Source organism: Geotrypetes seraphini, chromosome 19 (genome assembly GCF_902459505.1).
Source record: "Geotrypetes seraphini chromosome 19, aGeoSer1.1, whole genome shotgun sequence".
NCBI classification, from domain to species: domain Eukaryota; kingdom Metazoa; phylum Chordata; class Amphibia; order Gymnophiona; family Dermophiidae; genus Geotrypetes; species Geotrypetes seraphini.
Window position 1 is genome coordinate 2,577,550 of NC_047102.1, and position 72,089 is coordinate 2,649,638.

The 72,089-nt window shown below is 41.1% G+C and overlaps 1 protein-coding gene across 1 annotated transcript; it reads left to right on the top strand.

Moving 5' to 3' along the window:
- The first annotated feature begins 683 nt into the window (after nt 1-683).
- On the top strand, nt 684-28,584 carry CCDC34 (coiled-coil domain containing 34). The gene is made up of 6 exons (XM_033928864.1): nt 684-1,072; nt 2,963-3,092; nt 7,156-7,263; nt 11,219-11,374; nt 16,916-17,057; nt 28,093-28,584. The coding sequence occupies exons 1-6, from the start codon at nt 906-908 to the stop codon at nt 28,287-28,289; spliced, it is 900 nt and encodes a 299-aa protein (XP_033784755.1). The 5' UTR covers nt 684-905; the 3' UTR covers nt 28,290-28,584.
- The last annotated feature ends 43,505 nt before the right edge of the window (nt 28,585-72,089 follow it).

Sequence of the window (72,089 nt, forward strand, 5' to 3'; positions counted from 1 at the left end):
AGAGCTCTGGTGCCCAGTAACTTTGGCACCTACTTTTTGGAACTCTCTCCCCATTTAGTTCTGTGAAGTAAAATCGTTCCCTACATTTAAAGTGCATTCTTTGCTCAGAAGGGGGGGGGGGGTTCCCTTTTCTTTTAATGGATTCCCCCCTCGCAAATTTTATTGTAACCTAACCATTTTTTTTCTCCCTTTAAGGGAATGGCGTTTGTTTTTGTGCATTGATTGTAAACTGCTGAGATTTGGAGGGGGGGGGTGAGCAGTTCTCCTGGCTCTGTTAGGGGGGAAGAGCTTGGTCTGAGCCCCCCCCAAGGAGCTGAGAAGGCAGCAGAGGAACTTTTCCGCTTCTCCACCTTCATTGGGTTGAAAGAGCAGCTTAACAGAAGCGTCAGGCCAACTGCCCCCCCCCCCTCCCCACCCCCCACTTGGAGGAAGGGGGGCTAAGCCCTCGAAGTACCTCTAAACCCGGCGAGGGGAGCGGAAATCCGGCCTCGGGCTCCTCCCACTTCCGGTCCTTTGTCCGTCCCTTATGACGCCACTTCCTTCCCGCGGACGCCCGCCTCTGACGTCACTTCCAGGCCAGTCGGAAATAGGAAGCAGCGTCAGAGCAGGAGAGTTCCGGGGCCGCCCAGAGGTCGAACGAGGGGCGGGGGAGGGGCGCAACGGCCGGAGCGGGAGAGAGGGGCTGAAGGGCGGGAGGAGCGGGGGGTGGGGGAAGGGCGTGGTGACGCCGGCCGGGCCCGTCATTGTTGCTCAATGCTGCGAAAGGCTGAACTCAGCAGCGCCCCCTGCCGCCCGGGTCATCAGCAGCGGGGAAACGCTTCGGGGGCCGCTCCTAGGCCGTTGCCGCCTCCTGCCTAGGGCACTGCCTCCCTCTCTCTCTCTCTCAGTTCTCAGCGGCGTCTGCAATGTCGGACTCGGCCAGGAAAGAGCCGACCGCGGGCGCCACGCAGGAGGCCGACTTGCTCTCCAAGGTCAGCTCTTCGGGAGACTCCACGTCCTCGCTGGTTTCGCCCATCTACCAGGACACCTTTGATGCCGAGTCTGCAGGAGACAAAGAGGCCCCCAGCACTGGGTAGGTCTGCTGGGGTCGGAACAACTTCAAATCTCACATAGTGAGGTCACTTCATTATTCAAATCATGTTGGTCCCATCGCCATATCCAACAGTTCGGTTTCTTTCCCTTTCCCTGCTTTGTGCCCTCTCTATTCCCCTCCATGCAGCATCTCTCCATTATCATGTGCACAATTTTTCTCTCTCCCTGCCCTCCACCATATGCAGGATGTCTCCCTCTCACCCCTTTCTACTTCTCCTCCACCCCAAAAATTCTTCCTCCTCTCCCATCCCCCTCTGCAGTAGTTTTCCTTCTTTCCAGCTCTCCCTCCCATCCCCCTCTGCAGCAGCACCCCACTGACTCTCCCACTGTGAGACCTGACATACCTCCGAGACCTAAAGCAGCAGCAACGGTGGTAGACGGTCAGCTACAGCATCGCTCTGAATGGGCTATTCACGGCCTGCCCCACTAGAGCTTCCCTCTGCCACATCTTCAGTGACACGTCACAGGGAAAGCCCTAGTGATTCAGAATGATGCTGCTGTGGCTGCTTTAGGAGGCCTCGGAGGTATATTAGTTCTCACCAGAGTGGTGTTGGTCGCTGAATTGGTCAGACTGATTTTCTCAGACAACAAAAGATTCAAATTAATTGACTGAAGTGAATCAGTAAATCAGGCAGCACTACTAGGAATGTTTTTATGATCTAAATACAACATTTGACCAATAACGTGAACATGAGCGCCGTTGCTTGTTTCTATGCTGCATGGTGCCTTTAATGGGGGAATTATACAGAACTACTTTGTTTTTGTCTCCATCTACTGGTTGATAAATACAATTCAGAGGTTCTGGACTAGTCTAATAGGACCAATGGATAGAAAATTATAAGGCAAGACATAATTTCTCCTTTTGTAACTTGTAGCAGAAAAAATATATTTATAGAGGGTGAGACCAATCAGCTGCCTAGGGAGCTGCTGCTGGGAGGTAATAGAGTACTTCAAGCAGAACAAAAATTCCGACAGCCCACCCAAACAATATGAGGCACATTACTAACGGGGAGAGTGGGCAGTTTTCAAATTGCCCTTTCCACAGGTTATTCTGGGATCCGTGGTGGGGTGATCATGATTTTTGAAGGGAGGAGGGTAAAGAGCCTGAAAGTTAAATGGAGACTGGGGGGAGGGATGTCAGGCTAAAAGTTGCCTAGGGTGTCCAATTCCCCTGCCCCAGCCCTACATTTATATTAATGCAATTGTTAAAGTAGATTTTGTTTGTAGCTTGTCCATACACTGGTGATAACACACTTGAAACAATTTAATGTGTTTTATATAGATCTCCCCCCATATTAAATAACATCTTCATTTGATTCAATACACTGTGGCCCACCTGGGTTTCAGGGTTAGGGTACGAGGGCATTGAAATCCTACACTGGCTTCTCATTAGAGCATAGACCGTTAGTTTTGGAGTCTAAGGCCCTGCATAATTTTGGTCCAGCTGTTTGGCAGAAAACTTAAATATTATGTTTCTGGGTGGATGCTTTGTTTTTTGTAACTGCTTCTGCTAGAACTTTATTACAGAATCAGATTACTGTATATAGGGCTCTTGCGTTGTTCTTGCAAATGTTCTGGAAATCACCGTGAAACCTAGCTCTTTGTGCTAGCTTTTGCTTGAGGGTGTGTGGGGATTCTGTCCTATTATGATATGATATTGTATTGAGCTTGTTTGCTATTTCTATGTATTTGAATAGGTTGAAAACTGCCCTGAGTTTCCCAAGGGAGACAGCACAGAAATGTAAATACATAAGTGTGTATTAAATAACTGGAGATCTGATGGTCCTTAGTTGAGTAAGATGCTTCATCTGCATTGGGAAAGCAGCAAAATATTAAGCTGAGAGCTAGAATGTATTTTCTAATTCTGCAGATTTGAAGACCTCCCGCTGAAGGATAGGGAGAAAACTTACTGGCACAATTCAGTGCTTACCCCATGGGAAGAGTGGCTACTGAACAAGGAACGAAAAGAGCGTATTCGACTGCAAAACAAATTCATGGAGGTGATTTTTGATTTGTCTTATGCTCCTCTGTTAGCTCATAAGTAGAGGGGTAGTACAGCATGTGACTACTTTTATTTATAATACTTTTGTCCAGAGCATAGTGGTTAGAGCAGTAATCTGAGAACCAGGGAAGGCTGGGTACAAACAACCACTGATGCTCCTTGTGACCTTGAGCAGGTCACTTAACCCTTCAGGGGAAGTGTCTACAGTACCTGAATGTAATTTGCCTTCAGCTAATGCTTGAAAATGTGTGAGCTAGAATCCGAAAACACAAGACTTTGGCTATTTTACATGCAGGCTATATTTGTTTTTAATAGGCACTAATGTATTGGTGTTTGGCTTGCACAGGAAAATGTTGTTTCTGATTAGTACTAGAATTAGATTAGTGGATGGAGCAGCTTATAAGAATTAAAAAAAATATTCAGGCTTCCATGCCACCCTTGACTGCATTTGACTCTACATCACCCCTTGTAAGAGGTACTAATGTCCAGAATACCTTCCCTAATTTGAAGTTACCTAACCACACCAGAGTGACTAAAGGAATCTCTTCCAGCTCCAACAGACCTCTTCTGACATATTTTCTGAAACAAATTAGTGACACCTATTTTGTGTCTGCACATTATTGTTGCTACCAGTGAGTTTTTCCCCCCCCTAAATGGATAGTATAGAAGTTAATTTTTATGTTATGTTATGTCTTCCCCCACTTGAAAGACCCCTGTGCAAATGTCCAGTCTCTCAACTTGCATTTCTTTCAAGATCACAGAAAATATTACAGCACAACAGTTGAAGTTCTTTCTGGATAACTGGTTTTAGCCAACACTTTTGCACTGAGTATGTTCTACTTCCTTAGGAAACTTTGTCCATATTACTGAAGTTTAGACTAGCTCCAAGTGTTGGTTTAGGACCTTAAACAGGTTCAGGGCGTTCTTCAGGCTCACTCCTTGGCCCATTCTTTGTAGCATTTTTTAGCTCCAATTGCTGTTTTACTATAGACACTTAATCACTTTTTATTTGGTTTTTGGCGACATTCACTTGCTATTTACCTTAGAATTGCATGTGTCATCTATTACTGCTGAAATATCTAATAAGTTGAGCATAATTGTTGTTTACTTTACTGTCAATGGATTAAGACAGTTTTAGTTTTCTCTTGAACTGGTCCATCCACCCTCACCCTGCCTCCCTCCAATACATAGGATCCATATTCTATTGAAAGAGTTGCTTAAAATTCTCGCTGTCATATTAGTCACCTTACCTTCACTAATTATATTTCATCTTTAGATAAGAAATCTCTGTTCACAATCCAACAAATCTGAGCAGCCTGCTCACTTTTGACATCAAGTCCATCCACTTATTAATTCATTCATGATTGCATTTCTCTCATCCATGGTTTGCCACAATATCAGATTAGGAAGCTTCAAATCATACAAAATGTAGGAGACAAACTAATTTTTGAAGCTAAAAAAAATGGTGTTACTTCATTGCTGAGTGGGATAGAACACGTCAATCTTTATTTCCTTAAATTCAAAATAAATAATAATAACTTAATTTTTATATAACGCTTAACCACAAACAGTTCAAAGCGGTTTACAGAGAAAGAGACTGTATACAGACAGCAATATAACAGAAAGTTTTTCAAAGTTACATTAGTATGTTAAGATTGGTCAAATTTATCTGGAAATGGTCTAAAAGTACATCAAGGCAGGAGTGGGGTCAGAGAAATTTATTAAAGAGAAGTTTTGATTGACTTCCTGAAAGTGCGTTTGAGATAAAGTTAGTTAAACATTTGTTCCATTTGCCTGCTTGGAGTGACACATGTATAAAAGTCCTGTGAACATAATGTCCTTATTGAAAGGATCCAGCCGATGACCCTACACGTCCATTCTTTGTTGACATTTTTAATATGTTTTACGTTCTTGATATTGTTGTCATTTTGTTATACTTTCATGCCATTTGATATTATACTTTGAAAGATATCATTTATATACTCTTTATTTTGGTTTGTATTATGGCGTTTCAGACCAATGCACACACCCCTGATGCAGACCTCCACCTGGGGGGTCGAAACACGGACCATGTCGGGTCATCAGCTGGATCCTTTCAATAAGGACATTACGCTCACAGGATTTTTATTCATGCGTTTCTGTATTTATTTTGTATTCATGGAAAGAAAAGATTGTTTGTCCCAAGGTTGACGTGTTTTATCCCATTCCTCACTCGTTCTCTCTTTGTTAGATTTTATGTGGGGTTTCTGTTCCCTTTACTTCTTTGCTGCCAGCTGAACTTAGCTCTCAAAATCTTGATTCTAGCTCATCAAACTTTTCATTCATGTCTTTCTCCATTCCCTTCCCTCATTCTATATACCCCAAGCCACACACTTCACAACAGCAACATTAATTGCTCACAGATCCTTTCATAAGTAGCCAGAACATCCAGTGTTACTGTAGTAACTCTCATGCTTTGGAACTGGCTTCCTCTTGAGAGCTTTTAAAGCTATACTTAAGGCTGGTTTCTTTCTTTGAGTCTTTCCTTTTGCGAGTGGGTAAACGAGGACTTTAACATTGACTGACGCTCTTGAGAGCTGGGTTCACTTTTGTAGATCTCTAGTTACCTATACATTCTCCTTCCCCTCTGTTTTCCTCTTTATTTTACGTACGTTTTCATATTTTCTGTTTTTAAGGGGGCTGCATTTTAGTTGGTTATTGGTTTAACTGTGCTTTTGGTATTTTGCCAATATATTGAGAAATAATCCTGTGGCTTCATAGCTACTAACTACTAATCCAGATTGTTAGTAAAAAGTGTACATTGCTTATCTTTTTAAGCAACAATTTAGCCTGTGATTATTGCAAGAGGCAAAGCATCTTTGTGTGGTGTCTAATGATTACAGAAGCAGGCTGAGAACAGGAAATCCCAGGTTCAAATCCCACTGCCACTCGTTGGGATCTTGGGCAAGTCACACACCCTTCATTGTCTCAGATACAAACTTAAAAGACCCTTTTACAAAAATGGAGTAAGCAGGATGGCGCATCCCGTGGCGCTTTTGCCATGTGCAGGCGCTACCCACATGCTAAAAAATGTATCTTTGGCACAGGGGGCCTGTTTGCTACTAATTGGTTAACGCAGCTACATTGCTATGCGGTACTTATTTCTATAGTACTACCAGGCATATGCAGCGCTGTACACCAAACATGGAAGAGATAGACCCTGCTGAAAAGAGCTTACAATCTAGTCAGGACTGGACAAGAAGGTGCATCAGTACACTGTGCTCAAGTGAGGGAATGATTAGACAGGTATTGGTGCTTAGCAGGTGGGTGGGAGTTTAGAATTGAAAGCATCTTCAAAGAAGTGGGCTTTGAGCATGGATTTGAATATTGCCAGAGACAGAGCTTGACATGCCCAGTTCCAGATATATGGTGCAGCAAAGTAGTCTGCAGCTGGCCTTAGAGGAGAAGGATGCCGATAAGAGAGACTTGCCGATGAACGGAGTAGGGAGGAGAGATACTGAAGAGCTGCTTGTGAGCTCTTACCGCCTACATAATGGGTGCTGGTAAGAGCTTTTGCGCTAATATGCATCATTGGCAATGTGCTAATGGCAAAATTAGTGTGTAGCTATTAATACAAAAAATAGAAAAGCTGGCCATTTACTTCAGCAGCAAAAATGGCTTTAGCATGCGGGAAAGACCCGCATAAGGGCGCGCTAAGGACACTTTTTACTGTTCTTTTTGGTAAAAGGGCCCCTTAAGATGTACAACAACTAGGGACAGGATAATACTTATTCTGTTTGAACACAGCTCATCATGAACTAGATTGAATCTCCCCCCCCCCCCCCGTCACCCCCATTTTTAGCCATTGATGTGCTCACAGATGGAAAGAGAGATGGGCAGGAGAGGCACCCTAGAAAATTCATGGTTTAAATGAGAAAGGATTGTTGTTTTTCTTCAAGGGCACAACTTCTTTACCATAGACCACTGGTCTGACCCAGCAGCAGCAGTTCTTATGTTCATTTGTCACACCATTTTGTTGTAGCATGCGACGTATTTTATTCACACATGTTTTGTTTTGACAGGAGGCAAAGAAACAGCAAGATCAAATAAAAGAGAAGCAGCTACAAGAAATGAAAAAAAAGCTGGCTGAAGAAAAGCACAAAGAATGGCTCCAGAAAAAGAATGAGCTGGTAAAGGACTTTGGTAGTGTATTGGGGGCTATAGAGTGAGAGGCTTCAGAGAGAGAGAGAAAGGTGTCTCTTATGGAACATGAGGGGTGCATGGCCTCTAAACAAACAGAAAAGCAGAGAGAAGGAAATATCAGTAGGGCTTTTTTTGGAGGGGAAGGGGGCAGACTTGCACTGGTGAATTTCAGCTGCAGATTTGGTTTCAGTGGCCTCTAATCAGCATCTCTGTCAATTTTTTGATTGGTTGGTTTTGTATTTTTGTTCTTATTAGCTATGTTGTTGTTTTACCAATAAATTATTATTTTTTTAGTTTGAACACAAACCATTGCAAAAAGACAAAACTATAAAACAGTTAACCCCCTCGCCCTGAGTCTACCTCCATTACAATTTGGGCCAATATGTGCTTATTATAGAACAATTTGAATGGTTTTTCTCATATAGAGTTGGGACCTGTAGAAATTGCCTTTCAAAAAGGGATTGAAATAGCGCATGTTTGAAATTTGTAAGCAATAGCTGCTGACCATGCACTTAACCTTTCATTCATAATCTTATTAGCCTAAAAAAAGCTAAAGTGAAGAGTGTGTCTTCCCTTGATCAGAAACAGCAGAACCTTACTCTACAAGCCTAAGGGGACATCAAAATACAGATAGCAGCCAGGTTTGTAGATGAGAGTGACTGTCCAGAGAAGGAACAGTGGTGTGGGAGGGTGTTTCTGAAGTAGCCACGATGTGCTCTCGACTGGGGATAAAGTCACAAATAGGAAAAATCATGTACTGCCCCGACTGGCAGTGGCAAGAAACGGGTCCCTGTTGGGCTCTTCAAAAGATAAGTGCTGATTATTTTGTCTTAAGCATTCAGAATAAGGTTAAAGAATTTCAGTGGAGGTTTTTTTGGCTAGTGAAGATTTCCAATCCCGATGTGAATTGGCAGTGTGCAATGTATTACTGCATCAGATGACGGACTTCTCGGTAATTTAGTTGCATGGTATTTTTTGATCTCCTAGTTGTAAATAAATGAGCCCTAATATGTTTTCAAAAGCGCAGATAATCATTGTAACCTACTATGGTTGAGAATTTCAAAAGCCGAAAAAGATTTGTCCATTTGACATGGAGTTAATGGGGTGTGATTAGGAGGTAGGGGAGTCAGAGCAGGTTCAGGGTGAGGGGCTGTGTGGATCTTCTCTCTGCACCTGTTTGAGATTTTTAAATTAAACCCCCCCTTACATACTTGTCTGGGCCCATCTTAACCCCTCCCCTGCAGCACTGGCTTTCGTTGCTCGGAGGGTGGGGTCATTTGAAAAAGCATTTTTCCATGGGTAATTTGGGTGTAGGAAAATCCATTTTGAAAATTGCTCCCCCCCCCCCAAAGCATTAACCACAGCCAATAACATCTTAGTCATGCTCTAGTGACACATCTTTAACTACATGGAGTTGTGGGATTTCTTTCTACAACTTGTATTCCATTTATACAAGAGAAGCATGGTACGAATATCAACAGACATCTTACTTAAAAGCCATTGCTAAGTTTCCCATAATTGTGTGTTCTCTATTTTTATAACCAATATACCTATAAGCTTTTATTTTCTCATTTCTTCTGTATTGAAAAGAGATTGTTTGGGGGGGGGGGGGTTAAGTTCAAGCTGCAAGATAAGATTTGAGTAGTAAAGGGAAGAAAGGCAATTATCTAGAGTGGCACAGTGCCAGGTTCTTGCTCAAACTAATATTTAATGTGGCTCCAAGAAACTGGTGGAGTGTTTTGAAAAGGTATAATTAATATGTCATAGCAATTTAGCTATACTCGTAAAACCTTTCTGGATCTAGTGAAAACAAGCAGCAGCATAGCAGAAAAGAAGGTAACAGTATGAAATATTCATGCTTAGTTTGTGAGTTAGGGTTGCATAGTTTGATTGCTAATCATAGTTGATGGTTTTGGTAGAGATTTTAACATGAACAGACTTGTTTCACCCCTTCCCTTTAGAGACATACCTTGTAATATGTGACAAGAGAAACAGATTGTGAACTATGAAAGCTAGGGTTCAAAATCCTGTCTACCTGAAAAAAGTGCCTGCAAAATGGGTGTCTGTCATCAGTAAGCGCCGTTTCCAGAATCGATGCCTTAAATATAGGCCGGCAATTTACTGGCCTGCATTTAAAGCATCTGACTCATACCTCCAAGAAGCGCCTAGGCATGCCTACGGAAGCCTAAGGCCATTTCCGGCATAAACCGTGCGTACGCTTTCCTTAGGTATGCCTAGACGTCTCTGTACGCGTTCGAACAATACTTACATTGTAGGAGTCCTTCGCTCCATCACTATTTTTTTAAATGTGTCCCAATTGGTCCGCCACTGTCTCAGGTACCAACCTGCCTACAATTGGGACAGGGTTTTTAGAATCGGGCCCTTTATGTCTCTGGGCAAATGAGTTCACCCTTTGTCTCAAGTATAAAAGAACTCATGCGCCTTCTTGAATAAGGAAATAACTCCTGGGCCTAAATGTAATTGTTTTTGAATTTGGAAAAGATGGATAGTAAATGTGAAAGCAATCCAAATCCAATCAACATACAAGAAGAGAGAACCTGTCAGACCCTTTCATGAATTTTAAATTAATTGGTTTGTTGCCAGTTCACATTTGGGCTTACCCTATAGCACACTGTATTAACTGTTTTGGTGAATTGATTCTGAAGTGTAGGAGACACTAAAGTGTAAACTGGACTGAATTTCAGCCGCCATACTGAGAAAGTCAGGAGTTTGATTTTTTTTTTTTCTTTTCTTTGTATGCTGTTTACATATGTCAACAGCACATAGTATTTGCTTTATATCTCCTTTACATTGCTTGCAAAGATTATTTAGGATTATAAATCGGAATTTTAAATTTTATTTTTTTTAATATAATTGCAGAGTGGCTTTGTATTATCTTAAAAATTCTGCTTGGATTTCATTCACTGTTGACCCATTTATTTTTTTTGTACTCAAATCTTAATTGACAACTTTAAGGGAAAAATATTGTCCTAGAGTTTTACTTCAGTATTCAAATCCAGCAAACGAACAAAGAATTTACACACTTGCTCAGTTCCAAAGTATGTAAAACAAAGATCAGAACGCAAGCCGGTAGCAATTAATATCTAAGTTTATTAAAATGAACCTGGAATAAATCAGTCCAGAACATTTTAAATTATTGCCCACAATACCCAGCATGTTTCGGCTGCTAGTGCCTGCTTCTGGGGCAAATTTGAAAGTAGCTATGGACAGAGATTGCATCTAGGTGGTTGCATTTAAAGGGGTAACTGGCTCTTGATGTAGTTTAAAACAGAACCCCAAGGGGGAAGCAACCTAACAGTCCCCCCCCTTTACTAAACCGTGATAGCGGTTATTAGCGTAGGGAGCGGCGCTGAATGCCACACGCTGCTCCCGACACTCATATTTCAGTTTAGTAAAAGAGGGGGGGGGGAATAGGGACCAGGTGAGCAGTGGAGGAATCACTGCTGCCAAAGGACTGAAAGATTTAAAAGATGCTGGGGGGGTGGGAGAGAAGTAACGTTCATGTGTTCGTCCACATGAATGGACAGACTGGATAGGCCATGTGGTCATTATCTGCCTTCATTTTTCTGTGGTGTAATAAACCAGTAGTGAATTATTTGGCAAAGCCATATTCATTCTGGGTTATTTACTAAAGTGTACTGTTGCTTCAACTTGCTTTATTTCTCTCAGGCCCCATTTTATGCTCTGGGACCTAGTTACTAATACTAATGGTGCACTTTAGCTGTGTGTACATTGTTCATCATTTGCATTTTATTGGAATGTTTTTTATATTTGTTTTAATCCCAGATTGATTTATTTTTTCAGAGTTGTAGAATTTTTCTGTTGGTCCCAGAAAGTATAACAAAAGAAAAATAGTACAAAAATCCTTTTTGAAGTTTAGAAATTGTGGTTTGTTTCCCATTTTTTAATCTTTTGCTTTAGGAGAAAAAGGAAAAGTTAAAGTATACTAAAGAATTAAAGAAAAGAAAGACAAAGGAACTTCAGAAAGCTCAGCTAGAAGAGAGAGGAAAAGAAAAATACAAAGAATGGTTGAAGAAAAAGCAAGCAGAAGAACGAGAAAAAAAGCAAAAGCAGCAGGTAAAAAAAAAAGACATGTACAGTTCATAGTCCTGAGTAAAGTAGGAGGTCAGAAGAAATCCATGAAGGACCACAGTTGCCCACCCCTGGCCTAGGCCATGCCCCATTTTGGAACTGCAATTAAAATGTATGCACGGATCCTGCAGACATAAATTAGCTCTGTACGCAGTTTTGTGCCATTTATAGAAATGGACCGTAGATGCTAAAGCAAGTGAGCCAAATAGATGCTGCACTTAGTGCTGGTAAAGTTCAGAGATGAGATTTGTAGGCCGTAATTTTGTGTTTCTCAAAGCACTCAATGACAGATGATTAAATGCTTGTGGATTTATTGACATGCCATTCCAGACTGTATAGATGTGGGTTTAGTGATTAAATTCCCATTGTATTGCTGTTCCGTAGGTCTAATTTTTGCTTGGTGTCTTGTATCACTGAAGTGCCTTAGCTCATTTGGTTGAATCATATGAATGAATGCTACTGTTTTTTATGGCAGGCTTGCTACATGGATGTTGAGTGGGGATTGTTTATTTTTTTCACATTTTTATTTGTGTACCCAGTAGTGGAGAGATTCATATGGCTGTCTTTTGGATGACATCAGAATTAGAATATTTGTTTTATAACTTCTATGGAGAAATGTTCTAGCTCTGAGTTGTACCTCCTGTGGATGGAGAGTATGTTTCCATTTAATTCATAAGAACTGCTATATTGTAAATTCATAAGGATCCTATGTGTAAGTGTGTGTGTGTGTGTGGGGGGGGGGGGGGGGGGGGGCGGAGAGATGTGCCTCACGTATACCAACAGAAAATAAATAAAAGTGAGACCTTAGATAAGACATTTACTCTTCATTTGGATTTTGGTTTGGTTTATGAAAAGAACATTTGTTCCAGTTTTATATAGAGCCTCACATTTTGCTTTTTCTTTCATGTGTTTCGTGTCATATATGTGAACAGTCCTGACTGGGAACCATTATTCTAGAAGTGGGTTTTGTAGGGGCAGGAACAGCTGATTCTCACAGTGAGAGTCTTCAAGGAAAGAGAGAAGCTTAGTTATGCAGATGTGAGTAACGGCTGATATTTTTGAACTGGTGAAAGTTAGCCTTAGGAGTTCCAGTCTTTTACAAAGCTATTAAGAATTGCACGTCAGGCTAATTGAATAACTCTGTATCTGTATTTGTATGTCGATAGCACTGGTTGTCTAAATTGTCTCCTTGCATGTCAAAAGTCTCAACAAGGCTTAATACAGTGAACGCTGTTTTTGAGTTTTTGCCAAGTTGCCAATTGTGATGCCAGTCACGGAAACCTAAGAGAACAAAGTGATAGGTTGCATGATTTCATTTGGCCCCTAAAAATTTTCATTTTTAAAAAATTTTAAAATTTAGCTGCCATGTGACAGATGTTTTCAATCCCCTGGCCTGTTTGCAGATGGCTTACAGCACATGCAAAATGTGGATCAGATGATGGAAAGTGGGAAGACATGGGCAGTTTTCGGAAGGCTTCATGGTAAAAGGTTGCAAATAAGGGAACTTGTAAACCCAAATTTTACTGAAGAATGGACTGTAACATCCCAGTGTAAAGGAGTAGCGCATCTTTATCTGCTCTCATATATGTGAAAATTCCAGCAAGGACAATCCACATTGGATGCATTGAGTAGATTTTTAAGGGAAACTCGGCGTTTCAAAATTGCCCTCGACAGTTCTGAACAAACTTATTTCAAAGTACCGGTAGCTGAAATTTATCTTGCATTCATTTGCAGAATCACATAATTAGATATAATATGTGTATTTTTTGTGTTGGCCTCAAACTATCCAATCCTTGGTTTAACAGTTCTCGGGTGAAAGTTTGGATAGCTGCCAACTCTTGAGGCAGGAAGGCATTCTGTAATTTGCACCTTTTCAAATAGTTTCCTTGTTTATCTCTTTGCTGCATCTGAAATGCATTAAAAGAAAAATCTCATTATGACATCAATATCTTTTACACCAAATAGTGACGGGTCGTTTTTCTTGTTATGAACCGTTCTGCACTGATGAAAACCAGACACACTCTTTGCTAATCACTCTGAACAAATAGCATGTTAAATGTATTTTTTTCTCCAAACTTAGAACTATCAGTACACTGATTTAATTAGAAGCAAGCAGAGCTTATTTATTCAAGTTAAGGATTTAAACATTTCTGACAGTATTCAAATTTTCTTTATTATTATTATTCTTTAGCTTTACTGGGTTAGATCAATGGTCCATCAAGCTCAGTAGCCCGTTCTCACGGTGGCCAAAACTTAAACAGTAGCAACATTCCAGAATCTCAAAGATTAGCAAGAGTCTGGAACCCCAAATAGTAGCAACATTCCATGGTACCGATCCAGGGCAAGCAGTGGCTTCCCCCACGTCTTTCTCAATAACAGATTATGGACTTTTCCTCTAGGAACTTGTCCAAACCTTTCTTAAAATCAGCTAAGCTATCCACTCTTACCACAATCTCTGGCAAAGCGTTCCAGAGCTTAACTATTCTCGAGTGAAAAAATATTTCCTCCTCTTGGTTTTAAAGGTATTTCCCTGTAACTTCATTGAGTGTCCCCTAGTCTTTGTAATTTTTGATGGAGTGAAAAATTGATCCATTTGTACCCGTTCCACTCCACTCAGGAGTTTGTAGACTTCAATCATATCTCCCCTCAGCCATCTCTTTTCCAAGCCAAAGAGTCCTAACCTTTTTAGTCTTTCCTCATACGAGAGGAGGTCCATCCCCTTCATCATCTTGGTCCCTCTTCTTTGAATCTTTTCTAGGGCCGCTATAACTTTCTTGAGATAAGGAGACCAGAATTGAACGCAATAGTCTAGATGAGGTCACACCATGGATTGATCTGGAATTACTTAAGAAATGTAGAAGTTAGCAATCAACAATTACAGTTTTCAGATTTCTGAAATACTTTTAACTGGCTGAAGTTTACCTTCCTCTGACCTTCCATTAGTAAAAAAAAAATTGAATGATGTGATCAGACCAAGAAATGATCTGTATAAGATGTTGGAGCATTCTTCAGGTACCACAACTCTGAAGCAGCTTTAACCGAAACATGGTCATGTTAGGTGGTCCTGAAAGGGTTGTTTTGTTTGGTTTTGAGATAAGTACGTACTCTCTAAATATCTAAAATATTTTTTGAATACATTTGTAGATATACTGTTTATAAGGATCAATTGAAAAGTTTGACCTAATCATGAAAACAACATTTATGGGGAGAAAATGAAATTTATTTTTCAACATAGTGTCCTTTTAACTCAATATATTTGGCTCCAATGTTTTTTTCCAGACCTTTCATGCCTTTAGTGAAATATGAAACATTTAGACTGGAAAAATAGTTATTTACAGCACCTATGACCACAGAATCCAAAGAGAATTTCTTTCCAGACAGCCATTTTTTCAAATTCAGAAACAGAAAGAAGTCACATGGGGCCAAATCCGGAGAGGACGGTGGATGGAGAATTAATTTGAACTGTAATTCATGCAATTTCACCATTGCGATTGTTGTATGAGCCGGTGTGTTGTCCTGGTGGAAGAGAACTTTCTTCTTGGCCAAATGAGGATGTTCTGTGTTGATTTCAGTGCTTAGATGCTGTAATAAGTCAGCAGAGTGTTTGCCATTAATGGGTTTTCCCTTTTCCAGATAGTCAATAAAAATAATCCCATGGAAATCCCAAAAGATTGTCACCATCATCTTCCCAGCCGACAACTGTTTTTGCTTTCTTCAGAGTCAGTTTATCTCTCGCAGTCCATTGTTTGAATTGTCGTTTTGTCTCAGGAATGTAGTGATAAGCCCAAGACTCATCCACAGTCACAAAAAGTCGTTCTCATTGCGCTTAAAATGTTCAACATGTTTTCAAAATGTCCAATAAGGCTCGTTTTTGGTCGACTGTTAGCAAACGTGGCACCCATTGTGTGCTCAAATTCCTCATGCCTAAATATTTGTGTATGATGGCGTGTACGCTTTCTGATGAAATGCCAGCAGCCTCTGCTATCTCACTTAGGGTCAATTGGTTATCTTCCATCATGGTTCGGTGAACTTCATTGACCATTTTGTTGGCTGGTTTTGGACGTTTGGAGCATTCGTCATCAAAAATGTTTGTCCAATTATGTTTATGCTTGGCAGCTCACATTTTCACCATTGAAAATGAAGGAGATGCATCACCATAAACTGCTTCTAACACAGATTTAATTTTGGTAGGCGATTTTCCTTTCAAATTCAATTTTATCACAGAGTGATACTCAATTTTGTCCATTTTTTAAATAAAATGGAGCAGTTTACTCTAAAAGGCTGACGTGACAAAACTAGAGGTCAGACTGACTTGAAAATCTAGCCTTAGATGTTTGTCAACACCATCTCTGACAGCGATAGAATTATGATGCTAATCTTGCTCGCTCTTGGTTTTCAATTGACCCTCTTAAGAAAATAAGGGCTTATGAAAAATTATGGCAGATGCTTATAGGTACAAATTATGACTGAAGCAAGCCTTATGGTCCTCCCAAAAACTTTCTGCTTAGAAATACTGTCCATTTAAGATATCATCTTGCAGGGGAAAGAGGAATTAAATGGCAAACCGAGAAATAGAAGCATTACTGAAATCTAAAATTAATCCTTGGTCTTTGCCCAAATCTCCAGCAAGTCTACTGTATAACCATCCTGGCAAATCAGATGCTGTTCCATCCGTACAAATTCCCATATCAAATGCACTCTCAGACCACATTCTTCTACATTAGAAACAGGCTGATTTTAAATAAATTTTAAAACTGTCCAGCACATGGAACAGTATGACAAGGGGTATGAGTGTTGTGTTTGGTAGAAGAAATGGTTTATGCTTTGCTTTACCCTTTATCGAATAAACCATGTATTGTACTTTATTATTTAAGTGGTTTACAATTAATCATGAAATGAAGTCCAGGGATAGAAATAGGAGAGAGATGAAATTCATAAACAAGTCCTCATAAGTCACAGCAGGAGGTAGAAGAGCATTTAAAAATAACAAGGTGGCGAAAGATTGTTATAGTTATTATCTAGTGCTTTGAACGGAAGAGTGGATGAGTCATGCTCTTCAATATAACTTTCTTTATGACTGTGTTGTGTTTTGTCTAAAGATATCTAGGCTAGGAATGTATTGTACCATGAATGTATGCTGTGTATTTGAGCAGATCAGAGGTGGCAGCTATTTAAAAAAAGGTTGCATGCATGGGCAAAAATGTGGACTGTATTTGTCATTGACTCAGTGGTCATTGATGGCATTAATGATCTATTTATAGTGGCTCCTTGTCCTGAGTACCTTTCAGGGTCTGGAATCTCTGCTATTACATCAATTGCTGTTTGGGTTTTTTCTATTGTTCTGAAAAGACCTACAAGACCCAAAATGAAGTCCACAGTGTCTGTTTTTGGAGGCAGTGGGAATCGGCGTGTGTGTAATGTGTTCCTCCTCCATGCAAGAATAGTTTTGTAAGCCAACATTTTCATAGCTTCTGATACTAAGTTCTTTCCCCTAAGACTCAGACCCCATTCCTTTTCAATGTTTAGGAAGAAGAAGAGAAACATCTAGCAGAATTACAAGTGAAGAAAGAGAGATCCAGGAGGGTATTTGAAGAGTGGCTACAAAATTGCAAAAACAAACCCCGCAGTGTCCTAAGCTCCTATGCCGGTGCTAATGGGAAGCTATCAGGTGCGTGTGCCTCTTATGTTCGAGATGCTTTTCAGATTTGACTTGACTGCAAACACAACCCTTTCAACCACAGAGTAGATCTCTTCACCTCTAAAATGCTCACAGTTCAAAGCAGCTCATGCAATTAGTGGTTTCAGTGGGGCTGTGAAAAAATAACTACTTCTTTGCCTTTGTAGTCATACTGTGACACCTATTTGCTAGAAGAGGTTTGCTATGATCTCTTGCTTGAATGAGCATCTTGCTGCTTCTTTCAGATTAACCCCTTGCATTCCCATGAAGCTTTCTGTTTCTGTAGGCACACAGTGTTGGACATGCGAAGAGCAGAGGTCTGTAAATGGGTGATATAAAAATGATTGCGAAGGAAGGAATGCTGAAGAGGCTTCAGCAAACTGCAGGAGATTTAAATGGGGGTGAGAAAATGAACCTAAATTGGAGCCCAAAATACTGAAAAGCAAACATATCCAAGGGTTAAGAAACTGCTAATTTTCAATAATGATTTTTAACAAATCAAAGTCAGGGAATAGTTGACCTAAAACAAAGTTTACTAATGCGGTTGTCGCAAGAGCATTCAAATTTGCATTGTTGCACATACTGTGCTTTGTATGGAAGATGGCAAACGTAGGCCTGGAAAATATGCAAAGCTCCCTTGAGAAAAAAATTTGAGGAATGGTGCTTCCAAGTCTTCCAGCGAAATGAGAGTATCGGCACTTGGGTCAAATATGAGAACGAATGGTGTCACAAATTCAGCTGTCAACAGCTCATAGCTGCTATTCAGGGTAATGTCACAGCAGCTGTAGACAAGAATTTGTGTTCCTTTAGGGAAAAAGTTACACCCATCTTGTGTAAATTACCAACAACACAGACAGACAGTGACTGTCACTGTCCTTTAACCATAACATGATATAAATAGACTAGAGCAGTGGAGGACCACCAAGCCAATCGGGTTTTCAGGATAGCCCTAATGAATATGCATGGAGCAGATTTGCATGCCTGGCACCTCCATTATATGTAAATCTCCTCATGCATATTCATTAGGGCTAGCCTGAAACCCCGATTGGCCTAGTGGTCCTCCAGGACAGGGTTGAGAACCACTGGACTAGAGAATGACATGGGGACAGATTTTTCCCCGTCCTGTCCCTGCCCCATCCCTGCAAGCTCCGTCCTCATCTGCATTAGCCTAAAACACTTTAAAACCATAAGTGTTCAAGGCTTTGCGTCATTCTCTAGTGTAGACTGATGAATTTATCCTGTTCTAGATCTAACAGCTTCATAGAAGTTCATCATGAAAAAGAACTGCAAGAGTCATTCTTCATACTTTTGTGTCCCTCGCATAACAACATAAGAATAGCCTTACTGTTTTAGACCAGTAGTCCGATTTCACGGAGGCCAATCCAAGTCACAAGTACCTGGCAAGAAACCCAAATAGTAGCAGCATTCCATGTCTGTCTCAGCAGCAGACTATGGACTTTTCCTCCAGGAACTTGTCCAAACCTTTTTTAAAACTAACCACATTAACCGCTCTCACCACATCCTCTGGCAACACATTCCAGAGCTTAACTATTCTCTGAGTGAAAAAATATTTTCTCCTATTGGTTTTATAAGTATTTCCCTGTAACTTCATCGAGTGCCCCCTAGTCTTTGTAAATCTTGAAACAGTTAAAAAAAAAAAAAATCGATCCACTTGTATCTCTTCTATTCCACTCAGGATTTTGTAGACTTCAATCCTGTCTCCCCCTCAGCTGCCTCTTCCAAGCTGAAGAGCCTTAACCTCTTTAGTCTTTCCTTTGGTCGCTCTTCTTTGAACCTTTTCTAGTGCCATTATATCTTTTTTGAGATTAGGAGACCGGAACTGAACACAATACTCAAAGGTGAGGTTGCACTATTGAAAGATACAAAGGCGTTATAACATTCTTAGTCTTGTTTACCATCTCTTTTTTAATAATTCCTAGCATTTTGTTTGCTTTTTTGGCCACTGCCGCACATTGAGAGGAAGGATTCAGCATATTGTCTACAATGATACCCAGATCCTTTTCTTGGGTAGACCATAGCATCCAGTAACTATGATTTGGATTATTATTCCCAATGTGCATCACTTTGCATTTTTCCACATAAAATTTCATCTGCCATTTGGATGTCCAGTCTTCCAATTTCCTAAGGTCCGCCTGCAATTTTTCCACAGTCCACATGCTGTGAACAGTTTAGTGTCATCTACAAATTTAATCACCTCACTCGTCGTTCCAGTTTCCAGTTCATTTATAAATAAGTTAAATAATACCAGTCCCAGTGTAGATCCATGCGGCACTCCACTATTTACTCTCCTCCATTGAGAAAAATGACCATTTAACCATATCCTCTGTTTTCTGTCCAATATCCAGTTCTTAATCCACATTTGAACATTGCTTCCTATCCTATGACTCTAGTTTTCTCAGGAGGAACTTTGTCAAAAACTTTCTGGAAATCTAGATACACTGCATCAACTGGCTCGCCTTTATCCACATGTTTAGTCACACCTTCAAAGAAGTCAAGCAAATTGGTGAGGCAAGACCTCCCTCGGCTGAACCCATGCTGACTGTCTCATTAAATCATGTTTGTCTCCATGTTCCACAATATTATTTTTTTATAATTATTTCCACTATTTTGCCCAGCATGGAGATCAAGTTTACCAGTCTAATTCCCCAGATCTCGTTTTAAAAATCAGCTAGGGCACATCTTTGTGATTAATGCGGTAGCCATACAAACCTTTTGTAAGATAGGACTTGCTTCCTTTGAAACCTACCATCTAGCTTCATATGTTGTCTTTAGTGTGGTTTTAATCAAACAGCTGAATGCCTCTTTTTAGCTCCAAGTCATAGCTCAAAAGTACCTAGAAATTTTGCTTTAATGATGGCATTTCTTTGAGCCCACAGGATTGGTGCCATCTAGGCTCCACTAATTTATGCAAGGTGGTACTTAAAAATCTTGTTTTGTACCCAAGTTTGAGGGATTTCCACCAGTAGTTCTTCCCAACATTTTTCTTATGCTCCTGTTGCACCAGTGGTGAATTATTCTTGCATATGTTGGATTGCAAGAGCTATCTGAAGTGGACCAAATACCTTAGAAAACCTGCTCAGTGTTTTGTTTCATTTTTGCATCAAGAGAACTCTAGAACATAAGAACATAAGAAGTTGCCCCCGCTGAGTCAGACCAGAGGTCCATCTTGCTCAGCGGTCCGCTCCCGTGGCGGCCCATCAGGCCTAGTGACTGAACAGTGGTCCCTGATTAATTTGTAACTTACCTCTAATCCCATCCCTATAATCTACCTCTACTCTTATCTGTACCCCTCAATCCCTTTGTCTTCCAAGTACCTATCCAAAGCTTCTTTGAACCCCCGTAGCGTGCTCCTGTTTATCACATCCTCCGGTAGCGCGTTCCATGTATCCACCACCCTCTGTGTGAAAAAGAACTTCCTAGCGTTTGTTCTAAACTTCTCCCCTTTCAATTTCTCTGAGTGCCCTCTTGTACTTATTGATCCCCCTAATTTGAAAAATCTGTCCCTGTCTATTTTTTCTATGCCCTTCATGATCTTGAAGGTTTCTATCATGTCTCCTCTAAGTCTCCGCTTTTCCAGGGAGAAAAGCCCTAGCTTTTTCAGTCTTATTGGATAGTAGTTCACATATTCCTCCACCTACGCCAAAACTGATCCTACCTTGGAATATTACACCCGTGTCGATAACATTAGTATCATTGCTACATCAGTGGCCCATCTCAGGGTCAACATTTGCATTTTATTCTCTAGATGTAAATTCCCAATTGCCATTTGAATAGTGTGTGACCTTATGAAGTTTTTGTATGGCCTGAGCTTCTGCTGCACCTTCATAAAAACATAAGAATTGCCAAACTGGGACAGACTGAAGGTCTGTCGAGCCCAGTATCCTGTTTCCAACAGTGGTCAACCCAGGTCCCAAGTACCTAGCTTAGATCCTAAGGAGTAAAACAGATTTTATGCTGCTTATCCTAAGAATAGGCAGTGGATTTCTCCAAGCCATCTCAATAATGGCCTATGAAAATTATCCAAACCTTTTTTAAACCCCGCTAAACTAACTGATTTTACCACATTCTCATGATTCTTCCCCTAGTGCAGAAGCAGTGCCATATCCTAATCTCAATCTAGGAATTATGGGCTGGATTCTGTAACTGGTGCCCAGTCGGTGGGCGCCTTAAAAGCAGCTGCTGATTGCCTGTCAATCATTTGAGGGCGCCGGTTACAGAATCGTGCCTATTCAGTCAAGATAGACGGCTGAAATGTAGGCCAGGGTTTTTGCAGGCCTACATTTCAGCTGCCTATCTTGGCGTGATTCGCGGCTGGGTAGCTGCTTTAGCCCACCTAACGCCACTTCCAGTATTGGCCACGCCTACTTTGGCTTTCCACAGCCTAAAACAGCTACCTAGTTGCAATTCCAGCGGCCATTTCAGCCGCCTTTTATTTAGGCGTTGGTAGGTGCTTCAACTCTGCTATTTCTGACTACATATTTCAATTACTTAGGCATAGGCAGGGCACCTATCGATGCCTAAATTTAGTTGGTGGTTATAGAATTTCCCCCTATATGCCTAAGAGCTGATGATGCTGCAAGCTGTGTTGAGATGTCTCTAGGCTATAAAGCAGCCTCTCCAGAAGAGCCCCTGCAACCAAAGAGCTTTTCCAGATGAAAGACATCCATTGATCCTGTTGCAAATGATTTTTCTGTTGGCCAGGCACCAGGATCTACTGATGACTCTGAGCTGCCTTCCAGAGGCCTAAACAAGCTCTTTCAGAAGAATCACCCCCACCCCCTGCTTTTGCAGACCTCTAGTAGAGGTGTGTAAAAGACTCTTCCACTCCCCACTGTTACCGCAGCTTACTCTGAAGTGCCTCCTCCTTGTAGGAGGAGGTGACCACAGCTTGAATATTGTATGCAATTCTGGTCACCACATCTCAAAAAATAGCTCTATTAAAAATAAAAAAAGGGCAACCAAAATGAGGATATAATGATTCCTTATGAGGAAAGGTTAAAGAGGTTCGAGCTGTTCAGTTTGGTGGAGAAGTCTATAAAATGAGCCGAGTGGAGTGGGTAGACATGAATCACTTGTTTACTCTTTCCAAAAGTACAAGGACCAGGGGACAAGCCAAGAAGTTACTAAAGTAGTACATTTTGAACAAATTGTAGAAAATATTCTTCACGCAGCATATAATTAAACTCTGAAAATCATTGCCAGAGAATGTAGTTGTTAGTGGTAATGGTTTAAAAAAGGTTTGGACAAGTTCCTGGAAGAAAAGTCCATAAGCATCATCAACATCTTCTTTCATATCAGGCAGCATTATGGGGTAAAGATCTGGAACAATTGCTTTTGCTTACTTAAAAACTTATCTGTTCCTGATGTACTTAGGTAGCTGATTTGTTTAATCTTATTACACAATAATTGATCTTTAGGGCTTTCAGTTACTATTTCTTAATCTTTGTAAGTTTTACTTCATTTTTAACTGTTGTAAACCGCATAGAACTTTATGGTCCTGCAGTATATCAACTGTTATTATTTTTAAAAGGTGGACTTGGGGAGAATCTACTGTTTATCTTTGAAAAGCAGGATGCAATCTATTTTTACTCTCATAGGGGCTTATTAGATACTTGTGGCCTGAATTAGCCACTGTTGGAAAAAGGTCCTGGGCTTGATGGGCCTTGATCTGAACCAATACTTTGCCATTGCTGCTTCTGTGGCTCACCTTCTGTCTTCCCAAAGAACAAAGAACCGTGGAAAAAGCTTCCCATCACTGCCAGAAATTCTGGGGAGGAGGAATGTCAAGAGGCTGAGAGGTGCAAAGAGAAATAGGATTGGGTGGAAGAGTACAATAAGAACAGTGCTAGCTAGGAAGGGAGAAGGCAAAGAATTAACATAGAAACATGATGGCAGATAAAGGCCAAATGGCTCATCCAGTCTGCCCATCCGCAGTAACCATTATCTCTTCCTCTCTCTAAGAGATCCCACGTGCCTATCCCAGGCCTTGAATTCAGACATAGTCTTTGTCTCCTCCACCTCTACCGGAGACAATTTCATGCAAGTACCACCCTTTATGTAAAAAAATATTTCCTTAGATTATTCCTGAGCCTATCACCTCTTAACTTCAACCTATGCCCTCTCATTCCAGAGCTTCCTTTCAAATGAGACTCGATTCATGCGCATTTATGCCATGTAGGTATTTAAATGTCTATCATATCTCCCCTCTCCTGCCTTTCCTCTAAAGTGTACATAATTGAGATCTTTAAGTCTGTCCCCATATGTCCTATGATGAAGACCACGCACCATTTTCGTAGCCTTTCTCTGGACTGACTCCATCTTGTTATATCTTTTTGAAGATGTGGCCTCCAGAATTGTATACAATTTTCTAAATGTGGTCTCACCAAAGTCTTATACAGGGACATCAACACCTCCTTTTTCCTACTGGTCATACATCTCCCCATGCAACCTAGTTTTCGCAGTCACCATTTCAACCTGTTTGGCCACCTTAAGATCATCACATACAATCACAACCAAGTCCCGCTCTTCTATTGTGCACATAAGTTCTTCACCTCCTAAACTGTACTGTTCCCTTGGGTTTTTGCAGTCCAAATGCATGACCTTGCATTTCTTAGCATTAAATTTTAGCTGCTAAAGATCAGACTATTTTTCCTATGTGTGTGGAAAAGGTGATTTTTGTAAATTCCATTCATTGACCTCTCCTGTATATCCAGGGAGATTCAATTAGCATCATATCTTCCTACAGATCTGGCGTGAGGTCCATATGCTTCTCATAACACTCTCTCAACCTGCCTTAATTATTATGTTTTGGGATTTTCAGTGCTTAAAAGTACATTTTCTGGCATATGTCTACTAAATACAGCAACTTAACAAAAATTGGTGTGACACATGGATCTAACAAATTTGAAAATGTGCCCTGTGTTAAGAGGTTAAGGGACAGCAGGGAGAAGAGATAGCTAAGACCTGTGGGGTTCTTTGACTGACATGCACCAATTTCTGCTTTAAGTAAAGTGTTAAAGTTTAATCTTACATTTAGGGAGAATTCCTAAAGTGCCCTAAAATTAACTATATAATTATGGTAAGATGGGAACAGACAGAAATTCCCTTTAGCAGTATTTCTATCTTTGGGAGAAAAAATAGCACTGGTCTAAAGGTTATTTTTAAACAATTTGAGTGGGAGTATAGTATTCTTGTATAGGCATTATTCTTCCACATCTCAGTGCTGGTCAGGTTCCATCCAGACCTAAAACCAGATGCATCTTGGCCCAGTTGGAAGGGGTGAGGCCAGAGTACTTCTATGCTTTGCACTGAGAAGCTCATAACCTGCTGACAGTTGCTATTACTTGGCTGAGTTATTTATCTGGAAAAATTCTCTTCCTTCTCTGTGGACAGGCTAATGTATTCCAGACATTGTTTTGACCGTGCATGCGAGGTGTTTGCTATAATGTCAACACAGTCCAAACTGTCATTGTAAGGCTAACACATGCCTGCTGTTAGCTCTCAGAGGCTTGTGAAAAATCTCAAAATACTGTTCCTGCAACTTTAAGGAAGCTCAGGGCTAAAAGGCTGGATGGTAATACAGGCAGTCACTGCTTGCTGTTTGTAATTATTAATTATCTGCTGCTAGGAAAGTCTCCTGAACTGATAGCCTAATGGCGGGAGCCATCGTCTCTGAACCAGTGAAGCCAGGGTTCATATCCTGCCAATGCTTATTGTGCTTGTCAGCAAGTCACTTCACCCTTGGTTGCCTCAGGTACAAACTTGTGAGGTGGTATAATAAATCACTTTCTAGGTGAAAAGAAAAAGGCCATTAAAAAATTGTGCAAGAGTGTGCACATAAGAGGTGCTCAGTGTGTGCCTGCTTGTACATGATATCTCTGAAGATGTTCCTGGATAGAGCTGAGACAGGGTTGTGATGTATGCACCTATTTCATAAAATATGTGTATATGCACATAGGGCCTGATGCTGTATAGGACACCTGGTCTCAGCAGCTGCCTAAGCAGCCGTTGAGAACCACACACGGGCGTCTTATACAGAACCATGTCTGTCCTAATGGACAGGCGCTTAACCCCGACTAACCACCCTGATTCTCTAGCCAGCGTCCATGTCATAGGTGCCGTTTAGAGAATCACGTTGCTGCAGAGCTGATCGCAGCAAGGAAATCTCCCTTCCGCAATCAGCTGAGCTGCAGTGGTAGGGAACCCCACCACAACTCTGCTGACAGAAGGGATGCCTACTCCCTCTCGCTGCCATCCCAAAACTCCCCACACTGTCCATGGCATTTGTGACCTTGAAGAATTAAATATAAAATGGGTGGCATTTCCCAACTGTGGGCTCCTTTTATAAAGCCTTGGTAGAAATTCTCCTGTGGCAAATATACCAAAGTCCATAGAAATCAAATGGACTATAGTGCATTTTCTGTGGGAGAATTGTTCTGCGGCTTTGCAAAAGGGTCTTTTTGTTATGAAATAGCCCCCATGGCCCTAATTCACCTTGGGATGGGACTATCAGCTTTCTGGAGGCCATGGCTGTTCACTTGGTGCTTAACATTTCCAACTGTTCCTACAAGAAAAGGTGATCAAGAGCATAGTAGTTATGTGTTTCTTAAGTAAGGCAGAATCAGGAGTGCAGTGGTGGCCGTAGAGAGAGGTTGGATTTGTTTGTAGGCGGAATGCCATCTACTGGTGATCTCAACTGTTCACAGAGCAAGAGTAGACAATATTTTGGTGGATTTTTCTCAGCAGGCGCTCTGAATCTAAGTCTCTCAGCCTTTCAGATCCTAGTAAATTGCTGGAACATTCCTCACTTTGACCTCAAGGTGTCCCGCCAGAAAGCAAAATGTCTTTATTTTTTCAGCTGTATGAAAGAGCAGAGTTTAGCAGGTTTCAATATTCTTCTACAGCTTTGGCAGACACCAGATTGGCCCCATTGGCCATGTTGCATCCACTTTAATTTGGCTACTGGTGGGGGTCCTTGCTTCTACTTCAAGGGGTCCAGGGGTCAGTTCTCAAGGAGGATCTGCATCCCTCCTGGTTTGTTGCTTGGTGCTTAAGAAGTAGTGCCTGAAGCGCAGAGGCTACTACCCCTCTTAGAAGACTGATGAGCCTACAGCAAGGTCACTACATGTCTGCATCTGTTGGGTTTTGATGTTTGGAGTATAGTGTAGAAGATCTCTCCATTGAAAGGCCTTGATCCTTGCCTTTTTGCAGTAGGGTCTGGACCAGTGTTTAGCTCTTAATTTCCTGATGATTTGGGTGATGGCTCTCTCATTTCAGAGATAGGATTACATAAGAACATAAGAGTTGCCTTACTGGGACAGACTGAAAGTATCCTGTTTTCAACAGTGGCCAACCCAGTTTACACTTAACTGGCAAGATCCCAAGGAGTAAAACAGATTTATGCTGCTTATCCTAGGAATAGAAGAGAAATGATAAGTAGTAGTAGTAATAGTAGTAATGGCTTATGGACTTTTAGGAAATTATCCAAACCTTTTTTAAACCCTACTAAGCTAACAGGTTTCACCACATTCTCCAACAACAAGATTCCTGAGTTTAATTACACATTTAGTGAATAAATATTTTTTCCCGGTTTATTTTAAATCTACTACTTAGCAGCTTCATTACATGCTCCTTAGTCCTAGTATTTTTGGAAAGAGTAAACAAGTGATTCACATCTACCCTTTCCACTCTACTCTCTGCATGTGAGATGCTTTTTGCAGGCAGTTAAGCAAAAGTGACCCCTTTGGGACCTTTGTTTGGTCTTGAGAGTTATTTCTATGCCACCCCTTGAACATCTGAAGCATCTTTTACTCAAGGGTTTATCATTGAAAATAGTCTGTCTTTTAGTGGCCATTTTGTTTTCAGCAGAAAGATACTATCCTTTCTTCTAAAAGTGGCTTCCTCATTTCTTCAAAGGATGATCGCACTTCTAAGGTTCTTGGAGACAGACACGTATACAGAGCCCTTTTGCATTGATTGTAGGTCAGATACACTTTTCATATTGTGTCATAGGCTACATAAAGGTAAAATATCCTCAATCTTTTATTACCTGGATTAAAGAGGTCATAAGTACAGCTAACCTCTTCAGTTGGAACAAGAGTTGAGAAGGCTTGTGTTTACTTGATTAGAGCTTAGGCAATTTCTTGGATGGAAACTGAAGCAGCAAGCCTTAAGGATACCTTCAGAACGGCCACTTGATCCTTGCTGCATTTTTTTGTGAAACATTCCAAGATTGCTGTTTAGGCCAGAGGGGATTCTGCCTTTGGTAGAACTGAGTTGCATGGTACCTTATTTTCCTCCAACTTAATGAAATAAAGCTTTTGCTTATCCTTTGTCTGAACTAATGTAGTCTGGAAGAAGAAAATTACCTTTACCTGCTGATTTCCTTTTCTTGATTCTTGCTTGACCAGCCGAGGAATATGGTAAAGGTCTGGTGGTCCATAGATTTGGGCTGCCCTTTCCTGTCCATTAACCAGCCCAAATCGAAGCAAGATCCAACAGAAATAACACAGCAAGCAAAAGAGTTGGGTATCAACACAGCATGGTAATGTGTTGGAGATTTCCTTTTTGAAGAAAGACCTAGTGCAGTCATAGTTTGGACAGAAGCCTGCATCAGGGGTACAGTAAGCACTTGGTAATACTGGGGACATAAATCATAAAATGATAAGCTTGAAGATCAAACAGATTGGAAAACTGGAAAGGAATGAGAGTATTTTTCATTGAGAAGGATGATGGATACTTGGAAGAGACATTCACTGGAGGTGATAGAAGTCAAAATGGTGACAATTCAGGCACACACCGGATAGATACAAAGCAACTTTAGTTGCGGGAGAAGGGAGAGAGATCACAGGTCAGGGAATATATATCCATTAAGCTTGATATAGCACTTACATAACATGTTTTTATTATTATTCTGTGTTTAACTTGAATCTATCAGAATTTTGTTAAATTAAACTGAATTATTTGACTCATTTTCTTACGTCACCATTGTTTCATTTATTTTCAGGGTATTATGATACGAGCTGCTATCCTTCGCCAAGCTTCTTTAACCCAGTTCCTTGGAAACCCATTCAGGCTCCACCACCATCCAGGGACCTTGCTTTTCTAATGAAGAAAACTAATTTATCTAAGATGAATGATCCCATGTATGCGTTTCCCTTTAAAACTAAAGAAAACAGTGTGCCCAGAATAAAGAGAACATGAAACATCACTGTACACGCGTATAGAATGGAATGATTTCTTCTGTTTGTAGTTTAATTGTAAAAATGTAGGGGGTTTTGCCTGTAAGTATGAGAAGACTTTTTTCTATTTTTTTAATGAGGGAAAAATAATAGATTTTTGTAATGGTAAAAATATTTTTCTAAATTTTACTAATCAAACCTTTTTTTATTTCTTTTTTAACTTAAAGGTGTTGCATTATTTTTAATGATGTACAGTTATAGTTAATTGTGTTAGAGCCTCTCCACAGTGCCAATAAAACTGATGTGATGGACAGAAATTGCGTGGCTCAGTAAAGTAAGGAAAATGTACGTCTTCAGAGCATGCAGTGCAGCCGTAGGAAACAAAGTCTTTTCGGCTGAGTGTTTAGGTCGTTGTTTGCTAGCACATGTGACCCTTCAAGTCTGGAAGGAGGTAGCCTGAATAATTAGGGGAAACGGTACAAAAACCGTTCTCAGCAGATTTACTATAACTTTCCTTTGTCTTTTGCAAAATTCCTTTAATAAAGGTGAACCACCCTCTCTTTTTTTTTTTTTAAAGTATTTTTTTTTTAAGTATGTCAGTTCTCTTTGTAATATCATGACTTGTTACTGGGTAAGAGCAGTAATTCTGTACTTAAACAAAGACACCTGAAGCACGAGTGTAAAAAGACACTTCTTGCTGCACCTGGCATTTTCTGTCTGCTAATACCATCGTTAGGTTTAGCTCTTCTAGACGAGGCATTAACGGTGAATATATTTATTTATTCATTCATTTTTATAGCCCATCCTCTCCAGGAGCCCAGAACGGGTTACAAGGATACATACACAAAGTTTTCAGGAAAAAGAGATCCGTCCATTACAGAGTCAATAACATGCTACAGAATCAAAGACACAAAGCTCTAGAATTAGTAACTTACAACTTATAGAGAATGTGACTAAAAACACATGCTTTGCAGAATCTAAGAAAATAAATCAGAGTCGCGAATGGGTATTACATTACATTACATTAGTGATTTCTATTCCACTTGTACCTTAACATATCTGCAGTGAACGGTAGAAGAACTGGTTAGCAGGCATTATATATATCTGCCAATATATAAATAAATATATGTACTTTCTCAGGGACTGTCACTTAGGGTTACTTTTACTAAAGCTTAATGCATGCTAACAAGCCACACCAGTGAGTGCTCAAATATCACATAGGGACCAATCTGGGACTCATTAATAAAAGTTAACAATGTTCTGGAAATCAACAGTCAATATGTAACTGGAATGTTGACATGACATAGATACATAGAGTATGATGGCAGAAAAGGGCCGACGGCCCAACAAGTCTGCCCACTCAAAGAACCCTCACCTAAGCATTTCCCTGGAGTGAACCCACATGTTTATCCCATCGTCTCTTGAAGTCAAGCACGTTGCTAGCTTCGACTAGCTAACGTGGAAGACCATTCCAACAATCAACCACCCTTTTGGTGAAGAAGTACTTCCTGATGTCGCAATGAAGTCTCCCACCCTTGAGTTTGAGTGGATGCCCTCTTGTTGCCGGGGACCTGTAAGGAAAAAGATATCTTCCTCCACCTCAGCAAGGGCCTGTAAAATATTTGAACGTCTATCATGTCTCCCCTCTCTCTGCGTTCCTTGAGAGAATATAACTGCAGCTTGCTTAGACGTTCTTCATATGGGAGATCCTTGAGTCCTGAGACCATCTTAGTGGCCATTTGCTGAACCTGTCAACATCTACTGTCAATTCCATCTCTTAAAATCATAAATACAAGACGCCAATATATCTTTTCCGTCACTGCTCCCCAAACCTGGAATTCTTTACCTTACCACTTGAGACAAGAAGTCAATCTAGAGAAATTCAAAAGTAACCTGAAAACCTTTCTATTCAATGATGCCTTCTTAAATTAATTATTAATTTCATCATAAATCAATTTCAGGACCAAGCTTCACCCCTTCCTCATGTTCCTTCCCTAAATGTGATTCCCATCTTTATTTTATATTGTAACTTCTTGCCTTCTCTTTCCCTTATGTTTCTAGTATTGTCATTTTTTGTCTTAAGTTTAGTCAACTTTTCTCAATGTAATACTATGTTTTAATGTAATTTTTAATGTACATCGCTTTGAATTAAGAAAAAGCGATTAATCAAAATCGAATTAAACTTGGAAACTTGGAAACTTGGAACCGATTCCATTCTCTTCACATCCTTTTGATAATGTGGCATCCAATACTGAACACAGTACTCCAGATGAGGTCTCACCATGGATTTGTACAACGGCATTATAACTTCAGGCTTTCGGATGGATGACAGATGGATGTAGTTCTTTTCCATAGGGTGTAAAACTTTCCAGACCATCAAGGAGATCCAACAAATGGTAAAATTAGGGAGCCCTCTAGAGCAGGTAGTTTTTAGCTGCTTTGGATTATGAGACTTATGCAGGTTTGGATCCCAGGCTGTGTTAAAGTCCACATTGATCTTGGGACAGTAGAAATGTTGCTAGCTATTTTATAGGAAGCCTCATCCATTTGGTTCGGTGCATACACACTACCAAACAACACTTCTGTCTGGACTATAGTAGCTCTATAAAAGACATATCTACTTGAATCTTGAGTAATATCTTTTATATGACCTGTCAGACCCTTATGGAAAAGAATGGTCAGCCCTCCCTTGTTCCCACCTACCTCCTTTTCAGTTTAGTGTATTCCTTATCAGAGAGAGGAATTTCTAGCAATAAAGTGAAATCTACCTTTTATCTCTGGAGTTGTAATATTTTGGACTGTTTAATTGGAGAATGTATATTCCACAATAAAACAAAAAACTGGGCAGAATAGATTAATATCACAAAAAAATGCTGTTTTCATCTATTGTCTTCTACTGAGGAAGACAGCAGCATTGTCACGAACCAGCAGTAGAGAAAAAAGACCTCACAACATAACATAAAATAACATTGTGCTTATTGACCGCATAACCAGAAGTTCAACGCGGTTTACAAAAAGTTATAAAAGTAAACATGTTACATGAAATAAGATGATTCGTTAAACAGTCAAATATTTAGAAAAAAGGTAGGTCTTCAATTGTTTTCTAAAATGACCATAGGAATGGGTAGTAAGCATCAGTATTTGGAATCCATTGTCATGAAGAGCTGCCTGAGATGCCAAAGTATGATTTAGAAATTTCTTACTCCTGCAACCCTGGACAGATGGAAAATTAAACAAAGGATGAGTTCTTCTACTCTCACAATTGTATTGAAGAGTTTAGCATAATGGCCGTAGCCAAAGCCAGTAAGCTCAATGTTCATCATAGGTCAGAAAAAAACTCCACGCTGAGCAATATGCTTCTCCTTCTACAGTACGGTACGTGAAGGCATTAAAGGCATCGGTTGCTAGCCTTACAAGTTCATTCATTTAATCAATCACGAATTTGTAATCCAAATGGAAGACAAGCAAGCCAAAAGCTGAAATTCACTGATGGTCTCTAAAAGGCACCAACATCATCCTGCGTGTACTTGTCAATTTCAAAGATCCCCCACATTCCAAGTAATCACCTTCACCATTGAGCAACATTAAGGGGGAACAGCCATCAAGTGCAACATCCCAGTATAGTCCAAGTCACCAGCCCACCAGCTCTATAACAGACCCCCTGTGTCATCTCTGAACAGCACTAAACTTCAACTTGTCTAGACTAAAACTCTTCATTGTAAACCACTTTAAAAAAAAAAAAAAAAAAGACCCTGTCCTACAACCTCATCTACCCTCCTCATCCTAAAAAAAATAAAATCAATCAGGTTACGGCTCATCCCAGGAACCAGTCATTGAATGCCCCCTTCCAATCTTTTTTTTGGTAATAGCATTACTGTGTTTCCCGTTAGAAAAGACAGTAACAGTGATAAATGATAAAGTTTATCACTCAGTTCAGACTGTTTAAATGGCAGGCCTAAAGGTTCTACCATTTGAAAATGTTTATCCCAAAATATTACAGCTGAACAGGATGGGAATCATGTGCTGTGGGGAAGGATTATGCTAGTTCCCATGATTATTGTTGTATGTGGATTTAAGATAGCTTACAAATTGTTCCTCCTCCTCTTTAGTTCCTTCATATTAGCTAAATTAATTGCAGGGTTTGAGAAAAGTTTCAGCTTAGTATTGTGTAAGATCTAAGAGTTTGAGACTGAAACCTATTGTGGAGTGAATGAAGGAAAAGGATTCAGAAGGTCACTCTAGAACTGTGTTTCTCAACCCAGTCCTCAGAGCACACTCATACTCACAATAAATATGCACGAGAGAGATTTGCATACAATGGAGGTAATGCAGTAGACACTCAGTTAACCGGCAACCATGGAGATTGATAGATGCCGGATAAATGTAGTTTCAGGTTGTTTGAGAGTTACTATTAAAAATAGGCCTAACTAATACTATACCCCATACATAGTAAATGTTGGCAGATAAATACCAGAATGGCCAATCCAGTCTGCCCAACTGTATACACTCTGTAAATTAATAATTTCATTTAAATGGTCTTTTTTCTTAGATATTTCTGGACTCTAAACTCAGAGCTCTGCCCAGTAGCATGCTTAGGTTCTATCTACTGGAGTCTCTGTCAAAGCTCACTCCAGCCCATGTAAACCAATCCAGCCATCGAAGCCCTCCCCAACCCATCCTCAACTGAAGCCCTCTCCAACCCATCCTCAACTGAAGTTTTGATACAGACTGTGCAAGTCTGCCCAGTACTGGCCTTAGTTCCTTCAATATATACCCATTATTTTCTGATTAGAGATCCTCTATGATCATTCCATGTCACCGTTTTCCTCTCCACCATCTCCCTTGGAAGCGCATTCCAGACATCAACCACCGTTTCCGTAAAGAAGAATTTACTAACATTACTCTTGAGTCTACCACCCCTCAACCTCAAATTATGCCCTCTGGTTTTGTGTAGCCTCCCTCCTTTAGCTGTTATATCAAATAAACTGATGATTGCTATTTCCCAGATGGGCACCCACTCGAACATTAGAGATACTCTTCCCATTTATGAGGACCAGATCTAGTTTCGCTTTTTCCCTCAGTTCTGTCACCATTTGTCTGAACAGAGCCTCTTGAAAGCCATCCACAATCTCCTTACTTCTTTCCGATTCCGCAGATGTAAATTTCCAGTACGCATCCGGCAGATTGAAGTCACCCAACAGCAGCACCTCTTCTTTCTTTCTGAACTTTTGGATATCTGCAATCAGATCTTTATTAACTTGCTGTGATTGAGTCATTGGTCTGTACATTATACCCATGCAGATAGAAGTTTCATCTCTACTCGGAGCAATCCGTATCGCTTCTTCCTCTCCCCAGGTCCCCTGTATTTCAGTCGCTTAGATACCAATCTTTACATAGAGATATTTACTATGCCATACCATAAACTGTTCCAGACAAACTACCGGCCATGTGTTAGGCAAAGCGTGGGTGTACTCAGGTGTGGCGTGCCAAGTTTACACTTAAATTTCTGCCGGAAATTGAATTTATTTTTATTTAAAATATTACAGTATTTCTTAAGATTTTTTTTTTCTGGTTGCTTGAGAGTTCTGGCTAACAGAGCCTACTGTACAAGCAAATTGAACTCATGCAAACTCATTGCGAGTAGCTTGAAAACCTGACTGACTGGGAATGTCTTGAGCACTGGGTTGAGACCACATGCTTCAGCGTGATATCTGGCAGCCTTTGCTTTCCTGCAGCATCTAAAGTGAAATCTTCCATATCACAAGCCTTAGGCTTCCCATTAAGCATGTGTAGTAGCAGAGAAGCAATGGTGGGACCAAAGCCATGAGACTTCCATTTCAACAGGAAAGCAGGTACCACTCAGGTCCAGACAACACAGGAGGTGGCTCTTCAGTTAGATCGTTCTGTAAAGAATGACATTAATCCTGAAAGCAGGAGCTGGAGAGTAGACCTGTGGTTTTAGAGTTGTATCAAGCATGAGTCTCATTAAGAAGGCTTTGAAGGATTAAAGCTTCAGTGCACACTGACAGTTTTAATTTTGCTTTGAACGGTATTTTTTTTAAATTAGAGTCACGGCCATGTTTTCCATGCTTTTTGGTTATTAGTTAATTGTGTAAGTTTAATGAAGTGTGGTTTTGATTCAAGAAAACAAAAGCCTTTGTTCTTTGTGGAATGTTTAATGAGCACAGATTTGGCTGAGAATGGTTTCTTTGGTCTTTTTTAATACATGAGATCAAAAACTATGAACTGAAGGAATTTAATTATGGCCAAGCCTACCCAGTGCCTAGACACCTTGTTAAAATAATAATCATAGCTAGATTTATGCAGTGGACACTTTCAAGAATAAATGTAGGCATGTACAACTAGTGTGACCACCTGTGGACTGTGCAGCTCTGCACACCCTCAGTTGTCATGTAAAAGTGTGTGTTATTTTATCATTACACATACTGTTAGTCATTCTCTTTATGGGGTAATTCTATTCCAACCCTTTTACATGCATGAAAAGCTTGTAAAATTACCCCATCCTATCTTAGGGGTGAAAGTCTTAACCTTCAGGGCCTCAGGCTTTGCTCCTCCCCCCCCTCCTCTTTCTGGATCTGGAATGAATCTTTAGAAGGTATAACAAATTGTCAGATGTCAGCAGCCACCATGCATGACTTACCTCACAGTGGTGGAGACACATGATGGCCATTAAATGTCAAGTGTGTGAAGTAATGTTAAATGAAACACCATCTAAAGCCTATTACACAGGGCAAGTGCAAGGGTTTTGGTTATCCTGACCTAGGCAAACCTTCAGCCTCCCTAGAGTGGTTCAAAGTTCTACTACCCTCCTTCCCAAAGATGCATCTCCTCTTTCCCGCTCTACTTCCCACCCTCCTTCCCCTCTAACACTGGTCTTTCACCTAAGGGTAATAAGTTGTAAAACCCTTCAGTGTACGAGTGCAAAATCAAAATAAGTGATAAATCAAGCAATGCATCTCCGTAAACTCAAATAGCATCTAATCAGTATATTCAAAGTGTTTAATTTAAAATTCAGACAGAAAAAAGCCTAAAAATTGCTAATATCCAAAAGTTAGTAATCCCAATGTACTTAACTTGGCTGATTCGGATGGAAATTTCAAGAAAAATGTGGCTCCAAGAGCTAAATTTCTAGCTTTAAATTGCAGAAATTGTTTACATCTAACTTGTTTAGCTCTTGAAACATCTGGAAACATCCAAAGCTTTTCACCACAAAATAAGAGATCTTTCCTTAAAATAACTTTTCAAAATAGCAATTTTATCTTCTATACTAAAAAGAAGACCAAGAGAATTGAATGGGTAGATATGACATCATGAGTAGTCTCCGAAAATTCTGCCAAATTTCCCAACATATTTTCTTTATTGGATAACAGATCCATCATTCCTTCCCCCTTCTCTATTCAAAACCTGTATACGCAAATAATAACATTTAGAAATACCAATAGATTCAGAGGAGAAAGGGATAATGTTTCCTTAAAATATTTTCTCAATAATATCTTTGCAGAAAGCAAGTGACATTGCAGGAAATAGTGTGTTCCCTAACTTGATTTTCCAACTTTGACTGGTGGGGATTCTGAAGCCCCGCTAGCTGAAGAGACCTCTCTGGAGTCCCGAAGCTGTCTCAACTTCAGGGAAGTCAGCTTTGTGTTTCCAGCTGCCAATGCCAATGCCTCTCCCTCCCACTCAAGCTCAGTTCAGCCGGCACCCTCACACATGTGTGCATGCATGCCTGGGAGATCTGGTTGAACTGAGCATGTGTGGGAGGGGGAGGTGCTGGTGTTGGTGGCTGGAAACACACCACCAAATTCCCTAGATTTGAGCCAGCTGTTGGGGGTGGTACTGGTGCTGAGGTGGATCTGTACCCAGTCTAAAGGACCATAGCCCAGTTGGGTTTTCAAGATTTCCACAATGACTATGCATGAGATTTGCATACAATGGAAGCAGTAAATGCATTAGTCATTATGGAAATCTTAAACCCCCAGGTTGGCTGTGGTCTTTGAGGACGGTGATTGCCCACCCCTGTTCTAAATGTAAAGAGAAGAATATGATAATAATAATAATAATAACTTTATTCTTCTATACCGCCACAATCTTGCGACTTCTAGACGGTTTACAATCAAGAGAGCTGGACATTCAGCAAAATACAATAAGCAGATATTCAGAGGAAATATAGAGAGCAGAGACCTTAAGAGGCAATAGTATAGAAATACAATTTGCAGAGCAAAAATATAGGATGTACATTTTAGTAGGCAATGTCCGACAGGACCTGTTGGGAATAAATAGCAACATAAAATTATGATAAGATGAAGATAACAGAAAATATATATAACAGTGCTGTAAGTTCTGGTGGAATAGAGAGGAGAGAGCGGGTCAATTGTTTAGGTATTTTTGGAACAGGTATGTTTTTAGGCGTTTCCTAAATTCCCCGTAAGTAGTGGGCGAAAGCAGTTGGTCTAGGTCTTTGCCCCATAGGGCTGCTTGGTGAGAGAGAAGGTGTTCGTGGTGTTTTTTCATTTTGCAGCCTCTAACTGGAGGGGAGATGAATTTTGAGTGTGTGTTTCTCTTGAGTTTGTTATTAGAAAATGAGAAAAGGTCTGTTATGTACTTGGGGGTAAGGCTGTATAGTACTTTGAAGCAGAGGCAGGCAAATTTAAACCTTACTCGGGCTTCCGTTGGTAGCCAGTGCAGCTGCCGATAGTATGGTGTCATGTGGTCGAATTTCTTCAGCCCGAAGATAAGTCTGACCGCAGCATTTTGCATTATTTGGAGACGTCTCTTATTCTTTTGTGAAATTGCTAGATAGGCGATGTTGCAGTAGTCAAGTTGACTCAGTATGAGGGATTGCACTAGGATTCTGAATGTTGACGTATTGAAGTATGGTTTAATGGTTCTGAGTTTCCAGAGAGTAAGGAAACCTTTTCTGAATAGGGAATCCACTTGTTCCTTCATTGTTAGGCATTGGTCTACTCTAGAGTAACACCTAGTATCTTCATGGTGGGCTGAATAGGGTAGTTGAGTTTATTGATGCATAATGGGGTTTTATTGTCAAGCGGGTGAGGGGAGGCAACGAAGAATTTTGTTTTTTCTGGGTTGAGTTTGAGCTTGAAATCTGTCATCCATTGTTCCATCTCATTTAAGGCATCGGATGCCTTGGGAATGGTTTCCGAGATAGAGTTGGCGAATGGGATGATGATCGTAAAGTCATCTGCGTAGCTGAATAGTTTTATTCCTAGTTGGATTAGTTTCGCACCTAATGAGGACATGTAGATATTGAAAAGCAGTGGGGAAAGCAGTGACCCTTGTGGCACTCCGGATGAGTTGCTCCAGGTGTCCGAGTGATCGTTGTTAAAGCGTACCTGGTAAGAACGGGATGTGAGGAAGCCACGAAACCAGTTCAGTACTTCAGCTCTGATACCAATGGCGTCTAAGCATTGCATCATTTTCTCATGGTCTACCAGGTCGAATGCAGAGCTCATGTCGAATTGCATGATCAGGGCGTTGAGGCCCTTGCTAAATAATAGGCGCAGATAGTCTAGGATGGCAGCAATTACTGTCTCCGTACTGAATAGGGGTCTAAAGCCGGATTGAGTTTCATGCAGGAGAGAGAATTGATTAAGATAATCCATTAGTTGGGTGTGTACTAGTCCTTCCATGATTTTTACAATGAATGGGATAGATGCTATTGGTCTGTAGTTGGTTATTAGCGTTGAGGATTCTTTTCTATTTTTTGGGATGGGGTTATTATTATGTGGCCGTTGTTAGTGAAGAAAGTCCCATTTTTTAGGTTGTGGGTTAGGTAATGTAATAGTGATAAGAAACGCCTTCGCCGGATCAGACCGAGGTCCATCTAGTCCAGCGATCCGCACCCACGGCGGCCCATTTAAGTACTCCTTTTTGGAGACCCAGAATTACCGTATCCCTCAATATGATATGCAAGAAGGTGTGTATCCAACTTGCGCTTGATATTTTGAATTCTGGTGGTGCTGCTTTCATAATCTCCGGAGGGCACGTATCTAGGATGCAGTGAGATTTAGAGTATTTGTTGTATAGTTTGGTGTAGGTATTCCATTCTGGATCTAGAAAGGAACTCCAGATCATGTCTGTAGGTATTTCATTGTCGTATGAGTTAGCTATTTGGTAGTTGCTGGGGATGATTGTTACATCGTTATTGCTTATACATTTATTTTTTAGGTTTTTAATTTTGGAATCAAAATATAGAGCTAGGTCATTTGCAGTGGGTAACTTCGTGTTGTGCTCAGGTGTGGTGTGGCGAGTGGTGTCAAATAGGTTTGTGACTATGTTGAATAACTCTTTTGTATTGATTCCTTGTGAACCTTTGCAGGATAGGTTAATTTTGGTAGAGCAGAACACTTTGCATTTGTCTTTTATCAGTTGTTTGTAGGTTTTTATATAGGCTCTCCATTTGTTGATCTACAGTAGGGCAGAAAACGTGAGCCAGGAAGAAGTGGGCAAAGTAACCGCGGACCTTCAAGGCAAAGACCGGTCTGGAAGAAGATGCCTGTATCTTTTCAAAATGTCATCTTGCTGGTTGTGAACGTGGAAAGAATAGTACAGCTTACAGTTGCTATGGAAATAGAAAACAGGATGTTAATTTTAAGGTGTTATAATTAAGTCGACTATCAAGCTCACACTTGCAAATATTTGGAGATTAATATTCCTATTAGAATGTCAAACAAATTATCAACAGGCTGAGTGACTCAGAAAAGGTGGGGCATGAAATGTTGCTTGAATAATGGCAGAAATTATTGAAGTATATTGTAGACTGAATGGAAGATACAATTATGTTAATAAGAGGGATATAATTACATAGGCCTCAGTCCTTAATTCCCTTCTCGGTGATTGAAAACACAGCTGGAAGAACTTCAGCAACATAATTACTATCACAAAATGATTAGTGGTTATTTGCAACTGAAAGGCGGCGAGAGCTGCTATTGCATGTATTTGGTGAAAGGTGCAGGTTTTGACTCCCAGATAATGATGTACAACAAGGCAGGCCTTTGTGTTCTGGGCCTGAGCTAAACAACAGGCTTGATTAATAGGTAGTCCAGCAAGGTTGAACTCGTAGCAATCGTAGGAGCTGTTTGTTGCCATTAGTGGAATTAAATGTCATAACCCAATAGTAAAAGAGAATTTAAAACGTAGAGAGATACCGAATGCTGAGATAACAAAATACAATAATAGGATGTAATAGGTGCAATAATGGCCACTTGAATGGGAGGTGGGATTCCTGCTATTGGAGTGTGGATTATGGTCAAAAATTGCCCGGGCAGGAGGATCCTGTTTCCAGCCCCTCTTGTCCTTTCATTCCTTCCCAGCTAATATTGGAGATGCATCCTTCATTGCGTCGGCCTCCTCCATATCTCACTCTGTGCTGCAGGAGCCATGTGTACAATGATTATAAACACACTGCATAACATAAGAACAGCCACACTGAAGGTCTATAGGAACTGAATGAACGCTGAAGCATTTACCTTGCTGTCCTGCAGTTCAGGAAAAGGAGCCCTAACTTGTAATTAATTGGGAGAAATAATAAGAAACTTCACTCCTAAGACCAGGTTGTATACTTATTGGGAGACTAGCAGAAGTATTATGTATATCTATTATATAAAATTTTATATCAAACAACCAATTTTAATATAATTATAATAGTGTTCAGAAAATAGTGGCACACCCAGAACTGGAATGGGTAAAATAATAGTTTATAATCATGTATTCTTCAGGGTTGGTGCTGTGATGGAAATTAACAAAGGGGTCTTTTTATTAAGATTTAGCACGCACTAAAGATTAATGAACGCTAAATGCTAAGGCGCCCATAGAATATAACGGATGCCTTAGCATTTAGCACGCACGAAATCGGTTAGCGCGCCTTAATAAAAGGACCCCAAAGTAATTAAACGTTACTACCTCGAGCATCTTCATAGCAGCTAAAGAAGTTTCTGGTATTCATGCTAGTTGCTCCAAATATGTGAGCTGCTTTTTTTGCAATTAACAAGGCCCCCTCCAAAATAAATGGCTAAGCCTCGATTTCAAGCATTAATCCCAGTTTGTATGTCCATAAGTCCAAGCCAAGGTTCAGAACTGGTAGCTTTGTTCTCCTTTTGCATCCTTCTTAGACTTTGATTTTTTTTTCATTGAATGCCAAAGATTCTTTTCTGATTTGGAACCACTTTGGCAAGGTCTAGAGTAAATTGTATAGTAAGCAAACCCTCTTTCCAAAAATAGCCTTTTTATTGCAGTTCAGCAGTTTCCCAAGAAAACAACAAATTATCTTTTTATGCTTTTCAACATAAGAAATGTTAAAAAGGATTATATAAAGGATCGATGTTTGCCTCTCTCAGTGGCCTAGCTAGGACTCAGTAGACCCTGGGTGAGAGGACTGAGATGGCTTGCTAATTACCAGCCCACAGAGTCCTCCACAGCTACAGCTCTAAAGGCTGCCTCTCTGGCCAGCGAGACCTTTGGTCTGTTGTGCCTCGCCCACAGGAAGTTGCATCAGCATGCCATCAATGGATTCTGATTTATCTCGTCAACATTCATTCTGGATAACCTGGAACTTGTCTGGCTGTGAGGTCCCGTGGACTGGTTTGAGGAGCCCTGTAAGAATGGTCTGTAATATTTGCCCTTTGCTCAATTGCAGGGAGATATGAACTTAAATTACCAATTCAGCTGTAGGAAAATATGTGGGCATGCTTTAGAAATCATTTGTGGATTTCCTCCTCCCCCCCCCCACCCAAACACACAAACTTTAACCCCTGCAATCCTGATGGTTAACTCAGCGACTTCACATTCTGCTACTGTTCCTAGCTTCAAGGTGAATTATTCAAGACTGAATGCTTCTTCAGCCCTATTGGTTGGAGAGTCAGTTCTGTGACTCCTCTACTGCAATCAAGCAGAACAGAAAACAAATCAACTGCAAGGCTAAAGCAAGCAGCAACACAGCAGGGGAGATGGAAGACCTAAACTACTCAATGGCATTATTACATAAGAAGACTCATGTGATGTGTTTCGGCCGCTAGGCCTGCATCATAGAATAGTTAAGTTCTGGAATGCGTTGCCAGAGGATGTGGTAAGTGCAGTTAATGTAGCTGGTTTTAAAAAAAGGTTTGGGCAAGTTCCTGGAGGAAAAGTCCATAATCTGCTGTTGAGACAGACACGGGAGAAGCCACTGCTTGCCCTGGATCAATGGCATGGAAGGTTGCTACTCCGGGGATTCCGGAATCTTGCTACTCTTTGGGATTCTGGAATGTTGCTACTCCTTGGGTTTTGGCCAGGTTCTAGTGACCTGGATTGGCCACCGTGAGAACGGGCTACTGGGCTTGATGGACCTTTGGTCTGACCCATGTTCTTGAATACTTTTTATTTTTGTGTGGAGGGGGCACATCTGGGGTGGAGAGTGGGCGTTTGTGTGCTAATTAGTGCAGCTACCTTACTGCATGCTAACATATTAGTGCAGGATTGCTGCATGGGAGCCCTCACCACCTACAAGCCCAGATTCTATACATGGTTCCACCTTAAAAATGGCTGCCAGTTGCGTGTCAATCATGCAATGGCGCCGTTTAGACTCATACCTTTGGGAAATGTAGGCTGGGATTTTCAAGGCCTCCATTTCCAGCCCCTACCTTTCACGTAAATCATGCCTACGGAGGTCCTTTATGACGCCACCCCTACAGTGGCATAAGGCATCATAAAGCGCCTCTGTTGGCACGATGCAGGCGCTGTTTTTTTTAAGGCATCCTTGGTGTCTCATTTTTTGGTTTTAAGTTGGTTTTTAATTTTTTTTCATGGCGTTTTCAACTTAAGTTAGGTACTTTAGGGCGCTTACTGGTGCCTAACTTAAGGTGTTGTTTATAGGATATTGGCCTAAGTGTTAACATGGTGCTCTTTTTAATGGCCATGTGCTGGTGTCTGTGAGCCAATGATAATTTTCTGTACTCCAAGAAGTATGTGCGAAAACCCCCAAAAAGAAGGCAGCAAAGAAAGAGGCACGGGAGATGTCAAAGCCAACCTTCAGTTACGTATACTTTATTGGTGGTTTATCCAAAGTTCAAAAACAAGTCCTTGACTTACAATTTAAATGGATCCAAGTTTCAACGACTACCTCGCCTTCCTCAGGGGACAACAAGGAACTTGTGATACTCTGCAAATGTTGCACGGTAGCGGTTCAGAGACTTGGATCCTAGTCGGAACCACATGTCAAGGACTTGTCAAGGTTTTGTTTTTGAACTTTGGATAAACCACCAATAAAGTATACGTAACTGAAGGTTGGCTTTGACATCTCCTGTGCCTCTTTCTTTGCTGCTCAAGCATAGTTGTGCGGTGCTCAGTCGAGGCCTATGCAGGTAGTCTTTGAGGCTTGTTTATTATTGGTTGTGGTATATTATGGTATATTATCTTCTTCCGGTGAAGGTCAATACCTCTAATATATTTAAAGCACTTTAGCATCACTATTAATGCAAAAGAAGGAAAATTTGCCATTTTACTGCTGCAGTTAGTGTTTGGAAAAACCAGCACAAGTGCACACTAAGGCCATTTTATATTGCAGCTAAGTGAGAGGACCCCTTATTACCTAAGTCAAAACCAAATTAATCACATTATCTGGATGGAGTCTGGAAAAATAATTGTTATATATTGCAATCGTAGCTATAAAGTAATTATACTTTCCGGCAGCTGTCGAACTGGACACTCCAATGACCTCTGCCCTTCCAATGAATTTCAGTGAATCCCATCTGTATTTTAATATTTTACTTTGGTCTGAATGCATGCATAAGTCAGAGCTCCATGCTTAAATCTGAAACATATTGAACTAGGAGGCAGCGGGCCATTTTGTGACAAATTAGACAGACCCTCAGCAAAGTGCCATGATGCAGTCTTGACTCTTCTCTGCACCATGAAAGAGTAAATAAAAGGAATGGACCATAGCATATGCCGAGAGACAGACTTTCAGATTTCAGGGTTGGCATGGAAAGGAAACCAAATCTGGGAGCATGTGTGCTGGAGAGCACTGAAGTTCCCCTTGCCAGCTTGAAATGTACTTGTGTCATCTGCTTTTAATCTGTGGTGCTTCATTAGAAATCCATTTTGTACAGAAGTTTAGCCAAGTGAAAATGTTCAGAGCTGTAACAGAAAAGACAGCGCTGCGTACGCCTTACAGCACTATAGAAATGTTAAATAGTACCAGTAAAACAACCTCCTTTTTTAAATCTTTGCACCATCAATTAAAATATTGTTTATTTCTGCTCCTGTGTGATTCCATCTGACCGCAGCAGTATTTACTGTATCATTCAACACACTTGACTTATGTTTCTTAACTGGTCAGTACTCTTTGGAGATTCTTCCTAAGTTTGGGCATGTATGAATGGCTGGAGACAAAGGCAGAGACCAGGAACCAGGAGCCAGGATCGTGTTGCAGAGTCCAGACTCTTCTATCCAGGGAAACAGTACAGCAACTGGAGTAGAGGCAGAAGAAGCTCTGCCACCTGAGGACATCCTGGGAGAGAACCTTCACCAGCTGAAGATGATCAGGTTAAGGTGGCCATGATGCATGGGACCAGAATGATGGGAAGGGAAGGGAAGGGAAGATGTGTAGACACAAGTCTGTGGGGTAGAAGCAGCTGGACGGGGACAGGACATGGAATGAGAGGAGAAAGAGTGCACACTATAGGTTTGCACAAAACAGAAATGCACACATCCCATATACAACACTCTACACCCTTCTTGCACAAACAAATACATCCTGCCATCCACCCTCCATAGTCAATATTTCTCCCAGTCTCAGTGATCACCCACATAGCCCATGCCTGCACTGCTACACTCAACACCTCTTCTCCATGCAAATTGTCCTAAACATCCCTTCTCCACACATGCAGTATTCTCATCCTGCATTCACACACTCCCTCACTCCCATACCAACATATAACCTTAATACTGCTTGAATTCCCACACCCAATTCCTCTGCCGAAGTCAATATTTTCATAGCCCACAAACTATACATTTTCCTTGCCAAGTCCAAGTACAGACACATTCCTACAATCACAGCCCAGGCAGACTCAGACACAACTCTCCCCCCCCCCCCCCCACCCCCCGAAACCCCACCAAGCAATCAACATTAGCCGCCCCTCAGTTTTCAAATATGTGTCAGATTGTAAGTGTACAGTTCCACAACCTGTGTATTTCTGAAAACATCAAAGCAAGAGAGACATGGCACAAGTAGGTCATTCAGTTTCAAACCGGATGAGAAAGAAGCCCCTCGCAACAAATAAAACAAAGAGCTGTTTTAAAGTTCTGATTTTAGGGGGGGATGGTGATGGTATAGGTTCATGTCCCACTGTGATCTGTTCTGAGGTTATCCCAAAAAAGATGCTGTTAAATCTGGAACCAAAATGAGTCCTGCAACTTAAAAAAACTCAGCTCTTGTGCAATGGTCCTAGGCGTGATTTCTTGTCCTGTTTCAGAAACAAATGGAAGTTCTTGTGCTTCAGCCATCTGTAGAGTTCAGAAGGTCAAGCATTAGCACAGGATCTCCCTTGTTATTTAGGGCTCCCCTGTGTTATGATTGGCCCCATTCACATGGCATTTGGTTTCAGTTATTTTCCATGGATTTGGCTTAAGAGAAAAAGACACTTAGCAAGAGACCTCCCTCAGGGTCAAGAGTTCAGAGACCGGGGACAGTTTTAGCCTGTAAAGAGTTGGAAGAAGCATTTGACATTTTATTTCAGGGCTGGGATCACAGCTTTGCTAAGTATGAACAAAAAATATAAATAGAAGGGTTAGAAGTGAGGATAAAACCAGAATACAAAGCATCTGGCTGTGAAACTGTGTTGTTCCGTCACTGCACCTCGCTCAACTGACTCAGAAAAACATGGAATGTAGCATGCCTGCTTAGACCAAAGATCCATCAAACGGAGGAACTGTTCCACAATTCCATGATCTTTTCCTCAAGATAACTGGTCCTCCGGATTTGTCCAAATCATTTCAAACTTTGCTTTGTTATTAGATTGCCATCGACTACATTCTCAAGACAAGTCCTGCTTTCTGACTCATTGGAGCTGCTCAATATTTTGTTCTCCCATGTGAAGCTCTATTTCTTTTTGTGTCTGGATGTGAACTCCAGAAACCTCTATTTAAATTAAATCTCTTGTCATTTCACTTTTCTTCTCATTTTGTTTTTCTAGTTGACTATCATCTCTCTGAATCTGGTAAGAATGAGAAGGATGATTTCAAACCCCCAAGGACACCTTACTTTGTACCTATGGGCCTGCAAACAAATATCTGAGGTAAAACTTCTCATGGAATATCCTTTTGAATATCCATATAGTGTGGATTGTGTGGCAATTTTCAAAATATGTCTCTACACTGGTAAACACTTTAGAATCCTTCCCTTTTGTTGATGTTGTTAGGTGCCATTGACTCGTGTTTGATTTCTAGTGACTTGATGAACTGCAGATCTAAACAGAAATTTCTTTTGTGCTAGTCCGGAAAGGTCCTCCAGTGTCATTCCCATGGTTGTTTTCAACATGTTCAGCCATCTGATTGCGGGTCACCCTCTTCACCTGATTCCTCGATCTTCCCAAACATGATGTCCTTCTCCAGTGATCTCTCTCTTCTGATGGTGTAACCAAAATAAGACAGTCATAACTTCATCATTTGGGCTTTGAGTGACATAGACAGTTTGATCTCTTCCAGAATCAATTTGTTAGTTCTTTATGGAAAATAACGCCTGAAATCCTCCAGCACCAAAGCTCAAGTGAGTCAATCTTCTTTCTGTCTTGTTTCTGTAGTGTTCAGCTTTCGCATCCATAACTGATGCGAAAATGAGTGCATGGACAAGTCTGATCTCCTTGCCTTTGAATACTTTGTTGAGAGCCTTCATTGAAGAGTGGCCAAGTGCTATTCTGCGGAGTATTTCCTCCCTGCAAGTTGCTCCTTTGTTTACAAAAGAGCCCAGGAGATTGAAATCCTTTACAACTTCTATTCTTATCGCCTTCAAGCTCATAATCTTCATCATTTTCCATGTTCATGATCTTCATCTTGTTTATGTTCAGTTCTAATCCCATGTTATGACTTTTGGCTTTGACTTTTCACAGTAGATACAACATGTCTTCTTTGCTGCTGGTGTTGAACGTTACTATCATCTGCATTGTGCAGGTTGTTTATATTTGGAAATATTGAAGGGATGTGTTCCAGCCAAAAAGGTTAACAACTTGGAAGAAGGTGAATTTTTGATAATATTTTTGGAACTTGTTCCCTTAACAGTTTATGCACTACAGTTGGTCACGGAGCTTGAATATTCACTTTAGTAGCTATCAGATTTAGGAAGTTGGGTTTTTTTGTGGAACTTACATTGAAGATCACACAGTAATGGGCCATTTGGCCTTTATCTGCCATCATGTTTCTATGTTTATAAGAGCTAATTATATTGAGGTCTGGTTTTTTTCACTTTGGTCTTTATGATTTTGTTGTCATTTTGGTTGAATGCTGTGTGAGAGTTGACTGGAGCAGACATGCAAAGATGTTAGGGGTTTTTTTTTTCATTTTGTTTTTTTAGAAGTGAGGCAAACTGTGGCTATTTTCCAACAGGCAGGGAAAAGACCTTGTGAAAGACTGGCATAGGCTATTGACTGGATGGTAGAAACCTGGAATGCTCTTCTGGAGGCTATTATAGGGGAAAGCACCCTTCTGGGATTCAAGACAAGGTTGGATAAGTTCCTACTGGAACAGAACATACGCAAGTAAGGCTAGACTTAAATAGGGCACTGGTCTTTGACCTAAGGGCCACGCGTGAGTGGACTGCTGGGCACGATGGACCACTGGTCTGACCTAGCAGCCGCAAATCTTATGTTCTTAAGCCAAGCTGGGAATATTTTACTAAGTAAGAAGGAAGTGGATCCAAGAATGAAGTGGAGGATTTCACTGATGATAAAACTCTTTCAAGGATTAGATTTGAATGATCTCTAGGAGACAGTGGTGGTCTCTGGAGGGAGAGGTAATAAATGACTTCAACACAGGGAATTATCCTGAGCATTTGTTATCCTTAGGAAAAGTTGCAAAATGGAATTAGGTGCATATTTTCATTTTGAAAAATGCTGTAGACATGATAAAAAGTACCCATAGATTTTTCAGCAATACAATTCATTTAAAATGTACTCCTATAAATCTAATTTGGAAGGATGCCTTCATGAGGTTTCAGGTGCTGCAAGAATGATATCTGCAGAACCCATACAAATGAATTTGAAGCATGAATACATCAAAGATGGCTGGACATTGGATATTCAGTAATGATCCTATGCAGCTGTTGGTTGTGGCATAATAAAAGCTACAACCTTGGGATGGTCCCATAATGCAGACTGCAGTGCTACACAGGACATCAGGATTTAGGTTTCTCGTCCCTCAGGCCCACGCTAAGGGAGTACTTCAGAGGAGTAGCCAGACTTACCTACCGGACATAAAATCTGGAGAGGAAATGGTCAAAGGGAAGGAAGAAGAAGAGAAGGGAAAAGAGGCAAAACCCAATGTGTAGCAGAGAATTTTGTTATGCGATCATGGAAAGATAGGATAGGAGAAGCCATCTAGAGGTTCATGTGCCTATTCGACCCCTCCAGGAAGAATCAAGTATTTTTTCACAAGTATTAAAAAAAAAAAAACAACTATTAGGATAAAAGGATGGAGATAATTTCTGGAAAAAAAAGTAATGTGCCATTTCAGAAATGATAGGTATATCTAACACTTGTCCATGAAAAACTTGACCACAAACTTCAAGACAATTCAAATCCTTCTTCCAGGATGTTGCCATAATTGCTTAAATAATAAATGCATTATTTCATTAGCAGCAGATTGGACCGAGGCTCAACCAATTTTTTGGACTCATGACATCCGCAGCTACAGCTCCCGAGGACTAACCCCTGAATTCTAGATCTGGTGCCCGGATTTGGGCTTGCTTCCAAGATGCGCAAGCAACTGAATTGGCTAATGAGCTGTTGACTATCAATAATGGACATGGATGGGTCAGGGGTGTTCCAAAATGTTGTGCACAGTGTTTTGGAATTGGGCGAGGAAGTCCAGGTTGAACACCAGCCTTGATTTCTGTAATCTGGTACTTCTGGGATTACCTGCCTCAGCCCTTATGTGCACTGTGAGTTGTGCAAAATTCAATAGTCAGGACATTGTTCCGGTTGGGGAGGCAAGAACATGTATCAGAATGTTACGTTAAATTATACAGGCTTAAATTAAATTCCAAGATTCGTTATAAATTGCTGTTAATGATTTATCTCTGCTTGCATAATTTAGCACCGAAATATTTAGTGGAGAACATTCTGCCGCATGTTCTGCTCCATCAGTTGTGTTCAGTAGACCGTGTGGATCTACAGATTCCAACTGTTAAGGAATTAAGGTTGAAGGTGTCTAGGGCCAGTATATTCTCATGTATAGGGCCCAGGGAATGGAACGAGTTTCCATTATACATCCGCCAGCAGAAAAACTTGCAGACTTTTAAAAGATTATTGGGGGGGGGGGGGGGGGAGAACCATCTTTTCTGTAAAATGAAGTATGGTACCTAAACTTTGAATCTGGATTTGTGTGAGGGAGCGCTGGTCGCTTGATTAGTCATTTTATCATTTGTAAGCTCTGGAACGCATTGCCAGAGGTTGTGGTATCCAGCGTAGCTGGTTTTAAGAAAGGTTTGGGCAATTTTCTGGAGGAAAAGTCCATAGTCTGTTATTGAGAAAGACAAGGGGGAAGCCACTGCTTGCCCTGGATCAGTAGCATGGAATGTTGCTACTCTGAGGGATTCCGGAATCTTGCTACTCTTTGGGGATTCCACATGGAATGTTGCTCCTATTTAGGGTTCCGGAATCTTGCTACTCTTTGAAATTCTGGAATGTTGCTACTCTTTGGGGCTCCAGAATCTTGCGTACTCTGAGATAATGAAATGTTGCTACTCCTTGGGTTTTGGCCAGGTACTGGGTAGACGGACCATTGGTCTGACCCAATAAGGCTATTCTTATGTTCTTATGTTGTAATGATGATGGTTATGTATGTATTTGTTGTGACCTGCTTTGGGAAAGGTGGAATACAAATAAGTGAACTATAAACCAAGGTTTCAGCAGGTGGGAATCTGATGCCCAGGGATGGTTTACTCCTAAACATGTCCAGAAGAAGAAACAAGAGAATCAGGATAGACTCCGATTGGCACTAGCATTTTAAGGTGAACAGAATGTACAATGAAGAACCTGATAAAAGCAAATTTAGCCAGAATAACTGACTCGCTTCAAGCCCTGAGCCTTGTGCTGTGAAGGCGCTTACTGCTTTAATACAGAGCACTTGCCAGTTAACACAGCATTGCTGATCATTTTATTGCATCATCTTCACATCTGTGGTACAGCTGCTGGTTGACAGTTCCCAGGGGTTCCGAGTAATTTGTTGAATTACAGGGGTGATGCCTGGCAGTAGAAAAGGTCCATTAGTGCTGCTTATGTTGAAAATCACCAGTTTGATGCTTTCCACATGGTTCTCTTCACTTGTTGTCCTCTGCAGTGACCATAATCAACCCCTTTTGGAGGAATTCCTTACTGAAGACCCACTGGTTTCTGTTTTCATTAATTAGGAGAATGTAATAGTGTGAGAACTTTGTAAAGATGCTTTGAGAAAATGATGCTGTTTTTTCTCCAGCACAGTTTAATCAGATCCATCAGTTTCCCCATGAAATAGCATTACCAAGATGATGTTCTGAGAACTGGCACATTTCCACCCTTGCTATGTGGATTCTCATTCCAACGATTACAGGACATGTTATGATTTTTTTTTTTTTTAATTCTGCTTCAAAGAAATCCTCCCCTTAGATGTCCATTTTCTCTTGGAATCACTGCAAAGGAATCCTCATTTTTAACAATATGTGAAAATGCACACCAGTTCTATTGCAGTCAAATATGGAGTGAATTCAGTATAAGGGGGTCCAGTGAAATAAGTACTGGTTTCACTGCATGGTTTTGCTTTGGGTAGTCCCTAACAGGGTTTCATCCCCTGACCACTCCTTCACATCTCATTTCATTCCGTATACCACTCAAAATAAATTCCTTAAGTGGTAAATATACTGTGTAATAAATCAAAAATTGTTCAAAACAAATAAATTCTTCTGGTAAATTGTCCCATGCAACTGTTCTACAAATGCCAAACAATCTCTCCAAAGACCCGTCAATAAAGGTATTAAATAAGTTTCCGAACATCATACAATCACACCTTATGAATACATGTGAAGAAAAGTACAATGTAACACATCCACTGACCGACAGAGCACTCTGTTTCGCTGCTTCTTCAGGGACCAGAGGTTCTTACTTTCTAGGAAAAACCAACATTACCTTCACATCTATTCAATGTTTGTTTGTTTTTTATTCACGTAATAAGATGATGAATCTCCAAATGAATGAATAAATGTTAAAATAATAATAACAAAACCTCATTCCCATTGTTCCTGAAGGTTAGGGCTCTTCAGCTTGGAAAAGAGACAGCTGAGGGTAGTTATGATTAAGAACATAAGAACATAAGAACATAAGAACTGCCATCTCCGGATCAGACCCATGGTCCATCGAGTCCGGCGATCCGCACACGCGGAGGCCCAGTCAGGTATACACCTGATGTAGTTTTAGTCACCCATATCCCTCTATGCCTCTCATAAGGAGATGTGTATCTAATTTGCCTTTGAATCCCAGCACAGTGGATTCCTTAATAACCTCCTTTGGGAGAGCATTCCAGGCGTCTACCACTCGCTGCGTAAAACAGTACTTCCTGACATTTGTCCTGGACTTGTCCCCCCTTAGCTTCAAACCATGTCCTCTTGTCCGTGTCGCGTTGGACAATGTAAATAATTTATTTTCCTGCTCTATTTTATCGATGCCTTTCAGCATTTTGAACGTCTCGATCATGTCCCCTCGCAGCCTCCTCTTCTCAAGGGAGAACAGTCCCAGTTTCTTGAGTCGTTCCTCATATTCCAAGTTCTCCATACCTCTTATTAACTTCGTTGCTCGTCTCTGCACCTTCTCCAACAGTTTTATATCCTTCTTTAGGTTGGGAGACCAATGTTGGACACAGTATTCCAAGTGTGGTCTGACCATTGCTCTATAAAGCGGCATTATGACTTTCTCCGATCTACTCGTGATTCCTTTCTTTATCATGCCTAACATTCTGTTTGCTTTCTTTGCCGCTGCCGCGCATTGTGCCGATGGCTTCAGGGTCCTATCTATCAGTACACCCAGGTCCTTTTCTTGTTCGCTCTTACCCAGAGTTGCGCCTGACATTCTATACTCGTATTCCTTATTTTTACTACCTAAATGCATTACTTTGCATTTCTCTACGTTGAACTTCATCTGCCATTTCTCTGCCCATTTCTCTAACTGATACAAGTCGCTTTGGAGTTCCTCGCTATCCTCCTGCGATCTGATTGCCCGGCATAGCTTTGTGTCGTCTGCAAACTTAATGATCTCACTGGATATTCCGTCTTCCAGGTCATTGATATAAATATTAAATAGGATTGGCCCAAGCACTGAGCCCTGGGGCACACCACTAGTCACTTTCTCCCAGTCTGAGAACTTCCCATTTATGCCCACTCTCTGCTTTCTGTTTTCCAACCATTTGCCTATCCACCTTTGTATATCTCCCTCTATTCCATGGCTTTGTAGTTTCCTGAGAAGCCTTTCATGTGGAACTTTGTCGAATGCTTTCTGGAAGTCCAAATATATTATGTCCACCGGCATTCCACTATCAATTTGCTTGTTCACGGTCTCGAAAAATTGAAGTAAATTCGTTAAACATGATTTCCCTTTCCTGAACCCATGTTGACTGGGTTTCATCAAGTCGTGTGTATCTAGGTGCCGGACTATGCTATCCTTGATCAGTGCTTCAATCATCTTTCCAGGGACAGACGTAAGACTCACAGGTCTGTAGTTGCCCGGTTCCCCTCTCGATCCTTTTTTGAAAATTGGCGTGACATTCGCTATCTTCCAGTCCTCTGGTATCTGTCCAGTTCTGATTGTCAGATTGGCAAGTTTTTGCAATAGCTCTCCGATTTCAACCTTCAATTCCTTTAAAACTCTCGGGTGAATTCCATCCGGTCCAGGGGATTTGTCACTTTTAAGTTTGTCGATCTGGTAGTATATCTGGTCCAACTCCACTTCAACTGTGGTGAGGCTGTCTTCTATTACTCCACTAAACACTTTCACTGCTTCTGGTATTTTAGCGGTATCCTCCTCCGTAAAGACGGACGCAAAGAAGGAATTTAGTTTGTCAGCAATTTGTTTATCTTCCTTGATGTACCCTTTTCTTCCCTGGTCGTCCAGGGGTCCCACCGCCTCTTTTGCGGGTTTTTTCCCTTTCACATATCTAAAGAAGGGTTTGAAGTTTTTGGCTTCTTGTGCTATTTTTTCCTCATAGTCCTTTTTGGCATCCCTCACCGCCTTGTGACATTTCTTTTGATCATCTTTATGTATTTTCCATGCTTCGATTGTTTTCATGTGTTTCCATTTTTTGAAAGAGTCCTTCTTTTCTTTTATGGCTACCCTCACCTGTCTGGTAAGCCATGCCGGTTCTCCCTTACCTTTTGTTCTCCCCTCTTTGGAGATCCTTGGAATGTGGAGATTTTGTGCTTCTGTGATAGTATTTTTCAGTAGGGACCATGCCTGGTCTACCGTTTCAAGTTTGTCCACCTTTTTCTTGAGTCGTTGTTTCACCATGGCTCTCATGCGATCGTATTTGCCCTTTTTAAAGTTAAAGGTTTTGGTTAAGGTTTTGGCACGTTTTCTATTCCCGATGTCAAGCTTAAAGTTGATCACATTGTGATCGCTCGTCCCCAGCGGTACCGTAACTTCTACTTCTTTTGTCGGTCCTGAGTAGAGTAGAACGGGTACAAGTGGATCGATTTTTCACTCCATCAAAACTTACAAAGACTAGGGGACACTCAATGAAATTACAGGGAGATACTTTTAAAACCAATAGGAGGAAATATTTTTTCACTCAGAGAATAGTTAAGCTCTGGATCGCGTTGCCAGAGGTTGTGGTAAGCGGATAGCGTAGCTGGTTTTAGGAAAGGTTTGGACAATTTCCTGGAGGAAAAGTCCGTAGTCTGTTATTGAGAAAGGCATGGAGGAAGTCACTGCTTGCCCAGGAATGTTGGGGGGGGATGTAGGGAGGGGGATGAGATGTCAGGAAATGTTGGGGGAGGTATGTGATATCAGGGCAATGTCGGGGGGGAAGGCTCCACGACTCAGCCAATTGCTGTCAGAGGAAATCCTTATAAGCTGAGCCAGGAATCCCCAAAACCGTCTCAGCTGATGGGGATTCCTTTTGCCGCAATCAGCTGATGGGAAGTCTATGGTATTTTTTTGGGGGGGGAGTTACTCTTTGGGTGGTGGGAGGGGGTCGTGACCATGGGGGGGGGGTCATTCCTTAAATCCTCCAGTAGTCTTCTCGTCAGTTTGGTCATGCAACTGAAACAGATCTAACTGCCAGCATTCAAGTTCCCTCTAGGAAAGCTTTGATTATGGCTGGAGTACGTCCCGGTTGAAGCCCGCCTGATTCCCGCCCATAACACACCTCCCAACATGCCCCTTTGATCTCTGGACACCCAGCAGTTTAGAGATCTTTTTGTTTTCTGTTGCTTTGTACTTGTCTGTTCTTTTTCTAGAATTTGTCTGTGCTTATTGTATCCCGCTTAGATTTGTGGATAGGCGAAATATAAACAACCTTAAATGAATGCATGTTTGGCACTAACTTTTGGTGAATGGCAGACAGTGTGCTATGCTTACATTTGGCGCTGTTGAACATATTTGGGTTTTTTTAAAACAACGTAGCAGGTCTTTAAAACGTTATTCTGACCGTCATCGTTCAATATTGACCTGCAAATGAATTTTGTTTTAATTTACCAGCTTTCTATTATGATTTTTAAATTTTTGTAAGAAGTATTGTCAATCTACCTCCAGAACATATCTTGCCTATAAATCCAGTACCTACCTGTGGCCTTTTACACTATAACACCCTTAGGTTTCTGTGAAAGTTGAAAGGTAAATTAGGATTGAGGACACTGGAGTCGAATCTCTCCAGGCCACAGAGCTAACGGGACCCATGAAGAAGAGGCTGAAATGGGATCACGGGATGAGGTTGAATTTAAAGAGGGCTGAGCATTTATAACTGTCACGAGGACTCAGGTTTGAGATGATTTTTGAATGTTCTTGCAGATCAGAAAAAATATTTTTAAGAAAAAATATTTTTAGAGACTCAAAACAAGCATCATAGGTAAATCTGTTAAATTAATTGAAGGGCCTAAAAACAGATTTGTTTCTGGACTGAGGGAAACTCGGTGTCCCACTAATCACAACAACCTTACAGGATTTTAACACCACATGTCGACTTCCCAGGGCGGGACCAACCATTAGGCAAGACTACGCAGTCGCCTAGGGCAAAGCAAAACAATAGATTCTGACAGCCGCACAAACTCAAAGAGCTGTGAAAAAAGACTTTAACCTGCATTTTTTAATAGGACGTTTGTGTGATGATCACAATTGTTGAGTTTAATTATGAAAATCTTTGGAGACCTGCAGACTGGGGGGAGGAGGGGGCTGAAGGTTCCCCTGAGATGCCCACCACCCTTGCACCGGCTCTGGCATGTCCCTCATCAATAGTAAAGCAGCACACACACACACACACACACACCTGCTGTTTAACTCTGTCAGCGCTGGGTTTGTGTTTTCCTACTTCACAATAACATGGTGAAACGGCTGGCTAGTCTCTCTCGCTGCTCTTAATTTGGCCCCACAGCAAAGAGTAGAAGATCATTAAGAATCCCTTCAGCCAGGGAACGCAGCTGCTCCCTCATGTAATAATGTTATCCTAGATGCCACCTTAGTGGGTATAGGAGTAGATTCAAGAAAGGGATCTGAAAGTTAGGTGAAAAGAGACGACTGAGGGGGAGATATGATCAAAGTCTACAAAATCCTGAATGGTGTAGAACGGGTACAAGTGGATCGGTTTTTTACTGCATCAGGATTTACAAAGACTAGGGGACACTCAAAGTTACAGAGTAATACTTTTTAAAACCAATAGGAGGAAATATTTTTTCACTTAGAGCAGGGGTGTCAAACTCAAATCACATAAGGGGCCGAAATCTAAAACACAGGCTAAGTCGTGGGCCGGATTTTTTATTAAGATACGTGCCGCCTCCTTTGCTGATGCGCAGTGTGGGCCCCAGCGCCGGTGGCGGCTCCGATGCTCACAGGACTTCTGTGAGCATTCGATCAATTGCAGGCACCAAAACTCACGCTGCGCTCCAGCAAAGGAGGGGGTTAGTCTTAGTAGAAGTATAGGGATGCAACCTCTCCAAACCCTACGCCAGCTACAAAATAAATAAAAAAGACTTTTCCTCTCTTTTAGGTCCTAGTTCACGCTTGCTGTCTAACACCAGCTCTGGCAGGATACACATTTCAAATCTAGCATATTGTAATCACAAAATAGAAAATAAAATTATTTTTTCTACCTTTTGTTGTCTGGTCATTTTGCTTTTGGTCCCAGTTTCCCTTTCTGATTTTTCCTATCTTCGAATTCTCTTTCCAGTGTCTGCTCTCCATTTTTTTTCTCCTCTTCTTTCTTGTTCCAGTCCCTGTCTCCAACATATTGATTTTTCCCTTTCAACTTTTCTCCTTTTTTCTTTTCTGTCTCTGTCCACTCAAATCTTGCCCTCTTTCTCATCCTTCTCCTTTTAAAATTTTCAGCTACCTATGAATTTTCCATCTTCTCTTATTCTGTAGCTCTCCCATTTCCCTACTTACTCCTTTTCCAGCCTCCTATTTCCTTCTATCTCTCCTCCTCTCTCCTCTTGGTCCAATATTTTGCTCCGTCTCTTTTCTGTTGTTGTTCTTCTTCCCTCCCCCCTTGTTGCTGAACAATGAGATGGAAGGAAAAAAAAAGAGATGCTGCATCTCTCTCTCTTCCTCCCCCAGGCCTAACATTTCTCCATCCCCTTCCTTTGCCAGATTCAACTTCTCTCCCTTTCTCTTCCCAACTTCCCCTCATCCCATCTCTCCCCCTGTCTGCCTGCCTCCCTCCCCCCATGTCCATCATTTCTCCCTTTCTCTTCCCAACGGTTCTCCCTTCAAGTAACTTTCCCTCTTTCTCCCCCAGGTCCAACCTCTCTCCCTTCATCTCACTCTCTTCACAGCCCATCGTGTCTTTCCCTCCGACGCTGGTCCGATGTCACTGCCAGGCCAGGGAATCTGCCGGCCTCAGCGATTCGGGAGTACTGTGCGTGGCTCCTCCTCCTGCTTTTTGCCTGCTGCGGTCTGTGTCCAATGATGCGCAACTTCCTGTTTCTGCCCGGGTGGACTGCGGCGGACAGAGGGCAGGAGGGGGAGCCATGAACAGCACTGCAGAGTTGCTGACGAAGCCGGTGGAATTTCCGGCGTGGCGGCGTCAGACCTGCATGGGCCACATAAAAAGGCCAGGCGGGCTGGATTCGCCCCACAGGCCTTGTGTTTGACACATGTGACCTAGAGAATAGTTAAGCTCTGGAAGACGTTGCCAGAGGATGTGCTAAGAGCGGTTAACGTAGCTGGTTTTTAAAAAGGTTTGGACATGTTCCTGGAGGAAAAGTCCATAAACTGCTGTTGAGACAGGTATGGGTGAAGCCACTGCTTGCCCTGGAATGCTGCTACCATTTGGGTCTTTGCTAGGTACTTGTGACTTAGATTGGCCTCTGTGAAGATGGGCTACTGGTCTGATCCATAAGGCTATTGCAATGATGACAGCTAATGCAGGTGAGAAAACAGGCCCTAGAAGGAGCTGCCACAAGTGACATAAACTGATATTTCTATCGTGGCCTGATCAGATAAACAGAGAGTAGATGGTGACGCTCTGGCTTTCTAAAAGAGTAACAGACACTATTTGTGGCCAAGATCAGTTTGTTTGCAGTAATCTTATTTTGCCAGATTTATTTTCCCTTCATTTCTCTGTTGTAGTAATTAAATGGATTTGAGCTGATGTTAGAGGAATGTATCATAAGCTGGTAATTCCTCCTAATTTTTTTTTCACATTCAGTTCTTTTGCAAAGTTAATTACCCAAATATGTGACCTGCACAGAATGAAATCACACTTTATCCAAATTTGTTATGGTCTGTTTGTCACAGTTTTAATCCAGGCACTGTTGCAACATTTTCACGAGAAGAACTAAGCAATGTGCAATGAATTAAGAAAGTTGAAAGCTTCGGTTCTGGCAAGACTGAGCTTTGTTTTTCATATTTAGTGATGTGCTGGCAATTTCCTGTCAAGGGACTCTCATCAGCGCTTCTGCAATTCACGAGACACTCTTTGCATTTCCTCGGAGGTATCCTCCGGTGCTTTTCTATCAGATTCCTCTCCGAGTGTCTTTTCAGCTGACATCCCCTTCTACCCATGAACCGAGAAACAAAATTTTCAAAAAACAGGTTTGACTGAAATTTGTCATGTTCTGCCAAAAATCTTCTGAACTTCTGGGTTCACTGAACTTTCTGTGATTAGATTTGTGCCAGATAGGTTCAGAGAGTGTCTGTGGGTTTTGTGGAGCTGAAGAAGAGGAATCCATGAGTCAGTGAGAGGGAATTCTGTTCAGTTTTCGCTTGTTTTCTACATTAGGCCACAGAGAGGTGCAGGCGCATGAGCAAAAAAGGTACTTCTCCGCCACGGATCCACTTGGTGGGCTTGGATGCTGTTTAATACCCAGAAATAAAATGCAGATCTCGGGAACTGAATGACCAGTGACCAAATCGGTACCATCAATTCATGGCAGAGTTTGGATTAGGTGAAGTATGATCTGAATCACATTCGTATATGTCCTCCATTATCATAACAAAGGAGCCCTTTTACTAAGGTGTGCTAAGCTCTGTGGGCTTAGCATGCTGAAAGGCTAAAGCAGGGGGTCCCCAAAGTCCCTCCTTGAGGGTCGAATCCAGTTGGGTTTTCAGGATTTCCCCAATGAATATGCTTGAGATCTATTTGCATACAATGGAAGCAGTGCATACACGCTGCTCTCATGCAAATTCATTGGGGAAATCCTGAAAACCCTCAAGGACCTTCGTTAGACAACTCTTGCTTTAAACCCTTTCTATGTGACTTCATATCCTCTCCAATTCACCCAACATTTGTTGCAATGATGGTATCTACTACCCCGCTGGCAGCCATTGTAAGATCACTTCTTCAGCTACCACCCAGGTCCCCTTCAATGATAAAATCTGTCTTCTCTTTGATCAGTGGCCCTCCATGTAGATGCACCAACCTTCTTGATGTCCAACCATCACGCCATACAGTGCCAATGTTGTTTTTGGCTTTGATGTGTGTTACCCCTGTGCTTTCTAGGAAGTACAATGTTTATTTATCAGAATGCTTTCTAAATTGTCTTTTGCACAGAGCATCAGAGCAGTTTATGTAATAAATTAAATTCTTAAAAAGTAAAAGTGAAAGATATAATCCCTCACGCACTCCCACTGCCTTACAACTAGCCATAATTTGGTCATCATAAGCAGGCCTTTAGTCCTGATATAGAGATCTCAAGGCAATGATGTTTTGGACTGGTATTCCAGCATAATGGTATCAGTATATAAAAGGCAGATGGCTAGGTGGATTCCAGGTGGTGGAATAGTTAGGTCCGTGGGAATGTAAAGTATTCAAAATTGTGATCTCTGTTTCCTTCTATATTTTCAGTAATCCTATTGTATTCTTTTCTTTAATTTTCTGTAAACCATCGAGCTCTATTTTTATAGAGAAGATGTGGTATATAGGCTTAAGGTTTAGTTTAGTTTATAGAATTAAAGATGTACAAAGGCTGGCCAGAGTAAAGAACTTCAGAGAGAAGAATAAAGATTTTTAATTTAATTCTGTAAGCAAAGTGTTGATTGGACTGTTTTTGAGCTGGAATGAAACAGATTTGGTAGGGACTTTCCACTGATCAAAGCCCTTGACTTTATGGATCTACTGTTGGTGAGAATCAACATCTTTGAATGGAGAAAGACTATAAAAAGTCCATAAAATTTGTTAGTTGTAAAGATGAGTACTCTGCGTCAGCTTCTACCAATTTCGTGAAATAAAAGAAAAAGTCCAAAATCAGGCTGAAAAGTGTATGTTTGGTTCAAGTCTAACCTCCAATTACTCATACAATTCTGCTGTCCTGAATATCCACTCACTCCACATCTGGACTAGATTTGCTGCACCCCTCGTAACACCTTATTTTCTCCCCCTTTTACAAAGCCGCAGTAGCGTTTTTTAGCCCAGGCCGGCACGCTGAGTGCTCTGTGCTGCTCCCGACGCTCATAGGAACATAAGCATCGAGAGCAGCACGCCGGCCTGTGCTAAAAACTGCTATCATTAGAAATTTTATTTTCCTTCAATTGTGCCACCCATCCATTTATATTTATGTTTATTTGTAATGGCTAAAATCACCTTTTTTTTTTAAACAAAGTAAATCAAAGTGATGGACTGCATTCAATTTCACACTTTCATTTTTATTTGTAGAAACTAGTTCCAGTGGAGCGTTAAGACCTCTCTATTGTTATACACACATTTCAACGAGGGCTTGAAAATAGCATTTGAAAGTTGCTGTTCCTGGTTCCATATCCTGTTTGAAATTCATTTTGGCCCATGACACTGTAGAGAAGGGTGATAAATGCAAGGAGGGACAAAACTGGAAATGGAGCAGACTGGTGGAGTTTATCTGTACTCGTAGTTCAAGCAGAAGGACTACTAACTCACGTGAGCAGGTGTGTGTTGGGAGAGCTTATGCGTGTCTTTAACCGTGAGGCAAAAGAAGGTAGCAGCTGTCATGGTAGAACCAAGGAGGTGTGCCTTGAAGAAACAGCCGGCAAATTCTTTTGAGACATACTGGGAACGTGAAAGCCATGGGCTTACTGGCAGGCACCCTAAGACAACAAGCTGTGCTTTCTTGCTGTAGTCATAGAGTTGATTTATTCTACTCAACCAGAGTGCAAGAATGCTACCAGGTTCAAACTGGAGCACTGTCGAGGGAGGTGTAACAGAACCTGGTAGCTGAAAAATATTTGTCAACTTCAAGGCTGGTGCAAGGAGATAGTTGAACCTTCAGTCTTATGCCCTCTCTCACTTTAACCCCCCCCCCCACCCTTTTTACAAAACCATAGCGCGTTTTTTTAGCGCCTGCTGTGACGCTCATTGGAATTCCGTGAGTGTCGTTGCTGTTACTGCCACAGCTGGCGCTAAAAACTGCACTACGGTTTTGTAAAAAAAAAAAAAAAAAAGGGGGGGTAATTTTGAGACCCCACAACTCTGTGTCTCTGGAGATTATAATAATTAAAATCAACAATTACTCCAATACCATCCCTGCCAGAATAACTCTATCAAAATGCATAACTGAGAAACAACCTAACATCTTACTTTTAAATATATCTATATCTATATTGATTTAGAAAATTTCTGTTCCACTTACCAGCTTAAGTGGATTACCAATTTCAACATTATGAGAGGGCTGAGTTCTAACAGTAGTCTAATGGAACGTTACACCGTGACGCTATGACTGAAAAATTACAACCCGTTCTGAGCTCTTTGGGGAGGACGGATGGGATATAAAACAAAACACACACAAACACAGCTTCTCCCCAAAGTTTCCGCAGGCAATGGTTGGGGTGGGAGAACTGGTAAGAGGCTGCATCGTAGAATGTTATGTGACTAGTCTGTCAGGTAAAAGAGGGTGATTATGTGGAAAAATGATGTAATTTGCTTTTGAGAGATTCGGTTGGCCAGGAGCAGCTCCTGTACAGGTCAATAGTCACTGATATTCGGTGGAAGATAGATGACTGTATAAGAACAAAAGAACAACCATCTCCAGATCAGACCTTCGGTCCATCAAGTCCGGCGATCCGCACATGCGGAGGCCCAGCCAGGTGTACACCTGGCGTAATTTTAGTCACCCATATCCCTCTATACCTCTCGTAAAGAGATGTGCATCTAGTTTGCTTTTAAATCCTACAAATGTGGATTCCGCAATAACCTCCTCTGGGAGAGCATTCCAGGTGTCCACCACTCATTGTGTGAAGCAGAACTTCCTGATATTTGTCCTGGACTTGTCCCCCCTTAGCTTCAGTCCACGTCCTCTTGTCCGTGTCACATTGGACATTATAAATAATTTTGTTCCCTGCTCTATTTTGTCAATTCCTTTCAGTATTTTGAAAGTCTCGATCATATCCCCTCGCAGTCTCCTTTTCTCAAGGGAGAACAATCCCAGTCTCTTAAGTCGTTCCTCGTATTCCAAGTTCTCCATATCTTTTATTAGCTTCGTTGCTCGTCTCTGCACCCTCTCCAGCAGTTTTATATCCTTCTTTAGGTTGGGAGACCAATGTTGGACACAGTATTCCAAGTGTGGTCTGACCATTGCCCTATAAAGGGGCATTATAACTTTCTCCGATCTACTCGTGATTCCTTTCTTTATAATGCCTAACATTCTATTTGCTTTCTTTGCCACCGCCACGCATTGTGCCGACGGTTTCAGGGTCCTATCTATCAGTACACCCAGGTCCTTTTCTTGTTCGCTCTTACCCAGAGTTGCACCTAATATTCTATACTCGTGTTCCTTGTTCTTTCTGCCTAAATGCATTACTTTGGACTTTTCCACATTAAACTTCATCTGCCATTTCTCTAACTGACACAAGTCACTCTGGAGTTCCTCGCTCTCCTGCGATCTGATTGCCCAGCATAGCTTTGTGTCGTCTGCACACTTGATGATCTCACTGGATGTTCCTTCTTCTAGGTCATTGATGAAAATATTAAATAAGATGGGCCCAAGTACCGAGCCCTGGGGCACACTGAGAACTTCCTATTTATGCCCACTTTCTGCTTTCTGTTCTCCAGCCATTTGCCTATCCATCTTAGTATATCTCCCTGAATGCCCAGGTCGCCAGCTATGTTGTGTGACCGGTCACTGCCACTGGCTAAGGCATACGTCCAGATGGACTCGCCTAAAAGTAGGTCTATCTCTGGCCACTAGCCCTTAGCCATCCAGCTGCTGAATAACAGCGGTGAACTTTACCTCCCTGGATGACATATGCAAGATGTCTCCTGGGCCCGGGTTCTATCTCCTATCACTTGGGTCTTACATACTAGTTACTCCTCACTTTCAGGAAGTGGGCCCCACTCCTTTCCTCTTCCAGGTTAGAAGAGCCACCCTCCTCCCACTATCTGGATACTGTGGATTTCTCCATGCAGGAAAGAAGAAGGAAGATCCCAGGCACTTCCCTCCATTCCTAAGGAACACTTAACCTCCCTTGACTCCTTCAAATGTCATTAAGCTGGAGTGTGATCCAGAATGTTCCTCCTGTTACTGCATGGAAGTTTCAAGTTTTAAATGTAATTAGGATTTTATATAATGTAATGTAATGTAATTTATTTCTTATATACCGCTAATTCCGTTAGGTTCTAAGCAGTTTACAGAAAATATACATTAGGGTGCCAAAATAACTTCACAGCATATTTATTGCCAAAAAAATGTGAGGTAACCTGACCGAATTTGTATTGTCCAAAATGTAAATCTAACCTTAACGAAATTGTAACATCGCTGTAAATGTACAGCCTCTTCTTCTGTTAACCGCATAGAACTTCCATGGTAATGCGGTATACAAGAATAAAGTTATTATTATTAAAATTATAAGTAAGATAGGTACTTAGAAATTCCCTTACTGGCCCGAAGGCTCACAATCTAACTAAAGTACCTGGAAAAATAAAGAAATAAAAAATAGAGATAGAGGAGAAAAGTAAGAAAATAAACATTCTAATAAGACTACAATGATCTAAAGAACTTTGAAAGGTTATCTAAGCATTTTCCCTATCTGTCCCTATCTAACATACCTGAGGCTTTGGTGGATTAAGTGACTTGCCCAGGGTCACAAGGAGCAGCGCAGATGATGGTGTCCTACTGCAATGGGTTTTTCCTCTGACCTAGTTCACCCCCCCCCCCCAGGAGTGCCTGCTAAAACGTGGATGCTGGTGCCATTTTCAAACTCTGACCCACTTAGAGAGTGTCCAATAATCTAAAAGCTTCTTTTTCATTTGCAGAAAGGGTTTTGGTTCTTGCTCTGCAATTCACTCTTTTAATATCTGTTAATCTACGTTGATTTGAAGAATAGTGTAGCTGGTACAGCAGCTTATAATGCGTGCATTATCCGTGCTGTATTGCTAAATCCTAATGCTTCTGAGAAATGGAATCGTCGCACTTGATTAATCCGAGTTTGCTTCATGCAGACGTCATGGTCTGCATAACAGCTTAGTGGTTTCTTAATGGGAAAGCAACATCCAACTTTGTTCATCTCAAAATGACTTGAATTTGCCAGGTGATATGGATTAACCTGTCACAGTCTGAAGTGTTTTCTTTCTGGCTGGCCTCAGTGGATATATCTGTCATCACTTCTCTTGTACTGTCACTTGAACCTTCCACCTCTGGGCTATTTCTTTTTTTCCCCCCCTCATCAGGGATGGCAGCAGCAAGCATGAACAGAGGAAGCAGGCAGCTTTCAAGCGCTCTCTTTCCTTTTCCTGCTCTGACCACTGCTGGATCCTCACCTGCTTCCGTTTCCTTCCAAAGCCTTTTTTAACTGCTGGGTTCATTGAGTTGTCAGAGGAGAACATCAGGATCAAAAAAATGCTACAGGCTCCTGGGATAGGATTTGGGGTTTGGGAGGCTGTCATGGGAAAAGCAAGTTTTATTTTTCCTGGAAGGAAGGATGTGCAATCCAAAAGCAGATTGACAGAGGAAGGGGGGAACCTGCCATCCCCAAGAAACAATGCAAAGGCTGATGAATGTCTAAAGAAGATTAAAAACAGACACAGGGCACCAGATAGACACGCTAAAACATGCATTGTAAATACCAGTGTTGTATACAGGGGTGGACAAGCAAGGCAGCCATTCGGCTCACCACTGCCCTTTAGAATCCAATCTGCCAGATTTCAAGCACACATGCCTACAAAAACAGAAACATTGCTGGACACTGTTCTGTCACATAATTGCCCTGGGGGTGTAGAAGGCCAAATCCCAGTGAATTCATCTTTTTCATGCAAGGTCTTCATTCCAAGTTTTGGTTCTGTCCCAAGAAAACTGTAGGAGGCAGGAAAGAAAACCCATCATTTTCAGCGCATGAAGGCAAAATTGTTGTAATGCGTTGGTCTCTGGTTTTAGTTTTCACAGGTGTACAGTATTTATTTTATTATTTGTGTGCGTATAAACGTGTAGATACTTGCTTCAACAATACCAGAGACCGGATAACGTTCAAACTTCTATTTCTGACATTCAAAAGAAAAATCAGCACGCTCTCCCACTTTCATCGATAGGCTTATCATTCCATACTCTGCGTTCCTCAGATCGGTGCCTTCTATCTGTTCCTTCATTGTCTACCACACCACCCATAAATCAGTTTTCTCCACTGTGGCACCGTCCTTATGGAATCAAGTTTCAAGTTTAATATAAATTTGATTAATCTCTTATTCAAAATTCTAAGCGATGTACAAAACAATAAAATTACAAATTTCTGGAGGAAACAGAACAAACGAATAGAACTAACAAGTGTGTAATACAATTTAAAATGGCATACTGCTATTTTGACATGTGTGCATGCTACCAGCGTGTTAAAAAATAAAATGATTTTTTTTTTGTTTTTTGCTGCAGGGGAGTGTCTGGGGCGGAGAGTGGGCACGCAGCAACATTACCACATACTAACTGATTAGCCAGGATTACTGCATAAGCCTTTACCACCTACAAATCTGACCCCCATGGCTTTATTGGCTTTCAGCTTTAGAAATTGCTTATATACATTTTTTCCATGCACGGTGTGGGATCTACTCCATTCCCATATGTACTTCTGTCAATCATCTGTGGTCCTCACATTAGAACATAAGAACTGACATACTGGGACAGCCTGAAGGCCCACCAAGCCCAGTATCCTGTTTCCAGCAGTGGCCAGACCAGGTCCCAAGTACCTGGCTAGATCCTAAGTAGTAAAACAGATTTTATGCTGCTTATCCTAGGAATAAGCAGTGGACTTCCTCGGTATTTTCTTCCATGAACACTCAAAAGAAAAAACTTTAACATTTCTGCATTTTCCTAATCACTCTCCACCCATTGGTTTTCAGTGTAACTCCTTTCACCAATATACCTGAAAAAGTCTTGACACTATTTTTTTTTTCTCGTGTGCACTTTAGCCATAAGAACGTAAGAATAGCTTTTCTGGGTCAGACCAATGGTTCATCAAACCCAGTAGGCCGTTTTCATGGTGGCCAATCGAGGTCACTAGTACCTGGCCAAAACCCAAGGAGCAGCAACATTCCAGAATCAAGATTCCAGAAGCAAGATTGTAGAATCCCAAAGAGTAGCAACATCTCATGCAAGCAGAGGCTTCTCCCATGTCTTTCTCAATTGCACACTATGGACTTTACCTCCAGAAATTTGTCCAAACCTTTTTTAAAACCAGATACATTAACTGCATCCTCTAGCAATGCATTCCAGAACTTAACTATTCTCTGAGTGAAAAAAAATATTTCCTCCTATTAGTTTTAAAAGCCCTGGACCCTCATCATATTTAACACTGGCCCTAGTCTTACGTCATCATTTGCTGGGCAAAGCACTGTATGAATTTTGGACATTTAGGGCCAGTGTCTGTAAAAGGCACCAAAAATACGTATTGGGGAAAAATGAGGTAAATATTCAATATAAGATAAGTACCAAGTTAGACTAGGAGAAGAGCAAACTAGAGCTGAAGCTGAGCTAGACCTGAAGCTGGAATTAGAGCTTATGCTAGTGCTAGATCTTACACTGGAATTACGAGTTTAAGCTGGAGCTAGAGCTGCAGTTTAAGCTGGACTTATTGCTGCAGCTAATCTAGAACTAAAGCTGGACATAGAGCTGAAGTTAAGAGCCAAGTTGGAGCTAGACCTGAAGTTTGGGTAGCTGCTTGGCTGCTATGTCCAGTGTAATAGCTTAGTTCTTAGCCCAGCCCCTTTTAAACTGGCCCTGGATCATCTGGTTCACTGACGAGGAGTGGCCACCATCTGTTTTCAAGGTCTCTCATGTCCCTCCCTTCCCAGCCTCTAGCCATGGCTCTTCATTTCTCAATGGCTACTAGTTCAAACCTTATTGTTACCTTCCTTGCACACTTGGAAACTTTAAACAGCTCTTTAGAAACAAGAGCTCCTGGTATTATAGCAAACATTTCTAAACCAATGCAGAAAAAGAGAAAGTTTAACATATCTAAATGGTCAGGAATTGAAAATGTAATCCAGTTTCTTATTTTGAGTTCTCTCATCCCCAAAATATACCAAATGACCATCTACAGTTCTCTACAAGTTCCCGGCTCCCTTCGTTATAGCAGCAGAAGCAGAAACTCATCCACTGGAAGCATTTGTCATGTAGACAGGTTTACACTAAGGCATTGCTGAGGCCTGCTCGCCTGTCCTTAATCCCTTCCTGAAATGGATGTTCTTTATTCATGTCTTCCAGAAGGTGTGTTGAGGCCCCTAAAGCTCCCTCTTTCTATCTGTTGCTTTCTCAAGTCATGAGGAATTACGCTTTGAGTGAGTTCTGCTAAACATGTCATCATCCATCAGCATTCGGGTAAGCCCTTTAATCTTGCAGCGAGACTCATGTGCTTTGGAACAGGGAAGCTTTCCACCTGGGTTCCAGCGTTTAAGCTTTTAACCCAAATGCACACAAGAGCTCCTTATTGAGCAGAATGGTAGTCACTGTGCATGTGTAAGAACCATGTTAAAACCACTCCCAACATCACTTTCCTAGAACATGTGTTTGCTTGCTACTTAATCCATATTAGGGTTGAGTAATGATTCATCCAGCCCCAGTGTAAATTAAAATGATATGTGTGTAACCTCACCGCTGTCTGCTAAGGACCCAGCTTTCTTAACTTTGCAATTTCTGGTCTTGGCAGTATCTCTTCCAGCTACCTGAATCCCACAGAGTTTTATAATGAAGACAGAATGTTAAAAAATATGGTTTTCAAGAGATTTTTCACAAATGCACAGAATGGAAAATGTCTAATCCTGGATCCCTAAACCCTTTAAATCATCTCTCCTACCGTATTAGTGCTGTAACAGGAGAGACAATGATAGTGACTCATTTGCCCCTCTTTACTAATGTGTGCGTCGGAGCAGTTCTCGCCGCTGCTGGCGCTAATGATCCTTCTTTTCAAATAATCAATCATAAAAGATAAAATTCTGGCCCAAAAGATATAGTTTCTGTTCTAATCTCCTGTATAATTTTATTAATATTGTGTTAACCGAGTTGAGCCCTCCTGTTGGGATCAATCGGTATAAAAAAATTAAAAGATTAGATTAGATAGTGTCTCAATTGCGGTACATATGAAGTCAGTAGTACCTGAATTAATCCGTTCCGTACATCATAATTTCTCTTGTGAAAATAGTCATAAGAACAGAAGAGCTGCCATACTGGAACAGACTGAAGGTCCATTAAGTCCAGTATCCCGTTTCCAACAGTGGCCAACCCAGGTCCCAAGTACCTGACAGAAACCCAAAGAGCAGCAACATTGCAGAGCTGAGATTGTGATGTCATAATGCATCATTCCACCAATACCTAAGAGCCAACCTCATCAGTGAGGTCACAGTGGCTCGATTGTCCTATACTTGGCTCACATAAGAACATAAGAGCTGCCATACTGGGACAGACTGAAGGTCCATTAAGTCCAGTATCCCGTTTCCAACAGTGGCCAACCCAGGTCCCAAGTACCTGGCAGAAACCCAAAGAGCAGCAACATTGCAGAGCTGAGATTGTGATGTCATAATGCCTCATTCCACCAATACCTAAGAGCCAACCTCATCAGTGAGGTCACAGTGGCTCGATTGTCCTATACTTGGCTCACATAAGAATATAAGAATTGCTGTACTGGGACAGACCGAAGGTCCATCAAGTCCAGTAACCTGTTTCCAACAGTGGTCAACCCAGGTCCCAAATACCTAGCTAGATCCTAAGTAGTAAAACAGATTATATGCTGCTTATGCTACGAATAAGCAGTACATTTATATTTGCAGCTGACAATTTGTCACAATCTTACATGACAGCGTCTCCAGTGCGCCTGCTTTCCCTTACCTGATTCTCTTTTAAAGTGATTTTAGCTCATTTTTAAACTTCTATAGTTCTTAATAAATTTATGCACTAAATGTGACTTTCCTCACACAAGGCCATGTTTGTGGAATAATCTTGAACTTTGTTGAACCAGAGACTTCAGTAACTCTTTTAAAGTAATCATATGCCCCTCACAGTTTCCGTAGCCCAAAGGCCACTTGATCAAGGTTGTGTCTCGGTGGTGCCAAACTGTTTCCATTTTACAGTAATGGACCTAACAGAGCCTCGGGCGATATTTGAACATATTGGAATTTTCTTGTCTTCCAAAGTTCTTTTGCTAGCTCTGTGATCAGCATGTTTAGACCTTTGCTTCAGATTCACTTCACATGAATGTCTGAACCAGGAATATCTGAACCAACCTAAGCTAGTATGATTGAACACGGGTGGGTTCTAGTTAACTTATTATGAGGTCTCTTATATCGGATTTTGGAAATGGAGTTAATTTAGATTTGGAAAAAGACGTATGCAATCGAAGACTTTTTGGTTTCTTATTTGTAATTACTTTATACAAAGTAATTATATAATCATTCATCATGCTGAAAGTATCATGGAAAATAAACATAATGGTGTAGGTATTGTTAGAAAATCCAATGAGCTTTGAAAGCATTCATCTATTACAGATTATCTAAAATATTTGTTAAAAAAATCTTGCAGTGCCTCAAGGCTTTGTAGAGCCTGATTTCTTTCACATGGTTTTATCAATGTGCACAGGCTCAAAGTACAAGTCTGGCTCAGTTGTGCTGTTATCTTTCAACTCTGTCTCCAGACAAGTGAGAAGCAAACAAACAGGGCTGAAAGAAAACTTATCACACTCAAACTATGGACAGGGAAAGAAAAGCAAAGTCTGTCCTGGCTCTTACATCTGGATTTATTTAGCATATGTGAAACCTTTCTCATCTGTAGAGAGGTAGAAAATACTCTTATTTACAGGTACTGTTTGGGTATCAGAAAATGAGTGAGTACCAAGAGGTAGGTTCTAAAAACCTCACCCAGAGTTAATGAAAAGAAGCTAAGGAGATCAACTTCTACTGAACCTTTCCAGTCCCAAAGCCTTGGACACAAAAGCTTAGCTCAGCTGGGTCTCTTCTGAGGAAAAACTGCTTGGAAAATCTTGTTTTAATAATGGAGAATTGGGTCCCAGGCCATTGTCACACAACACCACAGACCTGCTTGGCCCTCCAAGAATTTTCTGTTGCTAGTGGAGACATTTTACTCTATTTGTCTGTCATAAATCGATTGCAAGCTCCTTCGAGCAGTAACTGTCTCTTAAGAACATAAGAATAGCCTTACTGGGTCAAGCCCAGTAGCACGTTCACGCAGTGGCCAATCCAGGTCACCTGTACCTAGCAAAAACTCAGAGTAGCAACATTCCAGAATCTCAAAGATTAGCAAGATTTTGGAACCCCAAATAGTAGCAACATTCTATTCAGAATCCCCAAAGAGTAGCAAGATTCTGGAATCCTCAGAGTAGCAACATTCCATGGTACCGATCCAGGGCAAGCAGTGGCTTCCCCCATGCCTTTCTCAATAACAGACCATGGACTTTTCCTCCAGGAAATTGTCCAAACCTTTCTTAAAACCAGCTACGCTATCCGCTCTTACCACAACCTCTAGCAATGCATTCCAGAGCTTAACTAATTTCTTGAGTGAAAAAATATTTCCTCTTATTCATTTTAAAAGTATTTCCTTGTAACTTCATCGAGTGTCCCCTAGTCTTTGTAATTTTTGATGGAGTGAAAAATCGATCCACTTGTACCCGTTCTACTCCACTCAGGATTTTGCAGACTTCTTGCATGTATAATATACAGCCCAGCATGCACCCGCTAGCACTCTAGAAATAATAAATAGTAGTTGTAGAGGTTTCCAGCTTGAAATTGGCATCTCAGAGAACCAAGAAAGCAGCAAGGTCTTTGAAAAAGATGCCATAATTAATCTATTTTTAAAAAGAGAGCAAATTAAATTCACAAAGTGCTTCTATAGTCTATAACCATTTTCTTAGCAGACTATTGTTTTATTTTTAACCTTTCTGCTGAAGTTAGTCCATCCATCATACTGTCCTAACATCCATTTTTTTGAGCTTTGGGAAAAACATGAGTCTTGACTTGACAGCCGCACTAAGACCTATTGATAACATCGTTGAGCTCCAGTCTTCCATCGTGATCATCTTTCATCAGCCAGACTAATCCTCCTTTGTAAAGTGAAGCCAGGAAATAATCTGGAATCTGAGTAGCAGAAACCAGTAAAGAATGGTTTTTACTCCAGCAGGACAAGTCTAGACAGAGTTGTTCCTCGGTGAGATTTTCACAAAGAGTATTTATATATTTCTTTACTGTATAGTAAAATTCAGATGCAAACAGGACTGGCTTTGAGATCCGGAGAGAAACCTGTTACTTAGCTCAGCTTCCTGATCCTTGGGGTGGCTGAGAATTGCAACCCTTCAAAAAGATATAAAAAGGATGGAGTCAGTCTAGAGGAAGGCTACTAAAATGATGTGTGGTCTTCGTCATAAGGCGTATGGGGACAGATTAAAGGTCTCAATATATACTTTGGAGGAAAGGCGGGAGAGGGGAGATATGATAGAGACGTTTAAATACCTACGTGGTTTAAATGTGCATGAGTCAAGTGTTTCATTTGAAAGGAAGCTGTGGAATGAGAGGCCATAGGATGAAGTTAAGAGATGATAGGCTCAGGCGTAATCTAAGGAAATACTTTTTTATAGAAAGAGTGGTAGATGCCTGGAACAATCTCCCAGTAGAGGTGTTTGAATTCATGGAAGACTTACTGGGTCAGACCAATGGTCCATCTAGTCCAGTAGCCCGTCTTCACGGAGGCCAATCCAGGCCACAAACCCAAACAGTAGCAGCATTCCAGAATCTCAAAGAGTAACAAGATTCTGGAACCCCAAAGAGTAGCAAGATTCCATGCTACCGATCGAGGGCAGGCAGTGGCTTCTCCCATAGGCTATTTGTTGATGCCTATTTTTAGGTACTCTTGACAAAGTTGATGAACTATCCATGAGCTTTTTATCCACAATATGGTACCTCCTTGAAGATTGTTTTTATGTTTATTTTATTATATGATTTTTAACTATGCATTTGTTTTTATTATGTCTTCATTTAAAATACTGTGTATGTAAATTTTGTAAACCGTTTAGTTTTAAACGATATATAAATTTTTAAAATAAATAAATAAAATATCATAAAAGCAAGAATGTTTTTAGGGAAACTGACATTTTGCCTCTCCTCTTGGTGGCAGCATTTCTACATCTTTCAGCTGTGGTTGGAGCTCTAGCATAACATCCCTTTCTTCCCTGCCTCCTACCCCACCTCTATTCCCAAATTCAGCAGCCTTCATCCTTCTACTTTCACCTGCCCAGTATACCGTTTCATATACCGTTTTCTTCCCCCCCCCTCAGCAGCATCAATTTCACCCCTCCCTTTCCCTTCTATCCGCACGTTCATGTTAGTCAAATTATGTTTTAATGTTCACTCACTACATTTTATATTTAAAATTTTTATAAAGCTTATTGTAAACCGGCCAGATACTTTGTGATGGTCGGTATATTAAAAAGTCAATAAACTTGAAACTTGACACAGTGCCTAGCATCTTCCCCCTCTCTCTGTC

Excerpts from the sequence above, each read along its gene's own strand:
- CCDC34 (XM_033928864.1), top strand. The coding sequence starts at position 906 with ATGTCGGACTCGGCCAGGAAAGAGCCGACCGCGGGCGCCACGCAGGAG. Across the intron at positions 3,093-7,155 it reads TGCAAAACAAATTCATGGAG|GAGGCAAAGAAACAGCAAGA; the intron begins GTGATTTTTGAT and ends TTGTTTTGACAG. Across the intron at positions 17,058-28,092 it reads TGCTAATGGGAAGCTATCAG|GGTATTATGATACGAGCTGC; the intron begins GTGCGTGTGCCT and ends ATTTATTTTCAG.